At 43.7% G+C, this 72,089-nt stretch overlaps 2 long non-coding RNA genes across 2 annotated transcripts; both read right to left on the minus strand.

The window, feature by feature from the left end:
* Positions 1 to 38,082: 38,082 nt before the first annotated feature.
* On the minus strand, positions 38,083 to 42,812 carry LOC309553295. Its single transcript, XR_014225154.1, has 2 exons — positions 42,646 to 42,812; positions 38,083 to 38,205 (listed from the first exon to the last, which is right to left on the minus strand). It is a non-coding gene; the product is annotated as an uncharacterized lncRNA (long non-coding RNA).
* Positions 42,813 to 48,371: 5,559 nt separating this feature from the next.
* On the minus strand, positions 48,372 to 50,871 carry LOC309553294. Its single transcript, XR_014225153.1, has 2 exons — positions 50,724 to 50,871; positions 48,372 to 48,494 (listed from the first exon to the last, which is right to left on the minus strand). It is a non-coding gene; the product is annotated as an uncharacterized lncRNA (long non-coding RNA).
* Between the last annotated feature and the right edge of the window lie 21,218 nt (positions 50,872 to 72,089).

A 72,089-nucleotide genomic window follows, 5' to 3' on the forward strand; every position in this document is an offset into this window, starting at 1 on the left:
TTCATACAGACACTGAGTTATTTGACACATTACCAATATCATATCCAATATCTTTCTACTTATGTGTCGTATTCCATACTTGTTAATAATGTGTGTGATTTCACTTGCAGGCAGAATGCAAGAGATTTGCAGGAATGTTATACTTTCTTGCACTGTGTTCTAAATGCTCTAACATGTGTTATTACCAACGTATATACTCTTCCTCCATATTCTCCTACGGTGCTTAGAGAACTTTTGAAATTAATTGCTGACAAACCTGATGTGCCATTTATAGCAGTGGGGGGTTTTAACAACTAGCTCAATCCCTATTTGGACAAAATATGGCACTATTTTAATATATCTACTTATTCTCCTGTGCCCTTTGCTGCGTTTCTCTAGGAAATTGGTCTATTGATGTTTGGAGGTAAAACTATGCCACTGAACATCATTCTTGTTTTTCCCATTCCCATATGGCCTTATCCAGTATTGACCTGGCACTGGCATTGGGAAATAGTGTAATTCCACCTTATGGCAAACCTGTTTACCTTTCAAACCTTTCAGATCACATCCCTCTGATTCTCTCTTTAGAAGTAAATCATTTTTACTATAAGGGTGGCTTCTGAAAGATTTATCTGCACTGGCTAGGTCTTTTTACGACTCATGATCAAATTATTCAAGCGTTGCAGGAGTTTCTTGAAGGGAACAAAGGCTCAGCACAAACATGCATGTGGTGGGAAGCTTTGAAGGCATATCTGAGAGGTGTCCTTATCATCCAGATATCTAAAATTAAGCAGACATCTAGGAAAGGGGAAACCCATATTATACTGTAAAAGCAGTTGTCCAGGCAGAAACAAAGTATTTAGCGAACCATTCTTCTGAGACTGAGGCAGCCTGGCTGAAACAGCACGGGGTATATGCATCATTGTCCTTAAAAAAAGCTGAATAAAAAAAATATTTTTTTATGCAGCAAGCTAAATCTCAAAACCCCTTGATCTATATTAGTGTAATTCAAAATGTTTTAGGTAATATGGTAACGTCTTCATTAGACATAGCCTAGGTGTTTTGTTTTCTTTATAGCGACTTGTATAGCAGCAGTTTCTTATGAGGACTCTGTATAGATGTTATTTTTAGACTCCATTGAACTGCCACCTCTTTCTTCAACAGTAAGTTCTATGTTAGACTCTTCTATTAGATTGGAAGAGCTGCAGAAAGGCTTTTCCAGGTTACCTAATAAAAAGGCTCCTGGTATTGATGGGCTACCTGGGTAAATATATAGAAAATATGGAGATGCTCTGCTTCTAGGATTGTTGGCTGAGTTCAGTGAGGCCTATGATTGTGTCACCTTTCCTCCTTTCATGAATGAAGCGGTTGTAGTGGCAGTTTTAGAAAACCCCCCTTACACCACAATCTTATCAACCAATTTCTCCTTTGACATCAGATATAAAAACGTCATACAAAAGTACTCACTAAACAGCTATCTAAAATTATTGGAAATATAATCCATTCCAATCAGACAGGACTTTTACCAACTAGATCTACTTCTCAAAATATTAGGAGTTTACAGTATCTCACAAAAGCGAGTACACCTCTCACATTTTTGTAAATACTTTGCTCTATCTTTTCATGTGACAACACTGAAGAAATGACACTTTGCTACAATGTAAAGTAGTGAGTGTACAGCTTGTATAACAGTGTAAATTTGCTGTCCCCTCAAAATAACTCAACACACAGCCATACATGTCTAAACTGCTGGCAACAAAAGTGAGTACACTCCTAAGTCAAAATGTCCAAATTGGGCCCAAATTGTCAATATTTTGTGTGGCCACCATTATATTCCAGCACTGCCTTAACCCACTTGGGCATGGAGTTCAACAGAACTTCACAGGTTGCCATTGGAGTCCTCTTCCACTCCTCAATGATGACATCAAGGAACTAGTGGATGTTAGAAACCTTGCGCTCCTCCACCTTCTGTTTGAGGATGCCCCACAGATGCTCAATAGGGTTTAGGTCAGGAGACATGCTTGGCCAGTCCATCACCTTTACCCTCAGCTTCTTTATCAAGGCAGTGGTTATCTTGGAGGTGTGTTTTGGGTCGTTTTGTTGGAATTGTCACGTACCTGATAGGAGACTGAATTAATGAGGTCAGCTTCTCTTATATCTTCCACCCTGGCCCCACTGAGGATGAGACAGAGGGTGCAGAGGGACACGAGTGCCTGTGGGTGTTGATTGCAGAACCTGCAGCGGGTAATGCGACTCCAAGGAGACCGTGGAACCAGAGAAGCTGGAACAGCAGTTATGTTCGGAAGACTAGTCCAAGCTAAAGGGGCACGCTGCTTATGCTGATAGTTCTGGATAGGCAGCTTGTCAAGATTTCAGAGGCTGGAATGTACAGCAGTATACAGAGCTGGTGCAGCAGACGGCCAGGCAAGCACTCGAGTAGAATTGAGGGCCAGGATCAGAGGCAGAAACGGAGTCTCAGGCATAGCCGGGGTCTTCAACAGGTGGACAGCAAGGTACCAAGTCATGTGCAAAGCCAAAGTCAGAAACGGAGCCAGGTCGAAAGTAAACAGCAGGGCAGAAGCAGAATCCAAAGTCAGGTCAAGAACAAGCCAGGTCAGCAATGGGAGAACATGCAGGAACAACCAGGACATGGGGCACAGTGTAATGTTCCGGTACCTTTGGTACCCTAAATTACACTTTCCACAAGTGTATGCGCCCTACCATTTACTTTTGGAAAGGTGCGCATACACCTTTAAGACTGGAGCTGTCATCACTCAGCGCCAGACTAGATGGCTATTTAAGGCGTCGGTTCTCACTCACATGTGTTCGTTCAAACACCCTTATCTGGATGCTAACCTTGCTTGAAGCTTCCATGCTTGCAAGCTTACTTCGCTGACGGAACCTCGCTGCGCTGATCCCTGTATCCCGCTACTGGATCATCCGCCTCTCCTGAACCACCCTTCGGCTGTATCGCTAATAGTGCTAAGTACCCCGCAGGGGAATTCTCTATAAACTTATACTAAGCTTACACTATCTAGCTCTGCATAGTAGAGACTGTTTATCACATCTGCATAAACTAGATTGCTAGCTCTTGAGACTACTGCTACTTTTCTGCACTGGGTTGATCTCTTTTGTATGTCCACCTGCTATTCTATCATCTGCTATCATACAACATTGCTAAACCTTCCTGCATCCATCTGCTACTGTCTCACCTTCAAGTGTCTATCACCTACCACCTCCACTCAACCTATCCCTCAAACCTTCATCATTGTGTTACCACATATATAAAGTCACTCTAGGAACCAGCTTGCTAATTGTGTGTATTTACTGGCTGAAATAAGACCTTCCACACATGATGAGTCATTGAGGTTGGGAATGGTATCTCAGCATATCTCTTACATGACTACTGACGTGGAACTATTTCTGCAGCTGAAGATCCACACCATATAAGAAACGCAGGAGCGTTACAGATTGAACGAACCTAAAAATGGATTCAGCAGAAATAGTTCCAGAAATAACCACTCAGGTGACACAATTAAAACAGCAAGTATCTGCGTTAATACACGCACTTGCTGAATTAAAAGAAGACAATCAGGCTCTGTCGCAGCAGGTAATTAGACTGACACAACTTACCTCTGCTCAGTCCCCTGAACCCAAGATAAATCCCCCTTTGGTATTTACAGGCGATCGCAAAAAATTTCGCGAATTTAAAAACGCATGTGAGTTACTTTTTTTGCTAAAACCTCGTACCTACCTTACTGATCACATTAAGGTTTGTACTATTATTTCTTACCTATCAAACGATCTTCGAGCCTGGGCAGATTCTCTTTTTGAGAAAAACGACCAGCTTCTCAACTCCTATGCCTTGTTCCTGGCAGAGCTCACTAGCCTATATGATGACCCCAATAGGCAGAGTACTGCTGATCTTCAGTTAAGATCCTTGAAACAAGGAAGGAGGCCTGTGGAAGACTTTGTCGCAGAGTTCAAGAGATGGACCCTTGATTCAGAATGGAATGATGCATCTCTGAAAACCCAATTTAGGCTTGGCCTATCAGAAGCCGTTAAGGACGAGCTCGCCCGAGCGGATCTGCCAAAAACCCTGGATGCATTAATACAACTCAGTATTACCATAGATAGAAGACTACGAGAAAGAAAGGCTGAAAAGATGGGAATGCCATTATCCGTTTCCTCTCGGAGTCTGGCCGTTCCTATGGAGGTAGGAACCATACGCCCACCGCTATCAACTATGGAAAAAGCCAAAAGACGAAATGAAAATCTCTGCTTGTACTGTGCATCCCCGGATCACAAGATAAACGTCTGTCCCCTAGTCAACAAAAAGAAGGGTGAGTGTTCACATGTCTCTCTAGGAGGATTGACAACTTCATTCACTAACCCCTACATTTCTGTTTTTTTGACATTACATTGGGACCAGAACAGAATTACTACTAAGGCCATGATTGACACAGGATCTTGTGGAAATTATATGGATATATGTTTTGCTGCTTTAAATAAAATTCCTATTATTTCTAAACTCAAACCTGCCTCAGTAAGTCTTATTACCGGTGTTCCGTTATCCTCTGGTCCGATCACCGATCAGACACAAGCACTTCTAGTCACTATTAACGAGTCTCATAGGGAGACTTCTACCTTCGATTTAATACCATCACCCCACTTTCCCATTGTGTTGGGACTTCCCTGGTTGCACACCCACCAACCAACCATAGATTGGAAGAAACGGTCCTTGACCTTCCCTTCTTGTTATTGCGAGGAAACGTGTAACCTCCCGTTTTCCAGGAAGATTCTGTCTGTGGTGACAGATGAGATTGCACCACTATGTTATCAGGATCTTTCTGAGGTTTTTCTTGAAAAAAATGCTCAAGCATTACCTCCTCATCGAGACTATGATTGTAGCATTGATCTACTCCCAAATAGCAAATTGCCGTTCGGTCATGTTTATCCTCTTTCACAGGATGAACTTGCCCATCTCAAAACCTATTTGGATGAGAACTTGGAAAAAGGTTTTATTAGACCTTCCACTTCTTCCACAGCAGCAGGACTCTTTTTTGTTCGCAATAAAGATTCAAGTCTCAGACCTATCATCGACTACAGGAAATTGAATGCTATCACAATAAAAGATCGCTATCCTCTACCGCTTATCCCTGAGCTCATTGAGCAGGTGCGTGGAGCTACCTATTTTTCAAAATTAGACCTGAAAGGAGCATACAATCTCATTCGAATCCGTGATGGACACGAGTGGAAGACTGCGTTCAGAACTAGATACGGATTGTTCGAATATCTTGTGATGCGATTCGGCCTATGCAATGCCCCTGCAGTTTTCCAACGATTTATAAACGATATTTTTAAAGACTTACTAGATGTCTGTGTTGTGGTATATCTGGACGATATACTTATAAATTCACGGACCCTGTCTGAACATATAAGACATGTAAGACTTGTATTATCGAGATTGCTTGCACATAATCTTTATGTGAAGCTGAAGAAATGCTTGTTCCATAAAGATGAGGTACTCTTTCTAGGCTACATCATATCCAAAACAGGAATCGAGATGGACATGAGTAAAATATCCTGCATTCAGGATTGGCCTACACCAACTACACGCAAGGCGCTACAGCGATTCCTGGGATTTTCAAATTTCTACAGGAAGTTCATAAAAAACTTTTCTGCTATTGTGAGACCCCTCACACAGCTCACTAGCATAAAAATACCATTTAAATGGTCAGAAGAAGCAAATAAGGCTTTCCACTTGTTAAAGACAAGGTTTACTTCCGCTCCCATATTACGCCATCCAGACCCATCCCTCCAATACATTCTGGAGGTAGATGCGTCAAACCTGGCAGTAGGAGCAATACTCTCCCAACGACCAACCCACACTTCACCACTTCATCCAGTCGCCTTTTTTTCTAAATCCCTGAGCAGTCCCGAGATAAATTACCCCGTGGGTGAGAAGGAACTGCTTGCTATAAAATTGGCTCTGGAGAATTGGCGACATTTACTCGAAGGCACCCAATTACCAATAATTATATACACGGACCATAAAAACCTCCAATATCTTCAGACTAGCAAAACTCTCTCGCATCGACAGGTACGATGGTCACTATTCTTTCTAAGGTTTAACTTCCTAGTGACCTACACACCTGCAGATAAGAACAAAAAGGCGGATGCACTATCACGACTAACTGAAGAAAACTACTTTGAAATTCCTTCCGTTCCTATAATACCTCACAAACGCATTATTGGAGTTGTCCGTTCCTTGAAGGAAGAGGTTCTGCATGGTATAAGGTTGGATTCACCCCCACCACAACTAACTACCGATGCAGAAGGCTTCCTCTACTACAACGACAAACTTTACATACCACCTACCCTACGCACCAAGATCTTGGAATTATCGCATGATGTGCCTATGGCAGGACATATGGGTATGACAAAGACTTTCAATTTGATTTCTCGGCAATTCTGGTGGCCTGACATGAAAACATCTATACAAAAATTTGTCTCTTCATGCAATGTCTGTGCCAGGTCCAAAATTGACACTACGAGACCATCCGGTCTACTATGCAGTCTACCAATACCCCAAACTCCATGGGAGGTTCTGTCATTGGACTTCATCGTAGAATTGCCTCCTTCCAAAGGATTTAATACCATCTTGGTGTCAGTGGACCATCTGACAAAGATGGCACATTTCATTTCTATTCGCAGACTACCTTCGTCCAAACAAACGGCAGAACTCCTGATGAAACATGTCTTCAGATTACATGGTATCCCAAAAACTCTTTTGTCTGACCGTGGATCCCAATTTATTTCTAAATTCTGGCAAGAACTATGTCACATACTACGGATTGAGCGGAAGCTCACTTCTCCTTACCATCCGCAGACCAACGGACAGACTGAAAGAGTCAACCAATGCATCGAGCAGTATTTACGTTGTTACACTTCTTACCAACAGGATGATTGGTTGGATCTTCTCCCCCTAGCAGAATTTGCCTACAACAACGCAACTCACAGTACAACCAAGCAGAGTCCGTTCTACTTGAACTATGGGTTCCATCCCTCTATTCTCCCTCCGCGCATCCTTCCTTCAAATAACCCAGTAGCCTCAGACTATCTTTCCCAAATAAAGGATTCTCTGGGTTTACTAAATACTACCATTGCACACGCTCACAGTCAACAAAAGAAGTACTATGATCTTCGTAGAAGACCTTCTCCACAGTATACTATCGGGGACCTCGTTTGGCTCTCAACGAAAAACTTGAGACTGAAGATCCCTAGCAAAAAGCTTGGACCTCTGTTTTTGGGACCTTTCCCAATCAAGAAACTTATTGGAAAAGCTGCAGTGCAGCTTACATTGCCAATGGACCTAAAAATCCATCCCATTTTCCATGTGTCGCTACTAAAACCCCATGTTCCGGACCAAGGAATAAGGCCTAATATTCCACCTCCCACTCCTGTACAAGTTGAAGGTGGAGAAGAATACGAGATAAAAGAGATTCTGGATTCTCGTATCTACAGAAGAAGACTTCAGTACTTGGTTAGATGGAAGAACTATGGGCCCCAAGACGACACCTGGCTAAACACCTCTGACATACATGCCCCTAGATTAATCCGCAATTTTCATGCGAGATACCCAGACAAACCAGCTCCAGAGGCCTTCAGGAGCAGGCCTTAAGGGGGGGGTATTGTAATGTTCCGGTACCTTTGGTACCCTAAATTACACTTTCCACAAGTGTATGCGCCCTACCATTTACTTTTGGAAAGGTGCGCATACACCTTTAAGACTGGATCTGTCATCACTCAGCGCCGGACTAGATGGCTATTTAAGGCGTCGGTTCTCACTCACATGTGTTCGTTCAAACACCCTTATCTGGATGCTAACCTTGCTTGAAGCTTCCATGCTTGCAAGCTTACTTCGCTGACGGAACCTCGCTGCGCTGATCCCTGTATCCCGCTACTGGATCATCCGCCTCTCCTGAACCACCCTTCGGCTGTATCGCTAATAGTGCTAAGTACCCCGCAGGGGAATTCTCTATAAACTTATACTAAGCTTACACTATCTAGCTCTGCATAGTAGAGACTGTTTATCACATCTGCATAAACTAGATTGCTAGCTCTTGAGACTACTGCTACTTTTCTGCACTGGGTTGATCTCTTTTGTATGTCCACCTGCTATTCTATCATCTGCTATCATACAACATTGCTAAACCTTCCTGCATCCATCTGCTACTGTCTCACCTTCAAGTGTCTATCACCTACCACCTCCACTCAACCTATCCCTCAAACCTTCATCATTGTGTTACCACATATATAAAGTCACTCTAGGAACCAGCTTGATAATTGTGTGTATTTACTGGCTGAAATAAGACCTTCCACACATGATGAGTCATTGAGGTTGGGAATGGTATCTCAGCATATCTCTTACATGACTACTGACGTGGAACTATTTCTGCAGCTGAAGATCCACACCATATAAGAAACGCAGGAGCGTTACACACAGCTGAAGATCAGTCAGCAAAGGAAATGGGAATGGGATCCCTTTAAATAGCTTGTTTGGCACCAAGAGTAATTGTGCTTGTGCGCATGCACGTTCGCAAATTCTTGCACGCATGCGTGCGCCTGTTAGCCATTCCTGGGGAAATACCTTGCGCATGCGCATGCGCATACCTATGCGCCAGGCATCTCACAGGGATTCTCTGACATTGCCCCCCCCCCCCCTAGGGGCAGCCTTCAAATGCCCAATAGGGGCTGCTTTTCAGGGTGAAGTTGAAGGTAGGCTTGTATCAACCGAAGAGTGTGGACATTGTAGGCAGGTTCCCAGGAATTATCATAGCCATAGCCTTTCCATTTACCAGGAACTGTGTCTGACCTCACCTCCGTCTACAGTCCAGAATGGCCTCTACCTCATATTCCTCATTACTAGTGATGAGCCAAACACCTCCCGGGTTCGGTTGGCACCAGAACAACGCAAACAGAGAAAAAGTTTGTTCGAACAAACAAACTTCATTGAAGTCTACTCAATTGAAGTCTATGGGACTTGAACGTCAAAAATCAAACGGCCTCATTTTGAAGGCTTAAATGCAAGTGATTACCCAACTAAAGTGTATGGGGATCCAGGTACTGACCTGGGGAACATGTAGCAATGCAAAAAAAATTTTTAGCTAATAAAGGAACTAGCGCACAGGATATGTTATAGGCCTTTAGCCAATAGGGGTACACTATCAGAGATGCAGCCACTATACCATAGCAATGCTATGTAAGTAATAATTAAGGATTTAAATAAGCGCAATATCTGTAAAATGTACTCCTATTTAACTATAAATTCTGAAAAAACTTTTGGTAGTAATGGTCATTAAGTAATAAAGTGCTAAACTTGAATTGTAGAGTGATTACAACTCATATATGAACTGATCAAAAAAGGTGCTAGTGCTGAAAATGTGCAGAATTAAGGTGCAATAAATATATAAATACCAACAATTAAGTTGTATAATGATACTACTATATATATAATATTATGTGTTTGTGCTAATCTGCAAATAATCAATTAATATTGTGCAACAGGATTACAACCAAACATCCTCTAAAAACAAAGTGTAGATGCAATAAATATTAAGAAAAAAAAATGCTCATATAGTGCAATGGTTTACAGAAATATTATCACAAATTATCCGCAATCAATGATAGAATATACAGTAATTATGTGAAGGTAAAATTCATGAAATAAAGTCCATGTTGGAATCCTCCAATGACAAAGTGCAAACAGTGCTAGTCATTAAATCATAAGGTGTTTGCAGTGTTCAGAAGTGAGGATCATTCCACCACAGTGCTCAAAGATTCTGCCTAGGTAAAACTCACCAGATATTCTGCTGGTCAGACCATGAACCAGCAAACAAGCATAAACTGCAATTAATATCAGTCTGGAATCCTCTCTCCTTTTATGTTGCTCAATCACCCCAGGATGGATGTTAGTTCATGATGAGCCACATGAGGGAATATAGAAAAGGATACCACACATAGCGTAATACTGTATGATAATTCCTTATTGAAAGAAACAATAATAGATCACTCACATTTGGTGGTGTCTGCCAGACACTAGGAATCTGCACATAAGAAATCCATCCACTGCTCGGATCCTATTACAAAGACTCACGAGCGGGGATACAATGTAGCAGTGAGAAAGTGTCCTCAGCTGTGTTGTCTCAGCGTTCTATTGCCACGCCTACCGGTTTCGTCACCTGATGTAGGGACCGCCCTGAGAAGACGGCAGGTGACGAAACTGGTAGGGGTGGCAATAGAACGCTGAGACAACACAGCTGAGGAAATTCTTTCTCACTGCTACATTGTATCTCTGCTCGTGAGTCTTTGTAATATGATCCGATCAGTGGATGGATAACTCTAGCTGGCAGAACCAGCAATCTCGCTTTTAGTAGACCCCAATCTTGATTGTATATTCATTACCTCCACAGAACTCTATTGTTGGTTCTGCCAGCTAGAGTTCTGTGGAGTTATTGAATATACAATCAAGATTGGGTTCTATTAAAAGCGAGATTGCTGGTTGTGCCAGCTAGAGTTCTGGCGAGTCCATTTAGAGAGAAAGCCTGCACGGATGGTGGGATTTCCACGTGTGGACACCAAGAGCACTTTATGATTTATAATATCACCGTTTTGCACATTTGCACAATTTATCACTTGGAAAATCTTTTATAAGCATTATATGGACTGATTATGGGACTGGATTGATTTTTTGATAACAGCTGATGCAATTCTTATATATATATATTTTTTGTATTGCATACTTTGATGGAGGTTTTGGTTTAAGTGTTTTTAACATAGTTACATAGTTACATAGTAGTTGAGGTTGAATAAAGACAATAGTCCATCCAGTTCAACCTGTGTAGGTGTGTGTGGCTGTAATCATCTCACATAGCCCTGAATGTCCTGATCCTTGAGATGTAAGTCTAAGAGTCTTTTGAAAGCCACCATACTTCCCGCAGTGACCACCTCTTGTGGTAGAGAATTCCACACTCTTGTAGCCCTAACAGTAAAGAACCCCCCACGTTGCCTGAGGTTAAAACGCTTCTCCTCTAATCGCATTGTATGCCCTCTTGTCCTCATGGAATCCCTTGGACTGAACAGCTTTTTTTCTAAGCTGGGATCCCCATTGAGATATTTATAAATTGCTATCATGTCCCCCCTCAGGCGTTTCTTCTCCAGGGAGAATAAATTGAGCGATTGCAGAAGCTCTTCGTAATTAAGGTCCTCCAATCCCCTAATCAGTTTAGTTGCCCTTCTCTGGACTCTCTCCAGCTCCAACACATCCTTTCCCGAGGACTGGCGACCAGAACTGGACAGAATACTCCAGATGCGGTCGGACCAGAGTTTTATAAAGTGGAAGGATTATAGTCTTATCTCTGGAATACATCCCTTTCTTTATGCATGCTAATATTCTGCTGGCTTTGGCAGCTGCCGCTTGGCATTTCATGCTATTTCCTAATCTATCATCCACCAAGACTCCCAGATCCTTCTCCATTTTTGATTCCCCCAAGTGTTCCCCCCCTAACGTGTATTGTGCTTTTATGTTTTTAGTCCCCAAGTGCAAAACCTTACACTTCTCCACATTAAACCTCATTTGCCATGTCGTTGCCCACTCCGTTATTTTGTCTAGGTCATTCTTTAGGATATCTGCTTCATGCTGTGCAGTTATTGCCCTGGCCAATTTAGTGTCATCTGCAAAAACTGATAACGAACTACTGATCCCGTCCTCAATGCTGTTTATGAATAAATTGAACAAGGTTGGTCCCAGGACTGAGCCCTGGGGCACCCCGCTTACAACCTCAGACCAGTCTGAGTATGTGCTGTTTATTACTACCCTTTGGACGCGCCCTTTTAGCCAGTTCCGTATACAAGAACAAACCCTGCTGTCGATACCTGCAGACCTTATTTTATAAATTAAGCGCTTGTGGGGAACTGTACCAAACGCCTTAGCGAAATCCAAGTACACCACATCCACTGGTCTGCCCCTATCTAGCTCACAGCTCACCTCCTCGTAGAATGTTAGGAGATTGGTTTGACAAGAACACCCATTTGTAAACCCGTGCTGATTACTGCTGATGATGTTGTTGTCTTTAGCAAACTCTACGATATAGTCCCTTATCATCCCCTCCAGAAGTTTAGATACTATTGATGTCAAACTGACAGGCCTATAATTTCCCGGGATATGCCTCTGACCCTTTTTGAATATCAGGATCACGTTAGCCTTCCTCCAATCCCCTGGTACATTTCCTGTCCTAATACTGTCAGCAAAGATCAGGAACAGTGATCTAGATATAACCTTACTGAGTTCCTTGAGTACTCTCGGATGTACGCCATCCGGGCCTGGTGATTTGTTTGTGTTAAGTTTATCCAGCCTTTCCCTGATTTCACCCTCTGTTAGCCACAGTGGCAAGTCCTGTGTATTACTACTAACCATACAGTCATGGTCAGTGTACCCCTCCTTTTCATGTGTAAAGACTGACGAAAAAAAAGCATTCAGCACCGTTGCTTTTTCAGTGTCTTCTGTAACCATCCTCCCATCATCGTTAATTATGTGCGCAATATGCTCAGCCCTAGCTTTTTTGCTGTTGATATATTTAAAGTATTTCTTTGGGTTTTTTTTACTATCCTCCGCTATTTGTCTCTCAAAGTTGATTTTAGCCATCTTGATTTCGTGTTTACTTTTCTTATTTGCCTCCTTGTATTGCTCGAAAGCTGATACTGTGCCCTCTGATTTATACTTCTTGAAGGCCAATTTTTTTCCCCTAATAAGTTTTTTAACGCTATGGTTTAGCCAGCCAGGTTTGGCTTTGTCTCTTCTAAATTTATTTCCCATAGGAATGCACTGCAAGATGCATTTGCTTAATATGTTCCTAAAGCATTCCCATTTATCCTCAGTGGTCAGTGATCCCAGGGTTTGGTCCCAGTTTACCCTTTCCATCAATGAGTACAATTTTGGAAAGTTTGCCCTTCTGAAGTTTAGGGTTCTTATGTTCCCCACTTGCCTTGTTATTTTGTTATTTACACTAAATGAGATCATCCTGTGATCGCTAGAGCCCAGATAGTCCTGGACTCCTACCTCCGAGATTAGGTCAGGGTCATTAGTGATCAATAGATCCAGGACTGCGTTTTCCCTAGTAGGAGAATCCACCAACTGTGACATGTAATTATCCTGTAAGGTTTCCGTGAATAGACGGGCCTTCTGTGAGTGTGTAGTCCCCTCTTCCCAGTCAATGTCGGGATAATTGAAGTCCCCCAATATGATGACTGATCCCAGTTTTGGCACTTTACCCAGTAGTGCTAAAAATTCCAGTTCTACCTCCTCCCCTTGTTTAGGTGGCCTATAGCAAACCCCCACAATTACTTTTCCCTTATCTCCTTCTCTATGGAGTGCTACCCACACAGATTCTAAATCCATGCTCATCCCTTCCGTGATGTCACTCCTCTCTATCACCTTTACATTGTTCTTGACATAGAGACATACCCCTCCCCCTCTTTTTCCTACCCTGTCCTTCCGGTATACCGAATACCCTTGGATATTGGCCAGCCAGTCATGTGAGGGGTCGAACCAAGTCTCCGTTATTCCCACAAGGTCTATGTCATCCTCATGTACTAACATTTCCAATTCATCCATTCACCCCTCTTAGTTTTACGGAATTTAAACGTGATTGGTGGTTATGTTTATTCCTGTTTGGTCTGAGGTTTTCCTGCACAGACCTGCCAATTGATGTTGTGGACCTACTGTCGCTGCTGACCCTACAACTGCCTTCAGTCCTTTGCTCCCTCCTGACTGACTCTACTTCTGAGCCCTCCCCCCCGTCTCCTAGTTTAAAAGCCCCTCCAACTTGGTGGCCATCTTTCTCCCCAAAAGAGCTGTACCATCCCCATTAAGGTGCAGCCCATCCTTGCTAAAGAGCCGGTAGCCGACTGAGAAGTCAGCCCAGTTCTCCAGGAACCCAAACCCCTCCTTCCTACACCGATTCCTCAGCCACTTGTTAAGTTCCCTAATCTCCTTCTGCCTCTCCTGTGTGGCTCGAGGTACAGGCAGTATTTCAGAGAAAACCACCTTGGAGGTCCTTTTCCTCAATCTATTACCTAAGTCCCTGAAATCGTTCTTTAGGATCCTCCACCTACCTTTTACTTTGTCATTAGTGCCCACATGCACCATGACCGCTGGGTCATCCCCAGCCCCGCACAATAATCTGTCTGTCAGATCTGCGATGTGCTGAACGCGGGCGCCTGGTAAACAACATACTGTTCGGTTACCGAGATCTTTCTTACAGATTGCCCTCTCTGTCCTCTTGATAAATGAGTCACCCACTACCACAACCTGTCTAACCTTTCCTGAATTTCGGCCCCCCTTCTTCCTGGAGCCGCCTCTCCCCTGGCAGCTGGGGGAGGGCGCCTGCTCCAGCACTGCCACCCCTGAGTTGATATCCCCCTCAACCTGCAATGTGGCAAATATGTTAGGGTGTACCAACTCAGGACTGGCCTCCCTGATGCTCTTCCCACTAGGCTTCCTAACGGTCACATTGTTGTAAGGTCGCATCAACACTAGCGCTTTCACATTTTGGTCACCCATATTAATTATTAATTTACTAATTATTTACTAATTTTTCATATAAGTTACTTCATAGTTGTTATGCACTTCAGTCACTTTAATTTATTCCATTATTAAACTGCCATTTAGTGGTCAGTTTGTTTACAACAATTAGGCACAATTACTGAACTTCTGCTATTTTTGCACATTACACCTCAGATATAGTATAATTGTTCCATCACTACATCATTATATATTATTTGCACAATATATGTCAGTGGAAGCTAACCATCTTTATGATTTTAGTTCATAATATATTTTTGCACCTTAACACATGCTTCTTTGCACTTTAGCATACATTTTCGAGCATGCAGGACTGTTTTCATGTTTTTCATTTTTTACACTTTATCAAACTAGGCAACTAGCCGGTAGTTTTTTCATTTAGGTTATAGTATATTTTCCACATCAAATATAGAGAAAGTATTATACCTTGCACTGGCACTTTAAAGCATCATATTTTGATTACCTGGTCCATCTAAAAAGTTATTTCTGCTAGATTTGGGTCTAAAAGAATTTGCGCTATATTCTAGCATTGATTGCGGATAATTTGTGGTAATATTTATGTAAATCATTGCACTCTATGAGCATTTTTTTTCCTTAATATTTATTGCACCTGCACTTTGTTGTTAGAGGATGTTTGGTTGTACAGTAATCCTGTTGCACAATATTAATTGATTATTTGCAGATTAGCACAAACACATAATATTATATATATAGTAGTATCATTATACAACTTAATTGTTGTTATTTATATATTTATTGCACCTTAACTCAGCACTTTTTCAGCACTAGCACTTTTTTTGATCAGTTCATATATGAGTTTTAACCACTTTACCCCCAGCCCTATTTCAGACACTTTTTGTTCACAAGTTAAAACCAGTATTTTTTCCTAGAAAACTACTTAGAACCCCAAAACATTATATATATTTTTTTAGCAAAGACTCTGGAGAATAAAATGTCGGTCATTGCAAAATTTTTTGTCACGCGGTATTTGCGCAGCGGTCTTTAAAACACAATTTTTTTGGAAAAAATTTGAAAAATCACATTTCATTGCATTTAAAAAATACTAAACAGTAAAGTTAGCCCATTTTCTTTGTATATTGTGAAAGATGATGTCACGCCGAGTAAATAGATACCCAACATGTTACGGTTTAAAATTGCGCCCCCCCCCCGTGGGATGGCAACAAACTACGGTCAATAGAGATCTCAATCTGCGATGCTTTAAATTTATTTAACGGTTACCAGTTTAGAGTTAGAGTGTAGCTCTTTTTTTTAAATTATTGCCCACGCTCTGGCGATCGCGGCGATACCTCACATGTGTGGTTTGAACAGCGATTTCATTCGCGGCTCGACTTGCGTATACGTTTTTTTTTGTGCGCGAGCTAACGATGACGGGGGTGGCTAAATTTTTTTTTCCTATTTATTTTTACTTTTTTTTAACTTTATTACAGGTTTTAAAAAAAAAAAATCTGATCACTTTTATTGCTGTCACAAGCAATGTAAACATCCCTTGTGACACCAATATGTAGTGACAGGTACACTTTATGGAGGGATCGAGGGTCTAAAAGACCCTAGACCCCTCCACTACACTTCCCTGTATGCAAAACGCCGAAAACGGCATTTTTGCATACAGCCGTTTTTCAAATCTGCCGCCTTTTGCAGCACAGTAACCCGGAAGTGACGTCATGGACGCCGCCTCCAGGTTACGTCATCGGAGACCCGATCAATGCCGTTTCCGGCATTCATCGGGACTCCATCAAGCCGGCGGACGTGCCGGCTCAGTGCTCGGGGCTCCCGGTGGGTCGGGAGCCCCGAGCAAAGCCACGGAAGGCGGCGGGAGGGGGGGATGTCCCCTCCCGCCCGCCCCGGGTAACGATCGAGCGGCTCCCGAGCCGCATCGGTCATTACCGACGGAAAGCCAACCGTCGGCTCTAAACAACGGTACCGGGATGATGCCTCTAAAAAAAGTAAAAAAAAAAATAATAATTTCTTTGGATTTAGTGTCTGGGGGGGGGGGGTCTAAAAAGTGTACCTGTGAAGTTTCAGCTCTGTAGCATGTCCAGAAAAAAAAGTTTGTTTGTATTAGTGCACAGGGATATGGCTCTGTTCTTTTCACACCTTGCCGGTTTTGTAGCAAGCGTTTTTTTGGGCATTTTTTGGGGGTTATTGGAGGCAGGCATAACATCAGAACTTCTGTGTAGGGGTATATATATACACACACACTTATATGTATATATACACATACACATATATATGTGTAAAAGTAGCAGAACACTATACTTGCGCTAATGAAATAATTAACACCCATATGGCTCCGCTCCTATAACACCAATATATGTGTATGTGTATAAATACATAGAAGTGTGTGTGTATATATACCCCTATACACAAGTTCAGATGTTTTGCCTGCCTCCAAAGACCCACAAAAAATGCCCAAAAAAAAACGCCTGCAATAACACACCTGGGCTTTTTGTTTTGGCGCAGGTGTTTTTTTGGGCATTTTTTTAGGGTCTTTGGGGGCAGGCAAAACATCTGAACTTCTGTATAGGGGTATATATATACACACACACTTCTATGTATTTATACACATACACATATAGGTGTTATAGGAGCGGAGCCATATGGGTGTTAATTATTTCATTAGCGCAAGCGTAGTGTTCTGCTACTTTCACACCTATATATATCTGTATGTGTATAAATACATAGAAGTGTGTGTGTATATATACCCCTATACAGAAGTTCAGATGTTTTGCCTGCCTCCAAAGACCCCAAAAAAATGCCCAAAAAAACGCCTGCGCCAAAAAAAAAACGCCCATGTGTGTTATTTCAGGCATTTTTTGGGCATTTTTTGGGGGTCTTTGGAGGCAGGCAAAACATCTGAACTTGTGTATAGGGGTATATATACACACACACTTCTATGTATTTATACACATACACATATATAGGTGTTATAGTGTTCTGCTACTTTTACACCTATATATGTGTATGTGTATATATACATATAAGTGTGTGTGTATATATACCTCTACACAGAAGTACAGATGTTATGCCTGCCTCCAATAACCCCCAAAAAATGCCCAAAAAAACACTTGCTACAAAACCGGCAAGGTGTGAATAGAGCGGAGCCATAGCCCTGTTCTATAAGTGCACTAATACAAACAAACTTTTTTTTTTCTGGTACTGGACATGCTACAGAGCTGAAACTTCACAGGTACACTTTTTAGACCCACCAGACACTAAATCCAAAGAATTTTTTTTTTTTTCAATAATTGGCTCTCTATCAAAAATGACAATTTTTAAGAACTTTTTTTGTGTGAATCACAAAGTTCTTAAAAATTGTCATTTTTGATAGAGAGACAATTATTGAAAAAATTAAAAAAAAAAAAAAATTCTTTGGATTTAGTGTCTGGGGGGTCTAAAAGGTGTACCTGTGAAGTTTCAGCTCTGTAGCATGTCCAGAACCAGAAAAAAAAGTCTGTTTGTATTAGTGCACTTATAGAACAGGGCTATGGCTCAGCTCTTTTCACACCTTGCCGGTTTTGTAGCAAACGTTTTTTTTGGGCATTTTTTGGGGGTTATTGGAGGCAGGCATAACATCTGTACTTCTGTGTAGAGGTATATATACACATACACATATATAGGTGTAAAAGTAGCAGAACACTATACTTGCACTAATGAAATAATTAACACCCATATTGCTCCGCTCCTATAACACCTATATACTGTATGTGTATAAATACATAGAAGTGTGTGTGTATATATACCCCTATACACAAGTTCAGATATTTTGCCTGCCTCCAAAGACCCCAAAAAAAATGCCCAAAAAAAAAAACGCCTGCAATAACACACCTGGGCGTTTTTTTTTTGGCGCAGGCGTTTTCTTGGGCATTTTTTTGGGGTGTTTGGAGGCAGGCAAAACATCTGAACTTCTGTATAGGGGTATATATACACACACACTTCTATGTATTTATACACATACACACATATAGGTGTGAAAATAGCAGAACCCTATGCTTGCGCTAATGAAATAATTAACAGGCATATGGCTCCGCTCCTATAACACCTATATATGTGTATGTGTATAAATACATAGAAGTGTGTGTGTATATATACCCCTATACAGAAGTTCAGATGTTTTGCCTCCCTCCAAAGACCCCCAAAAAATGCCCAAAAAAAACGCCTGCAATAACACACCTGGGTGTTTTTTTTTTTTTGGCGCAGGCGTTTTTTGGGCATTTTTTTGGGGTCTTTGGGGGCAGGTAAAACATCTGAACTTCTGTATAGGGGTATATATACACACACACTTCTATGTATTTATACACATATATAGGTGTTATAGGAGCGGAGCCATATGGGTGTTAATAATTTCATTAGCGCAAGCATAGGGTTCTGCTACTTTCACACCTATATATCTGTATGTGTATATATACATACATGTGTGTGTGTATATATATACCCCTATACACAAGTTCAGATGTCATGCCTGACTCCAAACATGTCCTCAAAAAAGCCCTATAAACGCTTGCAGCAAAAAGCAGATTGACAGGCGAGAAGCCATATCCCTGTTCTATAAGTGACCTAAGAGAAACGATCTTTTCTCCATAGCGGTCACCCTGACATGGAAGGGTTTGGTCACCCTGCCATAGCAGTCAGTATCAGTTAACCCTACAATACACTACAGTCCCCTTAACACTTTCCCTACAGAAACTAGATTATTAAATCTAACTAAAGTGGAAAATAGCACCCTAACTACACTAGATATACCTTTCCTCACACTAATAATTGCCAAATGACACTTTGAAGCAGAAGTAACAGAACTGCTTCCATTCTCTTCCACAGCCCTGTATTAAAATGGTGGAGATTTGGCAGGGGCTATCTTATATACTGGGGGGCATATTCACTAATGATTGGCCTCTGGACCCCCTAGTCACTCCAATCACATTCCTAGCATTCTCCTGCCCCCTCAATTGGCTTTTACTGATGGTTCTGGTCCAATCACAGGCTTTTAAAGCCCAGTTCCTGTCCCATTGCATTTTGGTCGGTTCTGGTTGCCGAATTCCGAACTTTTTCAGCAAAAAGCTCTAAATTCGGCCGAATTTCGAACAGTCAATGTTCGGGTCGAACCGATGGTCGACCCGAACCGTTCGATCATCCCTAACATTTAGCAGCTCTGCTAATTTACAGCCTCTTCCCCAGCCCCCTTTCCCAACAATTAGTCCCTCTAGTTCACTTTCCCTCACCCCCCCCCCCTTCTTCTCTGGAAGCACTTAACCTTCATGCAGGTGTGTGTCCCAGGATACACAAACACACTGCAGATGTCCGGAATCCCCCACTTTGGGCAATCATTCCCTCTTCCCTGCTATCCAGCCCATTTAAATTTATTATACTACGGCTATCCCTCACCAGCCAACAGTATTCCCCATGCCCATCCCTGACCAGTCCCTTGACCTCAATCTATTTGTCTCTGCTCCCCCTTCCCTCATGCCAGTACAAATCCTCCTCCTTTTTGTATCCCTATACAGGCCAGGATCCCCCCAGTTTCACTCCAGTTCTTCTCTACCTTTCCCCCCTTTCTCCTTCTCCCCTACCCCATGGTTCTCATCCCCATCCCCCCTCCCATTTTTCAGGGGCTAATAAGATGCTCCTCCTAAGATTTCTTCCTTAACCCCTGCAAAGCACAAAAAGAAAGCCTGGAGGAGAAGGTAGAGGGGGAGTTGTCATTCCAGTTGTAGATTTAGCCCAGTGACAGTCTGCCAGAATACTGAGGATCTGTGAGAGAAGCTTCCCTGTGCAGGTCTGCTTGAGGAGACCAATTCTATATGATTAATTTCTGCCCCCATACATTATCCTCCTGCCCCCTGTGCCCTCCCCCTGTACTGTGCTCTCCTGCTCCCCCCTGTAATGTACCCTCCTACCCACTGTACTGTGCCCTCCCCCCATACTGTATCTTCCCGCCCCACCCATCCTTCCTGATCCCTCAATACTGTGCCCTCCTGCACCATACTGTACCTTCCTATCCCTATCCTACTGTGCATCCCCTGTACAGTACCCTCCTAACTGCTGTACTGTGCTCTCCTGCCCCAGTCCCTGCACTGTGCCATCCTGCCCCCCTCCATACTGTACCCTCCTGTTCCCCTGTAAGTTTGTAAGTTATGTTGTGTTCGCTAATAATGATTATTGTGTATTTTTAGCGAAAAAAATTGTTATAATATCTCTTTAGGGGGCCATGTCAGGTAGGCTGTACGGGGCACCGTGATTTTTAACAGCAGCCCTGTATGTAGCCTGCTGCAGCAATACTGACATTTCCAAAGGAAAGAAATGTCATATGCAAATATACATACAAATTTCAAATGGCATGTACTTGTCATACAGGTGAAGAAAAATTGGGCCTTGGTTGTTGGTGGTGCCTGAACACCGTAACCCCTCGCAGTTACTCTTGCTGGGCGCAGGAACGGGTCCTGCTGCTAAAAATTCCATACACATTATAAAAATCGCATGTACTTGTCATACAGGTGCAGAAATATTGGGCTTTTGGTGTTGGTGGTGCCTGAACACCATAACCCATTACAGTTACTCTTGCTGGGCGCAGGAATGGGACCTGCTGGTAAGAAATCCATACAAATTTGGAATCGCAAGTACTTGTTATACAGGTGCCAAAAATTGGGCCTTTGCTGTTGCTGGTGCCTGAACACCGTAACCCCTCACAGTTACTCTTGCTGAGCGCAGGAACGGGACCTGCTGGTAAGAGTTCCATACCAATTTGAAATTGGCAAAGATAAAGTGTTGTATGTGTTCTTATCAGTGATCTAGTGGGGGCGCTGTGCTGTCATCTGACCTGGCCAAGGTTGGGTAGCGGCTATGCAAACTGGCTGGAGTGATGGGCACTAGGGATGATCGAACGGTTCGGGTCGACCATCGGTTCGACCTGAACATCGGGTGTTCGAAATTCGGCCGAATTCTGAACTGTTTGCGGTAAAAGTTCGGAATTCGGGTCACCCGAACTGCCCAAAATGCAATGGGACAGGAAGTGGGCTTTAAAAGCCCGTGATTGGCCCAGAAACGTCAGTAAAAGCCAATGAGGGGGCAGGAGTCTGCTAGGACCATGATTGGAGTGACTATGGGGACCAGAGGCCAATCAGGAGTGAATACGCCCCCCAGTATATAACATAGCCCCGCCTAACCTCTAGCACTGTAATACAAAGGCTTTGGAAGAGACTGGAAGCATTTGTGTTTCTCCTGCTGTGTTAAACAACGTTTGCTGCATAGCCTATTGCTTGTAAAGCTCCAGATCAGCAGAAGAGCAGTCAGCTTACAGAAAGATTGTCAGTGTAGTAAGAAATACAGCAATTGTGCTGTTTGAGTTAGAAGAAAAAAAAATGTAAAGGGACAATGTGTGTTAGTAATTATCTTCTGCTGTATGGAGCTGTTCTTTTAGTGTGAGGAAAGGGATATGCAGTGTAGTTAGGGTACTATATACCACTATAGTTAGATTCAATAATCTAGTTTTTGTAGGGATAGTTTTAAGTGTCAGGGTTCCGTCTAGTGAGCACGTTGCACTGCTCATATATTTACAGCAGGTATACGTGCTTGCTAGCCAGCTATTGTGCAAAATACATTTCAGCGATACACACATCTGCTGTATTTAGCGACAACTTTGGGTCGCATAGCAGTGTGCGTCTTGCAGGTGATTTTCACATCACACAGTTGATAAAGCCTCAGTGACAAGTTAACGCCTGTTCTTGTTGTAAGCGTTAAGTCCACTGCAAAAGGCTTTGCTACTCTGCGTCACACACATCTGCTTTATTTAGCGACAACTTTGGGTCGCATAGCAGTGTGCGTCTTGCAGGTGATTTTCACATCGCACAGTTGATAAAGCCTCAGTGACAAGTTAATGCCTGTTCTTGTTGTAAGCGTTAAGTCCACTACAAAAGGCTTTGCTACTCTGCGTCACACACATCTGCTTTATTTAGTGACAACTTTGGTTCGCATAGCAGTGTGCGTCTTGCAGGTGATTTTCACATCACACAGTTGATAAAGCCTCAGTGGAAGCCACTGTTGATAAAGCCAGCAGGAGGAAGAGGAGGACTTCCTTGCCTCTCAAGGCCCCCTTTATCCTGACCCCATTATGCCTAGCTCCCAGAGGCCCGAGCAGGATCCAGGGGTGGAAGAGGAGGAGGTGGACGATTCTTCAGGAACTTTTGCAGGCTTTGAGGAGGAGGAGGAAGACATGCGGCAATCTGCAAGGCCTAGTTTGACTCCCTCTGGACACTTTGGAGTAGTACGTGGCTGGGAGTAGGAAGAGCACGTTCAAGATCATGCCGTTTTGAGTGACCCCCGAGGAGTCAGCTTCTCAGGCCTTTGCAAATTTGCGACACATGGCAAAGATCATGCTTCAGAGCCTGCAAAAGGACCCCAGAATCAAGGCCATTAAAGAGACTGACCACTATTAGTTGGCCACCCTACTTGACCACCGGTACAAGTCAAAAGTCTCTGAGCTTTTCCCATCCACCCAGAGAGTCCACAGGATCAAATCCCTTGAGAACAGTCTCAAGAGGTTTCTGGTGAACACGTTCCCCGACTCCTGCAGGGTGCAGGGGCGGGGACAACCTACCATAGACTCTACTGCGGGTCACGAGAGGAGCATTGGAGAAGGCGTGCGGTTGAAGGATGCCTTTCGGTCTTTTTTTAGTCCTCACCGCCCAGGCCTCTTAGCTGCCACATCGCATCGACAGCGTCTGCATCACATGGTGGACGATTACATCAGGGCACAAAGTGACACAGAGGGCTTTTCATGTGACGAATCTGATCCACTGGCATACTGGGTCTTAAGATTAGACCACTGGCCAGAACTGGCCCAGTATGCCATGGAGTTGTTGGCCTGCCCTGCTTCCAGTGTCCTATCGGCAGCAGGAGGATTCATCACAGACCATCGAACGAGACTCTCCACCGACTCAGTCGACCGTTTGACATTCATTAAAATGAATCAGTCATGGATATCAAGCTTTGATGCACCTGATGCAGACCTTGTAGACTAGTCTGTCGTTGCGATGTGGCAGCTGAGCCTCAGTTTAAGCCTGGACCAGGGTGCCACCCTCCAACCCTCCTCTCGTTCTGTTTAGGTTCACAGAATCTCATTTTAGTTTCCACTAGAAAAGATAAAAAAAAATTTTGTCCTTCTGCAACACCAGCTCTTTGGGCTTACGGTGGGGAGGCTCCGCCAACACCAAAAATACCATGTTTGCACACCTGTTCCACAGGTGCACACCTTCATAATTTTTATGCCTTCTTCAAAACCAGCTCTTTGGGCTTACGGTGGGGAGGCTCCACCAACACCCAAAACACAATGTTTGCTCACCTGATCCACAGGTACACATCTTCTTAATTTTTTCGCCTACTTCAACACCGGCTCTTTGGGCTTACAGTGGTATGGCTCCGCCAACACCCAAACAACTATTTTTGCGCACCTGTTTCACAGATGCATATTATTGCAATTTTTTTCCTTACAAAGGCAATTATTGCCTTCATGACCAGCACTTTCATAGGGTTATGGTGTCAAGGCCTCGTCGGCACCACCAAAGGCCCAAATTTTAAGCATCCTTTACTTCTATTCAAAGTCAAGAGACAACAGTATTCATCCAAAACATCTCTAATCTTGTTCACTGTGCACTACATTGTGGCCCCTACCCCTAACCCTAACCCTCAATGTATCCGTGCATATATGTCTGTTTCTTGTAAGAATTCAAGTTAAAGTGCACCAAATACCATTTTACATGAAATAAAGTGCATCTACATACATCTTTTGGCTTCTTGAAAACATTTGGTAATAATAGCCCCATTGCGAAAATACACCTGTTAATTATATCCACATTTAAAGAGACAGCACCTTTTTCCAATAAAAACTCTAATCTTGTTCCCAGTGCACTGCATTATGTCCCCATCATACACATTGGCTGTGCAGTTGATTAGGAGCAAAAGAAAGGCGTGGTTAAGCAAAAAAGTCATTTTTGAAGGTTTGGCATGCTATAATTCTTGTTCTGGACATGCTACAGAGCTGAAACTTCACAGGTACACGTTTTAGGCCCCCCAGACACTAAATCCAAAGAAATCAATTTTTTTTTTCAATAATTGGCTCTCTATCAAAAACGACAATTTTTAAGAACTTTTTTTTGCCTGATTCATAGTCCCTGGGGCATAACCCAGTACCCTAGGCACTTTTTAGGGGCATTTATTAGGTTTTAGGGCTTCAAAATTGTGTTTTTTGATTCCCGAAGTTCGGGTCCCATTGATTTCAATGGGGTCCGGGAATCCGAACCGAACTTTCTGGAAATTCGGGTGTTCTGGTCGAACCAAACTTTTCAAAAGTTCGATCATCCCTAATGGGGACTTGGAAGGTTAGTATCGGCAGGAACTGAAACTGAAATTGGGCCTTTGGTGTTTGTGGTGCCTGAACAGCGTAACCCCTCACAGTTACTCTTGCTGGGCACAGGAATGGGACCTGCTGGTAAGAATTCCATACAAATTTGAAATCACATGTACTTGTCATACAGGTGCCGAAAATTGGGCCTTTGCTGTTGGTGGTGTCTGAACACTGTAACCAACCCCTCACAGGTACTCTTGCTGGGTGCAGGAACGGGACCTGCTGGTAAGAATTCCATACAAATTTAAAATCGCATGTACTTGTCATACAGGTGCCAAAAATTGGGCCTTTGGTGTTGGTGGGGCCTTAACACCGTAACCCCTCACAGTTACTCTTGCTGGGTGCAGGGCACAGGGACAGGGCCTGCTGTTAAAAATGACATACAACATCTAAATTGTATGCACCTGTCATACAAGTGCAGAAAAATTAGGTCTTGGGGGTTGGTAGTGACCTGAACCAAAAACATTGTTGGAAGCTATCAGAATCAAGGTTGAGGAATAGGATAGGCAGCATACTCAGTCTTCAAGGGATGGCAGACCACTAGCAAATTCAATCAGTTACATCAGCATCAGGGGCTTGATAGCTCTTGTTGATCTAAGACTGATTCATTTTGAAAAAAGTCAGCTGGTCAACAGAGTCTGTGGACAGACGCACTCTTTTGTCCATCACAAAACCTCCAGTAGCACTGAAAGTCCGTTCGGAAAGCACTCCAGAAGCAGGACAGCCAGTAGCTCCATTGCATATTGGCCAGTGGTCTATCCTCAAGACCCAGTAAGCCAGTGGATGCTCAGCTGGAAAGGTCTCCAAGGCTGCTCTTGGTCAGCTGGCCGCCTTCTCCACCGCTCCTCCTTTGGCTGATCGATGCCTCAGAAACATGTCCAGAGAATGTTAACCTCCCAGTGTCTGGAAAGGTGGTACACAATTTTTTTTTCAAGGCCTCCTCAAGATGTTTCATCCTTTGCTCCCTCTGCAAAGGCAGGAAGAGCTCTGCAACTTTACCCTTGTAACATGGATCAAGAAGGGTTGCCAACCAGTAATTATCCCTCTGCTTGATAGCACAAATCCTCCGGTCCTTTCGCAGGCTTTGCAGAATCAGGGAGCCCATGCAATGTAAGTTGGAGTAGGCATGACCTTCTGAGTCCACTGGGTCACTAAGAATGACATTGTCAGGAGAAACCTCTCCCTAACCACGTAAAACTCCTGGGGTTTCTGAGGAATCAAAACCATCCCTTTAAGACTGCTGTATGCTATCCTCTACATCCATGCTGCCGCAGTCCTTCTCCACCTCTTCCTCCTGTGTGTTTTGTGTCCCTGCAAGCATGATATCTGTATAAAGGGGGCCTTGTGAGGAAAGAAAGTCCTCCTTTTCCTCCCACTGTTCTGCCTCAAGTGCCCTGTCCATGATTCCATGAAGTGTGTGCTTCAGCAGGTAGACTAGAGGGATAGTGTCACTGATGCATGCATCATCCTGGCTCACCATCCTTGTGGCCTCCTCAATTGGTGACAGGATGATGCCACTGGCGTGGCGAAAAAAAGCCACGCTCCCCTGACCCTGTCCTTGTGCCATACTCACACAGGTACTCATTGATGGCCCTCTGCTGCATGTGCAGCTGCTGCAGCATTGCCAATGTTGAGTTCCACCTGGTGGGCATGTCACAAATGAGGCGGTTGGTGGGCAGGTTGAATTCCCGTTGAATGTCAGATAAGCGAGCACTGGCATTGTATGAACGCTGGAAATGGCCACAGGCTTTTCTGGCCTGCCTCAGGAGATCTTGGAAGCCTGGGTATCTGGTCAAGAAATGCTGCACCACCAGATTCAGGACATGTGCCAAGCATGGAACATATGTCAAGTGTCCCTGACGGAGGGCGGAGGGAAGGTTGGTGCCATTGTCACATACAACCATTCCTGGCTCAAGCTGTCGCGGCGTCAACCATCTCTGAGCCTGCCACTGCAGAGCTCACAGAATCTCTGCCCAGTTGTGACTCCTATCCCTTAGACAGACCAACTGAGGCATGTCGTGGCATCTTTTAGCCTAACTGCTTGCATAGGCACTTGCACGCTTAGGGAGTACTGCTGCTTCAGAGGATAATTGAGCAGAAGAGGACATGGAGGAAGAAGAAGAAGAGGAGGTGGTCAAGTAGCCAGATGTGGCAGAACCAGCACCAGCTTTCTGGAGGTGTGGTGGAAAAAAACAAGCTGCAACACTGAACCCTGTCCTGCATCCTTCCCAGCTGCCAGCAGAGTTAACCAGTGCGCCATGAAGGAAATGTAACGTCCCTATCCATGCCTGCTGGACCAAGAGTCAGCAGAAATACGAACCTTCCTGCTGACTGCTCTGTCCAACGAGGCCAAAACACTACCTTCCACATGACGCTAGAGAGCCGGAATGGCTTTATGCGAAAGGAAATACCTTTTTTGGTATCTGCCACTGTGGTACAGCACATTCCACAAATTTGTGAACGGGAGCAGAGTCTACCAGATGAAAAGGCAGTAATTTTAATGCTAGAAATTAGGCCAAGCTAGCATTAAGATGCTGAGCATGTGGATAACTGGGACAGTATTTCTTTCTACAGTTCAGCAACTGGGGTAGTTAAATTTGCCTGCTGCTCAAATCTAGTGGTGGTGTACTGCTAGCAGATTGGGTGCATGTCTCTGTGGCACTCATTGCTAAACCCTCATCCCTCTCAATGCAGGTATTTGAGAAGACATGAGTTATAGGTTTAGAGATCCCAGATGAGGAGCAAGGTGCAGTATGCTTGTTTTGATCTTGTGGCTCTTTCAGGTGCTGTTGCCAATGAACTGCATGGCAGGTCGTCATATGCCTTGTCAAGCATGTGGTGACCAAGCAGCTGGTGTGCAGAGCTATCAAATAAGTGATGTAAAATTGTGACAACAAAGAAATTAAATAAAAAGCATCACCATAACAGGTATATATAATATAGTGACGATCTTGTGACCATAAAATGACAAAGTCCACAAATAAAGAAATAAGAGTTCATAAGCAATGAAGGTAAAACACCCAAAAGATGCACCATAAGTCCCAGCAGATGTTAGCAGTCCCAGAGAGGTCTTCCCAGTGTGAGGTAGGAAAAGGACAACACCCATGGTCAGAATGGCATATGAAATGGCTGCTTACCAGAAGTTCGTGGCCATTCAACCTAATGAACTGGCCGCAAACACAGCTCACAGAGCCGATGCACAAGATCTAGTGTGGTCACTCATCAGCTAGTCTCAGGCAAGAAAGAAGCGGGAGACCCACGGATGGCATATAGATGAAGGAGACAAGGGAAAAAGGCACATAGCGTAACCCTGATTTAAACTAAAAAGGCTTTATTAAAATTCCACTTACATAAAAATCCAATATACAGGCGCATATCAACAATCGTGTAGTCTGTGGAGAAAACCGTGGCGTCCCGCGTACATGTGTATTTTCTAGAGCCAGCATGGAGGGGGGCATGTTGACGTCACATCTGGCACTGTCCGACGCATTTCATCATAGGTTGATGTCGTCTGGGACATGGTTACCAGACATGACACACGCCTCTTTATCCCCCATTGAACAGATGGGAGGTAACACCTCACCAATTGTTACAGTGTCAGGGCGGAAGCGCAGCATCTCATACAGGGAGCATGAGGGCGGATGTGATGTCACCATTGAGAGGAATAACCAAAGAGAATATAGATTAATACGCCACACCGTTACCCCTAAAATGAGTAACTTAATTTATGAATATATGATCAATGGTGGATACCGTATTACTTATGATGATACATAAATTATCTACAATCTAGTGCATGTACTTAATGAAAAGCACTTATTCAGCCCATATGTAACTACATCCAGCACTCCATCTAGTGGTGAAAATAGATATAGGTAAGAAACAATACTGGTAAATTCCTACATATACTTCTATTATACTCCATGCATGCAATGCTGCACCCCCGTCTACAAAGAGTATATAAAAAAACACTTAATAAAAAGTATACCAAACTAAAATAAAATTGTATCCTATAATCTATACAGGATATCTAAATGAACATACCAAAAAAAGGAACAAAGTAAAAAAGTGGTAAAAAATAAGTAAATAAAAATGCATAAAAGCGCATTTATGCAGAACCTCAATAGGAACAATAGAGGTATCAGGCTAGACTGCTCTAGCAGTACATCTCAAATAACCTTCCTCGACCTTAATTTGGTTGTGTGTGGAGAGCGAGTAATTACCATCACTCATTTAAAAAAAAAAACGGACAGCGATGGCTTTATCCCTATGGATAGTTGCCACTACCAATCTTGGCTTAGGGCAGTTCCCAGAGGACAGTTCATGCGATTATGCAGGAACTGTACCAATCTGGGAGATTTCTTAAAACAGGTATCTGACCTTAGGTCTCGGTTTCTGGATAAGAGGTATGATCAGGCCCATTTGGACAAAACCATCAGAGATGTAGCCCAGAAAGACAGATCTAATCTACTGACACCCAGTGTCCAGAGAAACAACAATAATGATTCTTTTAAGAACTCTTTTGTTACATCATTCTCGACACAAAACTTTTTTATTGAGAACATTTTTAAGAAACATTGGTCAATGATCAAAAATGATCGTATCTTGGGCCCGTTATTATCAGACCAACCTAGTGTCATCTTAAGGGGTGTCCCTTCCCTGAGGCATAGGATAGCACAAAATGTTATTGATAGACCCTCTGGACCTATATTTTTTCCTGAACTTAAAGGTTTCTTCCCTTGCCGGAAGTGTAACATCTGTTCTCTTAATTCCTTTAAGGGCAGGAGACTTGAGAAATTTATGTCATCTGCAACTGGTAGATAGTATTCCATTAACTCTTTCATTACATGCTCAACCAGGAACGTTGTTTACATGCTTCAATGCAAGTGCGGCAAAGAATATGTGGGCCACACTATGAGAACTATGCAGGTATGCCTGGGAGAGCATGTTGGCAACATTAAAAAAGGTTTCCCGGGCCATAGTGTGTCCAAGCACTATGACCTATTCCATCATAAGAATCCCAATAATACACTTTTTGTTGCCATTGACAAGTTTGTCCCCCACTGGAGGGGATCTAATACAAAAAGGGATATTTCCCGTATGGAAACTAGATGGATATGCAATTTAAAATCCTATGTCCCCCATAGCTTAAACGTGGAGTGGGACATCAATTGCTTTATTAATAATAGCTGAGGTCTTCTTACCCATCTCTATGTATTATGTGTTTTTATGCATTTTTATTTACTTATTTTTTACCCCTTTTTACTTTGTTCCTTTTTTTGGTATGCTCATTTAGATATCCTGTATAGATTATAGGATACAATTTTATTTTAGTTTGGTATAATTTTTATTAAGTGTGGTTTTATATACTCTTTGTAGATAGGGGCGCGGCATTGCATGCGTGGAGAATAATATAAGTATATGTAGGAATTTACCAGTATATTTTCATACCTATATCTATTTTCACCACTAGATGGAGTGCTGGATGTAGTTACATATGGGCTGAATAAGTGCTTTTCATTAAGTACATGCACCAGATTGTAGATAATTTATGCATCATCATAAGTAATACGGTATCCACCATTGATCATATATTCATAAATTAAGTTACTCATTTTAGGGATACCGGTGTGGAGTATTAATCTATATTCTCTTTAATCTATATTCCTCTTAATGGTGACATCACATCCGCCCTCATGCTCCCTGTATGAGATGCTTCGCTTCCGCCCTGACACTAACGATTGGCGAGGTGCTACCTCCCATCTGTGCAATGGGGGATAAAGAAGCGTGTGTCACTTCTGGCAACCACGCCCCAGACTACGTTAACCTATGACAAAACGCGTTGGGAGGTGCCAGACGTGACGTCAACATGCCCCCTTCTGTGCCGACTCCAGAAAATACACATGTACGCGGGATGCGGCGGTTCTCTCTACAGCCAACACAATTGTTGATATGCGCCTGTATATTGGATTTTTATGTAAGTGGAATTTTAATAAAGCCTTTTTAGTTTAAATCAGGGTTACTCTATGTGCCTTTTTCCCTTGTCTCCTTCATCTATATGCCATCCGTGGGTCTCCCGCTTCTGTCTTGCCTGAGACTAGCTGATGAGTGACCACACTAGATCTTGTGCATCGGCTCTGTGAGTTGTGTTTGCGGCCAGTTCATTAGGTTGAATGGCCATGAACTTCTGGTAAGCAGCCATTTTATATGCCATTCTGACCACGGGTGTTGTCCTTTTCCTGCTTCACACTGGGAAGACCCCTCCGGGACTGCTAACATCTGCTGGGACTTATGGTGCATCTTTTGGGTGTTTTACCTTCATTGCTTATGAACTCTTATTTCTTTATTTGTGGACTTTGTCATTTTATGGTCACAAGATCGTCACTATATTATATATACCTGTTATGGTGAGGCTTTTTATTTAATTTCTTTGTCACAATTTTACATCACTTATTTGATAGCGCTGCACGCTGTATTATCCATCTTGTTTGATCGTCTCTATAGATAAGCACAAGCAGCTTTTCCTTGTATATTTTCACACTTGTATCACTTGATTTCTATACTTAGCGCAGAATTTTTTTGTTTTCGATAGATACTCAATGGCCTGATACGATCTAATCAATAGCCCTATATATAGATACGGATCAATACAGGATATACACAATTGACCGATAGATACTCAATGGCCTGATATGATCTAATCAATAGCCCTACATATAGACAGAGATCAATATAGGGTATACCCAACTGACCAATATATACTCAATGGCCTGATATGTTGTAATCAATAGCCCTATATAGATCACAGTGGGAGCCAATCAGCAGGTCCAGTGAACAAGGCAGACTGCTATTATGTCACAGAGGAAGATGGAGATCTTGTGTTTCAGCTAATCAGAAACACAGATCCCTGTTTTCCTCAAGTTAGGCCTCCCCCACACAGTTAGAAAGCACTCCCTAGGAGTACACTTAATCCTTTGATCGCCCCTGATGCTAGCCCCTTCCCTGCCAGTGTCATTAGTACAGTGACAGTGTATTTTTTAGCACTAATTACTGTATTGGTGTCACTGGTCCCCAAAAAGTGTCACAGTCCTGTTAAAAAAAACACCAAATTTTACCAAAAATATGTAGCTGAATACATATCGGCCTAAACTGATGAATAAATATATTTTTCTTTACATTTTTTTATTAAATATGTTTTATTAAGTAAAAAATATATATTTTTTTCCAAAATTGTTGGTCTTTTTTTGTTTATAGCGCATAAAAAATAAAAATTGCAGAGGTGATCAAATACCACCAAAAGGAAGCTCTATTTGTGGAAACAAAAAGGGCATAAATTTAATTTGGGTACAGCATCGCACGTCTGTGCAATTGTTAGTTAAAATAACGCAGTGCCGTATCGCAAAAAAATGGCCTGGTCATGAAGGGGGGTAAACCTTCCGGGTGCTTAAGTGGTTAAAAAAGTCCTGGATTCTTTCCTAAATTTACATAATATAACTAGGTATTAACATTTATAGGTAAAGTTGATCCAGGGAATATCCAATTGGATCAGGAAGAAATATATTTTTCCTTGCTGTAGCAAATTGGATCATACTTTTCTGGGGTTTTTCACCTTCTTCTGGCTCAACTGTTTGTATAGGATTGTGTATATGGGATTGTATTATTTTATTTTATTTTTTTTTATTGGTTGAACTAGGTGGACTTGTGTCTTTTTTCAACATGACTAACTATGTAACTTCTTATGCCCTGATTACCCTCAGTCTTCAGCATTTTTATATTCATTATTAATTTAATTTTAAATTGAAAGTCCAGTTATCTTCCAGGCTGATCAAGTAGTGGGGTCCTGGCGGGTACATAGCTTAGAAATTGCATATACCTTAAAAATCTGCTAAGCAATTTTGTATTATTTGCAACATAATGCAGATCTTTTCACAATGCACAAGTTTGTTTTAGCCCTAAACCATATTTGGACCTAAAAATAAATCTGGTTCCCACACACACTGTCTCAGGCTTATCACCTCCTGATCTCCCCGCCGGAGGATTTCACCCCTCCTTTCCTTTCCAAATGGGAACAGGATCTCCAGATTTCTCTCTCACCGACGCAGAAGCTCAACATCTGCACAATAGCTTTAAAGACGCCGACCTGTACCAGACTGCAGGAGTCCAACTATAAGTTACTCACCAGGTGGTACAGGGTCCCTTCCCGTCTGAGCAAAATCTTTCCGGGGACCTCCGATACCTGTTGGCGCTGTCAGGAAGACAGGGGTACCCTGCTTCATGTATTCTGGTCCTGCCCGAAACTGCGAGACTTTTGGACCGCGGTGGGCTCCCTACTACGTGATCTGACCGAACATACTATTCCGGACACGCCGGAATTTTTCCTCTTACAACGCACCAGCATCCCCCTGAGGAAATATAAACTTTCTATTGTGCCCCATGTCCTCTGTGCGGCTAAATCCTGCATTCCGCAGTACTGGAAGACCTCCCGATCGCCCACCATCAGGGACTGCATGCGGAGGCTGGTCGAGGTGAACAGACTGGAAGATCTGACCCTTACAGCGCTCCACCAGCGTGAGAAGTATGAGAAGGTATGGGGATACTGGAGGGTTTTCGTCCTGTCAGAACGGGGAACTTCTCTGTTGGGCTCCTGAGTCTGGCCGAGAAAGTCGTCCTCGGAGGGAGTGGTCCCCGGGATCCGGTGCGGAGCGGTCCCCCCCCACCTCCCCCTCTTTTCCCCTTCCTTCCCCCCCTCCCCCCTATCCCCTTGCCCCCCCCTGTCGATGTGTGTTTGTCCCCCACTCTGTCTGTCCTCTTCTTTCTCTTTCCTGCTCTTTCTTTTATCTCTCTAATGCTGTCTTAGCCTTATTTCCTAAACCTTGAACTGGAACTGTGCTGCGCAGACGATGAGTCTGCATTGGTCACTGTCACTTATTTGGTACTAGCGCACAACAACCTTGCATACCTCCACATGGGCCTAGTGCCCCGGAAACTTGATTATTTGTATTTGTCGATGCTTATATGACACACTTGTTTTCCTCTGTTGATGCTCCCGTATTTGTCCTGACCTTTGCACTAACAGCACGTATGTGCGTGCTTTCTTTCTATTTACTTGGTACTTGCCTCGGTGATTTACATGTTTTTGGTTATATTACACTGTACTGTACTGTTTATCTGGTTCAACTTTTACAATAAAATCATATTTGAAAAAAAAAAAAAAATAAATCTGGCTAAGATTTTTAGAGAAAAGCTTAGCTGTCAGGTAAACCCATGTGGGCTAATTTTTGGGGCCAATACCTGCCGACACTTACTTTTGTTACCTCTGAATGCCTAATGTACCTTCAGCCACAGAATACTACGTTCTTAGCTGTCAGGTAAACACATGTGGGCTAATTTTTGGGGCCTGAAATGGCCGACCCTTACTTCTTTATCCTGTGAATGCCTAATTTTTCAGACTGGAAATGAAAAACAATGGGTCTGTAAAGGTTTCCGCCAAATTGTGGAATGAATGCGGACCCATTTTACAGATGTGTGAATGGACCCTATATGTATTAGACAATGTATTTACTGGCTGCTGTCAGTTCTGGCTGATTTATGAAAAAGTCAATGGGGCCCGCCGCGAACCGCCCCGGCCGATGTTCGCCCATCACTACTCACATGTAGAGCCAAACGCATACACATGTAAATGGTGTTCAAACCACACATGTGAGGTATCACCATAAACATAATTTCTACTGCTAGACTGCTAAACTGGTAACCTGCAAAAGAATTTTAAAGTGTCATATATGGAGATTTTTAAGTATCGAAGTTTGTCGCCATTCCATGAGCGTGTGCAATTTTAAAGCGTGACATGTTAGGAAACTATTTACTTGACATAACATCATCTTTTATATTTTACCAAAGAATTGTGTTATATATTATGTTTTATTGCATTAAAATTCATTTAAATGTTTTTTTTTTGCATTTGAAAACTGCTGCGCTATACTGTGTAACATAAAAATTTAAATGACTACCATTTTATTCTCTAGGGCAAGGGTCCCCAACCTCCGGGAACAGGTCTTTGGCCTGTTAATGACCATGTCGCATGGCATAAGATGAGCGGCAACCACAGAGCAGGGGGTGGGAGGAGCTGCAGATCAGAATGGAAAGCTCCTCCCACTGCCTGACCTGCTAGGGTGATATCGCCAGGCGGGGGGTGGGGGGTCACGCGGACTGATCACAGCCTTTGCCCTGTGCAGGGAAGACAGAGATTAGAATGGGCAAGTGTGATGTTAGACAGGAAAGGGGGGGGGGGGTTGCAGACTGCAGGGGCACTGTAGTGAAGGCCATTGTGATTGCTAAGGACACTGTAATATAAAGGGGACTGCACTGTGAAGGGGCACTGCAATCATTATAGTGCCCCTGTACAGTGCAGTCCCCTTTATAGCACAGTGCCCACTTTACAGTGTAGTCCCCATTACATCACAGCCCCACATTACATTACAGTACCCCCCTTTACATTACCGTGCCCCCTTTACATCACAGCCCCCTTTTACATTACAGTACCCCCTTTACATCACAGTGTCCCCATTACATCACAGCCCCACTTTACATTACAGTACCCCCCCATTACAAAGCAATCCCCATTACATGTAAAGTGGACTGTACTGTCAAGGGGCACTGTGATGTAAAGGTAGACTGTGATGTGAAGGGGGACTGAGGACACTGATATAAAGGGGGGCTTTGCTATAAAGGGGGGCTGAGAACAGACTCCGTGAATATCCCCTTACCCAATCACACATCCCTTCCCCAGATCCCTGGAAAAATTGGCTGCTGTGAGACCGGCCCCTGTGCCAGAAAGGTTGGGGACAGCTGCTCTAGGACCTCTGCAAAGAATATGTATATAATGTTTGCAATTATATTTGGCTTTGCAACAAGAGATACAATGTATCAATTGTCGGGAATGCTTGAAGAAATGAGCAAATAAATGTTATCAATGGTGCTAATTCCCTTTGGCATTCTCAACAATTGTTACATTGTATCTTTTTTTTTTACAAACACTTATATTTTTTATATGCTCCTCTGCTGCATCTATTGCCCATATAGCAGTATTCGTCTAGTGCCCATAATGAAGGACTTTTCATTCAGAAGAAAAAATACTGTTTAACCACATGCCTACTGGGCACTCAAACCCTCTTCCTGCCCAGGCCAATTCTCAGCTTTCAGCGCTGTCGCATTTTGAATGACAGTTACGCAGTCATGCAACGCTGTACTCAAATTACATTTTTATCAGTTTTTTTTTTAAATAAATAGAGCTTTCTTTTGGTGGTATTTAATCTCTACTGGATTTTTTATTTTTTGCTTAACAAACAAAAAAATACCAAACATTTTGAAAAAAAATTAAATAATATTATTATTTAAATGTATTATTAATTATGTAAAATACAATTTAGCAAACAGGTAATTTTTTGCCTTCATTGATGTGCGCTTATGAGGCGGCACTGATGGGCCCTGATAGGCACTGATAGGCTGCACTGATAGGCACTGATAAGCAACCCTGGTGGGCACTGATAAGGTGGCACTGATGGGCACTGATAAGGCAGCACTGATAAGGCGACACTGATAAGGCAGCACTGGTGGGCACTGATGGGTGGCAACGATGGGCACTGATGGGCGGCACTGAAGGGCACTGGTAGGTGGCACTGAAGAGCACTAATAAGCGGCACTCATGTGCACTGCTGGGCACTATTTGGTGGCGCTGATGGGCACTGACAGGTGCCACTGATGTGTGACACTGATGGGCAATGATAGGCACTGGTAAGTGACACTTAAGGCAGCACTCATGATGGGGCACTGATTGGCACTGATAGGTGGCACTTGTGGGCACTGATAGGTGGCACTGGTAGGTGGCGCTGGTGGGCACTGATATGTGGCACTAGTGGGCACTGGTAGGTTGCACTGGTGGGCACTGGTGGGCACTGGTAGGTGGCACTGGTGGGCACAGATGCTCCTCTCCTCTTCAGGACCGATGTCCCTCTGACAGCAGCAGTGATCGGCTTTTTTATCTCCTCATACTGACAGCATGAGAAGAAAAAAACAGCTGATCATCGGCTGCTGTTTACATCACATGATCAGCTGTCATTGGCTCTCATGGACTCGCTCATCACAGAGCGAGCCGTGCGCGCTCTGCAGGGAACACGCAGGCAGCTCATCCGCGGGAGGACGTACATGGACGCCCTCCCAGCAATTATGGTCCTCGCTGTAGCCGTCTTTCAGCTATAGCGTCAACAGGAAGAGGTTAAAAAAAGAAACATTTTATTAGAAGAACAAGAATTTCTTAAGATATAGAACAAAAAAACTCCTGGCTTTTGACAAGGGAACTAAGCTGAGATTTGTGAAAGATTGTTTTGTTTTCTTTTTTCAGAACATATGTAAAAGCTTTTGAAAAAAAAGACCTTACCTTAGGTCTGAATGTGTTTTAGAGATGAATCACACTTTCGCATTGTCGTTATGTGTACATTTCTGCAATACACATTAACGCACTATATATGTACTAGTACGTTGCAGTGCTCTTTATTAAGAATGGCACCTCAATCCAGTAAAGCAAAGTTGCTACAATGCAAAACTATTACAGATGCTAGTCTGTAGGTTTAGCTAGCTACAGTAAATTATCAAATCTCATCATATTTTATTATAAAAGTGAACCCCACATAAATCACATTTTCTGTTCCTTTTGGTTAGAGTCAGAAAGGGTTAGAACCTTTTGGGCTTTTGTTATTGTCTGTGTTACCACTGGGGACCTTCCAATGGGGACGCTAATTTTGGCAACAATTTGCTAATATAGGATTTCCCTTGCTATGGAGAAACTCTTGATCATGTCATGTTGATACACAAGACTTGAAGTGAAGAGAAATCTCACAGTAAGACAAGAACAAAATTGACAGGAGAGAACAAACTATTTGTAGGAATTTCATGTTTTCACCCTTAAATAGTATTTTACACTTTCTGTTCTGCATCATGGGAGTGTGTAATCTGTCACACAACAGTTTTCACAGATGTTAGGTGAACTTACCTTTAATGACCTTCAGGTGTAGAATGCAGGTTTCACTTCCTATAATATTGTGTGATACACACTGATAACTTCCTGAGGTTTCAGTGCTAATATTTTTCAGGAGGGCTGTTCCTTGATCCTGGTCTGAAGAGAGAAAATACACACAAGAGTGACTGACCAGCTGTCCAGCAATGGCGGTACATAAAAAAGGATCAATTAGCAATTAGTAACTGACTGCGCTGCCTGTAGGGCTGGCCATACACTATACAATTTTTATTCAATTTTCTTTAGATTTGCCTTTAACTATGTAGTGCAGGGGCCTTTCTGACTGCATACACATTAAAAGTGTTTAGGTTTGACCTAATGTTATGTGGTTTTGGCAAATCTAAATAAGAATAAGAAAATTGTATGATGTATGACCAGCCTAAATCTATGTGTCCATGTGTTTTAATTTAGAGATGAGCTTAGTGAACTCCAAAAAGGAATTTTGTCATGAAATTACTGATTGATTTATGCAAAAGTGAAAACTCTCAAGTTTGCTTGTAGCTGATGAGGCAAAACCACACAGCAGACTAATGCTGCTGCTAATTTCTACCAGGCTCTCCAGGTATTAAGTTTTGCAAAAAAATACAAAAAATGATTTTCCTGTAGACTGTACACAATGAGGCATGATATCACACATACTGATAAATATATTGTGGGTGCAGACCAGAAATTCTGCCTTGCTCTGACTTCACTTGCTGCATACTTGTCTTTTGATTTTTTTTTCACTGTGTTAAAGAAAAAAACCTGTGCTAAAGAAAATATGGAGATTGCCATTGCTGAACCCCTGAAAATGCTATTTATCTGGCTGTATCTGAAAGATAAACAAGAACAGCCTTCATACTTCCTCAGTACAGCTCTCAGTTCAGATCCTAATACAGTGTGTAAATAAAAATCCAATAATAACTTTGTTTAATGAAAAACTAACGTAAATAATCTAAAAGTTTTGTCAACTTGTAGTAAAAAAAGAATAAGTAGGGTATATATTATGCATGGAATAAGAGTCTTATTTGTCCTTAAAAAATATAACATATTAAGGCAAATTACTCACAGAGTTATTACTAATTAATTAGGTGATGCATTCTGACACTGCTAAATTCAGTGTAAGTTTTTTTTTTTCTCCCCATGGGAGCTGTTACCCAGAATATGTTTCTGTAGGCAGCACAACACATATAGCTTAAGGCCTCTTTCACACGGCCGCTCCATTTTTTTCCTCCGCTCCGGGCACTTTTTTCTTTTTCCACAGACACGGATGACACTTGTGTCCGGTCCGTATGTCCGCATATCATCCCATCCATTTGCGGATGATATATGGACATAATGCATGTCTATGGGGATTGCGGATGTCAGCGAATGACACCGCTGGCATCCGATTTTGCGTCCTTTCCATTTTTTAAACGGAAGAAAAATAGGGTTCTGTTCCGTTCCAAAAAACGGAACAGAACTGAAAGGACGCAAATCAGATGTCAGCGGATGGTCATCGACTGACATCCGAAATCCCATTGACAAGCATTATGTCCGTATATCACCCGCAAACAGATGGGGTGATATACGGACATACAGAGTGGCCGTGTGAAAGAGGCCTTACCGGATTCTTCCTTGTTTACCTGTCCTTTAAGTGCGTATTGATTAGAATAGTCTTGAACCAGGCATATACTTTGCCTCGGGGTTTGCTTTTCTGTTTTTCTTTTTGTTTTTGTTTGTTTTGCTTTGTCTTTTGTACTACTCTGTAAAATTTCTTTAGACCCTTAGGTCTAGTTTCAGCGAACAACCTGAGATTATGATATGAATGCTTAAGTTTGATCTTGTCCATCTTTTCTTATGATATGCTTGTTTTGTTTTTTAAAAATCTTTAATAAAACTTTATCATGGAAAAAAAATGGTCTAAGTATCTAGGATTCAATGACCGCAAGCCATTTATGAGTATAGCATATGCTGTTTTTTTTTGTTTTTTTGTTTTTTTTTTAGAATGATGTCCTTAACTTAAATTAATTGCCTTTTCTCAAACTGAAACACCTATAATACACACACACTAGACTTTTTAGGACTTTCTCAAGTTCCTAATATTTCTTAAATGTTGCTTTAAAACCTGTAAATCTAAATACTAATTAATGTAACTTTTTTTTTATAGCTGACATATGCTGTTTAATAGTAATCTGCCTAATAGCATCCAGTGCTGTGTTTCTGGTTGTGCTCTACAGTGAGGGAAAAAAAGTTTTTGTAACCCTGCACTGACAAAGAAATGATCAGACTATAATTTTAATAGTAGGTTTATTTTAAAGGGAGTGCTCCTTATCTCAGCTTGTTACCTGTATAAAAGACACCTGTCTACAAAAGCATTCAAATTCCAATCTCTCCACCATGGCCAAGACCAAATGCTGTCCAAGGATGTCAGGGAAAAGATTGTAGACTGATACAAGGCTGGAATGGGCTACAAGAACATTGCCAAACAGCTTGGTGAGAGGGTGACAAGTGGAAGAAACTTAACATAACTATCACTCTCCCTCGGTCTGGGGCTTGGGGCTTCATGCAGGGTTTCAACTCGTGGAGTTTCAAAGATCATGAGAATGGTGAGGAATCAGCCCCGAACTACACGGGAGAATCTTGTCGACGATCTCAAAGCAGCTGGGACCATAGTCACCAATAAAACAATTGGTAACACACTACCTTGTGAAGGACTGAAATCCTGCAGCGCCCGCAATGTCCCCGCTCAATAAAGCAAATGTACAGGCCTGTCTGAAGTTTTCTAATGAACATTTGAATGATACAGAGGAGAACTGGGTAAAAGTGTTGTGGCCAGATGAGACCAAAATCAAGCTCTTTGGCATCAACTCAACTCCCTGTGTTTGGAGGAGGAGGAATGCTGCCTATAACCGCAAGAACACCCATCCCCACTGTCAAACATGGAGGTGGAAACATTATGCTCTGGGGGTGTTTTTCTGCTAAGGGGACAGGACAACTTCACTGCATTAAAGGGACGATGGACGGGGCCATGTACTGTCAAATCTGGGGTGAGAACCTCCTTCCCTCAGCCAGGGAATGAAATATGGGTCATGGATGGGTATTCCAGCAAGACAATGACCCAAAACACATGGCCAAGGCAACAAAGGAGTGGCTCAAGAATAAGTACATTAAGGTCCTGGAGTGGTCTAGCCAGTCTCCAGACTTTGATCCCATAGAAAATATGTGGAGGGAGCTGAAGGTTCGAGTTACCAAATGTCAGCCTCAAAACCCTAATGACTTGGAGAGGATCTGCAAAGAGGAGTGGGACACAATCCCTCCTGACATGTGTACAAACCTGGTGGCCAACTACAAGAAACGTCAGACTTCTGTGATTGCCAACAATAGTTTTGCCACCAAGTACTAAGTCATGTTTTGCGAAAGGGTCAAATACCTATTTCACTCATTAAAATGCAAATCAATTCATAACTTTTTTGAAATGCGTTTATCTGGATTTTTTTTGGTATTCTGCCTCTAACTGTTAAAATAAATCTACCATTTAAATTATAGACTGATCATTTATTTGTCAGTGGACAAACATACAAAATCAAGAGGGGATTAAATACTTTTGTCCCTCACTGTACATTCTCTAGACACAGAACAAGAAATGTATGTGTGTAAATACTGTATCTAGTGGGGTTCTTACACTAAATCTGGATAGTGCAAAATATGGTGCAGCTGTGCATGGTATGCCAATCAGCTTCTAACTTCAGCTTGTTCAATTGGTTTATATGCAGAGCTGCACCCAAATATGTATTTAAAGATATTGTTGGCCCTCATTTTTAAATACTAGTCTCTTGATTGCCATGTGGATCTTTTAGCTTCAAAGCAATAAAGCTGTCTGGGCCTTAAAAAAAATAGCTGGGGCACAAACAAATGTATTGTCGGGGCACATTTTCATGCAGCCACCAACTCCTTGTAGGTAAAATTCAGCAGGAAATTCTGCCTGCTGTTTGCTGTAGTAGCAGCATTTCCTATTAATAACACCATCACCTGAGCTAACTTGTTGTGCACCCAGTGACCAGTCTAACAAATGCTCCTCCTAGTTTCAAAGAACATGTCTACATCAACTAGAGGGCCATGCAGATTACTTCTTCCAGCACCACTGTAAGCCAAGGATCAGGGTACCAAGAAATGACAACACACAGACTGTAGATGCAGACTCTTTGATGCCATTGGTCTCACTGAATGAATAGGCAGCTATCTTAGTGAAGTAACAGGTCACTGGTAAATGGATAGTCAACAATCTTAGTGATGTCACTTGTCTTTAGTGAATGGATAGGCTGCATTCGCAATATTGTAACTAGTATCAGGGTACATGCCTACACTGTATCCTCAGCTATATCATCAGTCTTAAAAATAAAATGGGGATTTTCAGTGATGTTGCTCATTTCTAGTCAATGGATAGGCTGCAATCTTAGTGATGTCAATGGTCTCTAGTGGAAGGATAGGCTGCATTCTAAGTGATGTTGTCAGTCTCTAGTTAATACATAGGCTGCAGTCTTAGTGAAGTCAATGGACTTTAGACATTAGTTTGCTTACCTTCCGTTATGGTGTCCTGGAGAATAGTACCTTCCACCTTCACCCAATTGTAGGTGGGTTTTGGATTTCCCTCTTGTGAGCTGCATGATAGAGTAATGTCACTTCCAAAGTTCAGGGAGCCCTGAATGTTGCAAATGGGAGCAGAGGGAGGCACTGGGAAGAGGCAAAACACATATTAAACCAGTAAAACATGTTTCAGAAAAATACTATTGTCCATAAAGTGTCATATGTGAACACAACAATATTAACGTAATAATAAAGTCTCCTACTACTGATAGATATTTGGACTTGGCCCTCTTCTGTTTGCAAAAAATGCTTAAAAATGTTAAAAAAAAATAAACCTTTCCTAGAATTTCAGCGCTTAAGTTTTTTTAAACATTTAGGGACATGAGTCCCTCTCAAGCATAGGTATGTGTATATTGTTATTTAACTGTATCACAGGAGAAATGTCAGCCAGTGTCAGGTTGTAAGCCCCCCCAGGGAGGGACATGTCTTCATTCTAGAGCTGGAATTAAGTGGAGGCCCAGGGCTTTAGTTCATAGAATTGCAGGGGTTGCAAAGAGCTGAAATGATGCGCATAAAATACCACAGGGCCTTAGCATGTCCAAAACTAGCCCTGCTCCTGTCTGATATCAGAACTGATAACTGACACTCTGCCTGGAATGCTGAAGAAGGGTAATGGTTTGTATATATTACATATTTGTATGCAGCATTGCTCAAACACATGCATTCATACATAAAAGGCTGCATTTAAACTGATTTGTCTGCAATGTACATGCATCTCCAATAGGACCTGCTGCATCTAAAGAAATTCAGATCAAAAGAAGACTCACATTTGTCATCCACACCAGATAAATGAAATCTGCTGAATTCCATTCTATGTGTGCTTAGAACAACCAGGAAAACAAAGCTCATGTACCCAAGCCCTTAAACTGACAGTTGATAAAGCCTTTCATTTTATTTCATGCATTATTAGCAATGCCTTAGTTTTGTGACAATAAAAATTGCATTTCTGTTATAAGCAATAAACTTAGACAGGAGATGGCCTTTGAAGCCTGCCACTCAACCTGATCATCCTGTTCTGACACAAAAGGAAAAAGTAAAACAATGAACCATTCCTGATAAGGGATGCTCTCTGTAACAAATCAAAGGTGGTTTTCTTTTTGGCACTGTACTGCACTAATCTACATGATATACTGTATTATGAACTATAAGTGTGAATGCTGCACACCAAATGTAAAGCCTCGCTCACATAGGTATAATACAGCACACACTCATGCGAGGGCCTTGTTTATCCACATGGGCATGCACAGGTGTGCATCCCTATGCAGCAATACATGCCAATTGGGATGCAGTGTCTGCATGGAGACAGCCGCTGCTCTCAATTTCACATCTGTGTGGGTTTGGGTGTATGGCACCAAATGCATACTCTTTGCATTAAGGACTGTGCACCTCCACCCACATTTACTGTATGTCGAATTGGGAGCAGCAGCTATGTCTGTGTAGATGCTGCATCCCAATTGATATGAATGGGACTGCCTGTATCGGGATGCACAGAACACCCCTGTGAAGGTGAACTCTGCCCTCGCATGGGTGTATGACCATGTGAATGCCGCCTAAACTAAAAAGCTGCAGGAGAAGAGAAAAGCATAACAGACAGGGAACAAAGACACATTTAAAAAAAAAAAAATCCTTGTAAAATTGTTAAATTTGTATCTTCGTATAGTGTTCTTTTAAAGCTCCTACCACCGGCAACTAATAAGTGTAACTGAAAGCTGCCTGCTAACAGTCCTGTGAAATAAATACTTTTAGGTTTATTTTTTTTATTGTTTTGCATAAAATAGGAAATGTGCAATGAAGCTCCCAGAGCACTGATCCCATAAACAGTGTGTCACAAACGTAATGCACTGTTTTTGCAATGTATTCCCCCAGCCTCAGGTCAAATTGGAGACACGGACCAGGCTAGAGTAAGTGCTGCTAATCTAAAGAGACGGAATAGGGAGTGGGGATCGCTGGGTGCATTCTGCAGCGTCTCTCTGCAGCTGTGAGTTTTAGTAATTTCTATTGAGAGTTCCTGGACCCAGGTGACGTAGCTCTGTGGGCAAAGCCATGCACAGCAGTGATAAATTCCAACATTTACAAGATGCTGCAGGCAGAAACACCTCTTGATTCATGTAAGAAAATGGTTTTGAAGATGTTTTATTTGACCATTCTTCATGTTACACCTTGATTATTAGTGTAACATGAAGCATGGGCTAAAAAAGCAACCTTAGTCTTAAGACATTACATTAACCAGAATACCACTTTATACAGCATCCTTGTGCATTTATTAGAGTCCAAAAATGTATGTGAAATGCACAGTCTGAGGTATTATTATGACCATTACAGAAGAAGGTCTCCGGGTCTTTCTATCTGTAATATTATTTATAGTATATGTACACATAAAGACTAATCACATGAAAACAATTTTCTTCCATTTAGGACATAGGAGGAAAGGTTTAGAACCCCTGTCAGATTTTAAATGCTGTTTGTGTCAACACTGGGGCTATTATCCCCTCTATTTGTCCATTGTCACTAGGAATGAAAGTGAGGGAAAAGACAACTTTTAATATAGTTATAACTAGAACAGGAATAAAGGGGAAATCTTCCACTCTAAACACTTGTTTTGGTGACAACTAAGACAAGATTTCCCTTACTTTGGAGATATTTCTCATATCCTGCTGTGCCAGGTAGATCTCCCATAATCAAGACAGGCAGCAAAACAAAAAAAAAGAAAAAAAAGAAAACAAAAACAAAAAAAAGAAAGAAATACAGGGGCTTAACCATTCATCACTGCATCCAAATGTAAAATGTAAAAAAAAGTCCCCAAGATATTCTTTAACTGAATCAACTGAGTAAAGCAAACACGGTGTGTAGAACATTAACCACTTCCCGTCAGTGCACTGCCTATTTACGTCAGCAGTGTGGCAGCTGCAGGCAAAAACACGTTAATAGGCGACATCTCTTCTGGGAGGAGCTCCCACCCCCGATCATCAGCGGGGAAGCCAGTGCAGATGTCAGGCAGCTCCGATCACCTCCTGACACCCGCAATTTCTCCCCGCTGACAGAGAAGGACGGACGGCTGATGTAAACACAGCCGCCCGTCCTTCTCCCAGCAACGATGACAGAGACCATGCAATCCTGCTATATAGGATTGCATGTCTCTATGATCATTTCAAAAGCCCAACCCCCCCCCCCACAGTTAGAATCACTCCCCTAGGCTTACATTTAACCCCTTAATCACCAATAGTATTAACCCCTTCCTTGCCAATGGTATTATTACAGTAGCAGTGCTTATTTTTAGCACTGATTACTGTAGAAATGTCACTGGTCCCCCCAAAAGTGTCAAAAATATCAGTTAGGAGTCCGATCTGTCCGCCGCAATGCCGCGGTCCCGCAAAAAAACGCAGATCGCTGCCATTACTAGTAAAAAAAAAAAAAAAAAAAACAATAAAAATGACATAAATCTTTCCTGTAGTTAGTGGACGCAATAAATGTTGCGCAAACCAATCAAAATGCGCTTATTGTGATTTTTTTTTTTTTACCAAAAATATGTAGCTGAAAACAAATTGGCCTAAAATGTAAAAAAAAATTTTGATTTTTAAATATTTTTGGGGGAATGTAATATAGCAGAATGTGAAAAATATTGTTTTTTTTTTCTAAATTGTCGCTCTTTTTTTGTTTATAGCGCAAAAAATAAAAATTGCACAGGTGATCAAATACCACCAAAAGAAAGCTCTATTTGTGGGAAAAAAAGGGTGTCAATTTTATTTGGGTACAGAGTCGCACGACCGCGCAATTGTCCGTTAAAGTCACGCAGTGCCGAATAGCAAAATATGGCCTGGTCATTAAGGGGGAAAATCCTCTGGTTTAAAAGTGGTTAAAGGACAAAATAATTTACACCATAGCCTAAATATCACAAAGCAGGAAAGCTTTAACAAACTTTGCAATGCATAGTATTCAGTTATAATATTAGTTCACGGTAATTACCATTAAAGTACAGAATGTGTAATTTCCTTTTTAATGCTAAAAACATAAAATTTCTTTGAAAGTTAAATTGGACCCTGACCAAGAAGTAGAAGAGGGAATTTTATTTCTTTATGTCCAAAGCCAATAAAAGAGTTATGTGTACATAAATTAATGAGTACCTGGATAATCTGATGGTGGCAGTGTTTCTTCTGAAAATAAATAAATTACAAAAACAAAAAATAAGTTTTACGTTTTATTAGAAGAACAAGAAAACCAAATAAATGTAGACCAAAAACTCCTGGCTTTTGAAAAAGAACCGAATTGAGGTTTGCTGAAAATTGTGAATTTCTGGAATATTTGTGTAAATCTTTTGTAAAAAGATCTTGGCCAGATTTTTTCTAGGACTTTCCTAGGGTTAAGGTTGAAGCTCACTTTGTGTTGCCATAACATCTACACTATGTTAACACACAAAACATGTTAAAAATACTTTTTGGGAAAATCAATAAGGATGAGGAAAACCAAGTAATATTTGCCAGTTGTGAAATGTCCAGTTATCATTTTAAATTGGAGAACTCTTTTCCCAGCTAATATAAACAAGCCAAAAGCTAAACAGTTTTTAAACTCAGACAAGCATGGCCTGCCCAATGCTTTATTTTCATCCTTTCCTCTAAACTCTCTCACTGACAAGCCATTTCTGTACTACAGTAAGCTGGGACCATCTCTCCTGATTGCAAGAGCTTAGGAAAGAACTCCTTTCGACTCTATGGCAGCATACCGCACAGATGTGGGCATAGACAAGAGAGAGAGAAGCAGTGAAAAGATGTATACAAATGTGCTTCAGAGTACTAAGACCCCTTGCACATGGGCTGTCCAGTTGCACTGTGTCCCTCCTTACTTTTTAGTCTTCCTGAGAGGGACAGTTGCATCGTCCAACCCTGATGCATACAGCCTGTCAAAGTCTATATCAGGCTTCGGCTGGACAAGGCTGAATTTTGTAATGAGTGGTATTGGTGTTTAGAGCCCTGGGTGTTCAGGGACAAAGATCCCTCTCAGGAATACTAAAATACTAGGAGGGACACACAGCATCCAGAAGGCCTATAAACAGAGCAGGGGAGATAATGTAGAAAAACAAAATAACTTCTAATTTACTTTTATTTGGTTCTACATTATGAATTGCTCAAAAAATGACTATTGCGGGATATTACACAAAGAACGCATGAAATGTCCAGATTTTTTAATTATGATACTGTGTGCAGACTTGGGAAATAGTAAATAGGGTACATTTTACAGTAAAAGTAGAGTTAAATTGCTAGTGCTACTGTTCATAATATATAGGTTGTTTTCGTGTTGGGTTTTTCCTCTCCTCTGTTTTTTTCCCTATATTTTTTCTACTGTTTGTTTTTTTTTTTTTTTGTATATTTTTATTGTGGAAAAAAACAATAATAATAAAAACTCATTCTCTGCACAGATGCCTCCCTTTTCCCTTGATGTAAACATACATTATGTTAAGCTCAATGACAATAGGGAGGTGGCTTGGGGGCGCCATCACAATTTTGCTATGAAGGCCCATGATCTTAAGCTATACCCTGGGTAAATTTATGATAATTGGCTGAATACAGACTGTCAAGCACCGAACTTGCATCCAGTTCTTGACCAGCTGGATCCTGGCTGTGTGTTATCTGTTACACATCAGTTTTAGAGATGTTAGGTGAACTTACCTGAAAAGATTTCCAGGTGTAGAATGCAGATTTTGGTTCCCATAATATTGGATGATGCACACTGATAACTTCCTGAGGTTTCAGTGCTTATATTCTTCAGGAGGGCTGTTCCTTGAACCTCGTCTGAAGGGAACAGATATGCAAAAAAAGAGTGAATGGCAGTTTAGTGGTCAATTACTGCCTGCAAGTGCCTGTAAGTTTTCTATGTAATTCTCCTTTTCTATTGAGGATGACCTTATTGAAATAAAAAAAAATGAATCTTGTCCCAAAATTACCAACTGACTTATGCAACAGTACCCTCAGGTTTGCTTTTGTATCTGCTTTTAGTGTTTAATTTCAGTTAGTGTTTATGCTGACTATCAGTTACAGCAGAAAGGCAGCCCAGTGCAGTCGCAGCTCCTTCCTCCATTTTTAGCGTCTCAGTGCGTCCACCAGTGCCTTTTTCTTGTGCGGTGGCCGAGGGAGAGGTGTCATCCTCACAATCAGAGGAGACAGGGAGTGAGGAAGTAGACCCGGCAGGGAGACCCACGTCTGCGGCGGTTGAATCAGATTCAGAATCTGAACCATTAGTTGAGGCAGGGGTAGAGGGGGCGTTTTTGGCACTTCACCTCTTAAATGCCACCTCCACCCGGGACACAAAGGATTCCAGGACCGCCGACAGTGCATCTATGGATGGCTGGGATCTGGAGGGCCCTGCAGCCCCTGAGAGGGGGTCGGATGGGGAAACGTGTTCCACATCGTGCAGAAAAAAATTGAAAAAAACACTGTTTAGGAACGTCTCACCGCGCTATAGCACCCCCAAGAGGTTAGGCACAAGGCACTGTAGACACCCAGCAGAGAGAGAGAGACCCCCCAGACTCACCACCTGCACCAGAGATGCACCAGGAGGGCCCAGGATGTCTGTACAGCACATGTCTGCAGTGATCTGTGATCATAAGGAAACCTAAGTGCCAGCACTGGCGTATGAGGGGGGGCTTCACCGCCAAAAAAAACACCTCTAGGGACTCCAAAAACATGGCCTCCATTGATTTTCAATGGGAATCCACCGGAAAATGGCCAAACATGGCTGCCGATCTTATTAGCACATGGACTACAAGAAAATGGTGGCCCCGAGTGGCCTGCAGGGCTTCTGGGGGCCCCCGAGGGGATCCCCCAGCCCCTGGACGGGATCGACAGCTGACAGGCGAGTCCCCCCTGACACGATTGATCCGTTCGCCCTGCGACGCACCCCCCACCCACATGATGCCCGACCCCAACCCCCGGGGGTAGCTTCAAACGCCCCATAGCCACAGAAAGTGAGGGGAGGAGGGGGAGAGGGAGGGGGGTAAACAGGGGGTGCATGACCAGACAGAGGGGAACCCGGGAGTCTGACTGTCCTAAGGAGGGGCCTGCATCTACCCCAAAACCCACCAGGGGGAGAGAGGGTTACAATTACTCACTATACCTGGAACAGGCGGGAGCCATCTCCTGACAGAACCCCACTCCACTGAAGTGGGGGGGGCTGTTGACCAATAGTAACGCTGCAACGCGGGCCGGCCTAGTGCCGTATGTGACCTGGTGAGACACAGGGCCAGTCCCTGTCCGGCGGGACTATGTCGCAGCTGACCTAGCGCGGAGCTGGGGTCTGTGCTCGCTCGCTGGCTGGCTGGGGTGACCACTGGATCTATCTATCCAGCCCGTTGCCCAGTCCAGCTTAGTTGATTGTAGATCTCACAGGAAAATATCTGGATAAAAAAACCTAACTAGAAAAAAACTTTTTTGCCAGGACCAGAGATCCCAGCAAAGAATAAGGTCCTTACTCCTGAATAGGCAAAAAAAAAACTGACATCCTATAGCAGAGAGAGGGAGTATACCTCTTGGGACTGCCCATAGGCGTAGCCAGAACTTTTTTTCTGCCTAGTGTCCTACTCCTGTAGTCTGCCTAGTTTTTTCTGCCTAGTGTCCTACTGTTAAGAAGAACAGGGACTGCGATCGTCAATGAACGATGGAGAAAACCTTCTGACTTTACAACTCCTTTAATGATGTCACTGGTTTCTAGTGAAATGATAAACTGCACTCACAGAGATGTCACTTATCTCTAAAACAACCTTTCTCAATCAGGTTTCCGTGGAACACTAGGGTTCCTCAAGAGGTTGCTAGGGGTTCCTTGAGGAATTAGCCATGTCTGCCTCTCTAATGAATAACCACTGACACCAATAATCTTTTTAGCTATCTGTAAGAGGGGATTCTTCCCATTAACTGCAAATGTAAGGAACATTCCTCCCATTGAGCATCAAGCTAATGTCCCATGAGTTGTAGATAATTATTTTCAAGGGTTTCCTGAGGCTGGTCTTTAGATATTAGTTTGCTTACCTTGAGTTATAGAGGTCAGATTAGAACCTTCCACCTTCTTCCAATGGTAAGTTGGATTTGGCAATCCCTCTTGTGAGCTGCATGATAGAGTAAGGTCACTTCCAATATCCAGGAAGCCCTGAATATTACAAATGGGAGCAGAGGGAGGCACTGGGAAGAGGCAAAAACACATATTAAACCAGTAAAAAATGTTCCAAAAAACACTATAGTGTTAGTATAATTTCAGTACATAAACATAACAATTTTTCCCTGCACTTCCTCATGGCTCTAGGATGCCATCATTAACCTCCCTGATTATTTCAGAATTTTTGTGCTAAAAGCGGTACATTGTTTTGCATGGAAAGTGGAGTGGAGATATTTCATTATGAGGGAGAATCTGTACACTGACATGACTATGCCAAAGAATGAAGTGGCAAGTAATGTATTGGTTGTCCAATACCACTTCTGCAGGGGTTTCCCCACCACTCCCTGAAGAATTATTAGGCCCATAAATTTCCAAATGTCATCTTTGGCCACTGGTTCCCACTTTCTGCATCTTGCAAACTTCCGGTGGGTAGCCAATCGTTGCGCTTTGTACCGGTTTGTCTCAGTAACTATTTTTTCAATAACCTCATCGGTCAGAAATAATTGGAAGGTATACCAAGGGGTTGTCATGGTCAACGTCAACTTTCATACCAGGTACTCCAGTAAATGGGAATCTTGGGGGTACTGCCTGATCCGTACCCCAGTCAATAGAGCACCAAGTTCGCATATCACTGAGATCATTCGCAGAATCGTCGCTGCTGTCCCTTTTAGAGTCTGATGACAAATTTTCCCACGAATCACTATCGCTCACTTCTTCAAATAATTCTGATTCACCGTTGCTGTTTTCCAGTTCGTCCAAAAGTGCTTTTGAGCTAAAAGAATGCTTTTTGGACGCCATGGACGTTCTCAATTTTCCAGGCATAAAGAATCGCAAAAAGTACAGGCAGGGCACTGGAAAAGCCACTAGGTGAAAACCTGTGGTGAAATGGCATGATACAAAGTTGTAATCCTAACAGATTACACTGTATCATGTCATTTGTTTTTTTTATTTTTTTTTAATCTCCCGCCAGTTCCAACCCCCCTGCGTCGCAGCGCTTGTAGGGAAGGGAACCGGAAGACAGGTGACGCATCGATCGAATCACACAGCAAGGACAGCATGAGGATGGCTGGAGGACGGCGTGGGGATCACAGTGGAAGGTAAGTTTGATTGTGGGGTAATCCCCAGTGTGGCTCGGGGGTTACTGTTTTTGGCACTGTATATTAACCCTGAGCCACTCTCGGGTATACTGCCAGGGAGGTTAACAACTTTTACCATCTGGGATCAGGTAACGCTTTAAGAGTGGATATTTTATTTCCCTACTCCTATTGTTATCCTATCTAGGTGGGGTCCCAGAGCCTTAGGCCGGCTATAGATGGAGTGATTTTTTTCCTGTAATGAGAGAAAATCACTAAATTCAGGGTTGATGGGGGAATCCCCTTCGCTAAGCTATTGTGTTCTCCCCATGAAGGGGGAGGGGAAGCCTCCCAGGCCAGGAGAACACACAGTGATTATTGCTAGTGGCTATAGCCGCTAGCAATAATTGCATGAAAAACTTGACAGGCTGGTTGCACCCAAATTGATTGATCGATTAACTTGGGTACAATAGCCTGCCCACACATGATTCAAATCTTGGCTGGTTCCTGCTGAACCAGCTGAGATTCAAACCGTTTATGGCCGGCTTTAGTTGGTAGAACAGCAGTGGTGCAAGGAGCTGGAACACTACTTTATACAGTATCTGCCTAAGGCCCTAGTTTTTCTAAAACAGGCCCTGCCCCTGTCTGAGATCAGGATTGCTAACTGACCCTCTGCCTGGGATGCTGAAGGAGTGTAAAGGCTTGCATATATCAAATACATGTGTTCGCATTTGTATACTGCACTGCTCAAACAAATGCTATTCATACACAAATGGCTGCATTTAAACTGCTTTGCCTGCAATGCAAATGCATCTTCAGTAGTAATGGACGAACATCGGCCGGGGCTGTTCGCGAACGTCAGCCACAAATTTTCTCAAAAGTCCGCGAACCGTGAGTTCGCGGCGGGCCCCATTGACTTTAATAAGAGGCGAACTTTGAAAACCTTTAGGACATATTTGCAGTCACAAAAGACTTACTAGCTGTGCACAAATAGTCCCAGCACATGGACAATGTCATAACAGAAGTATTGCAATTGGAAAAGCTGCCCTAATTTTTTTTTTTTTCTACAGCAAAAACATTTTTTTTTTTTCATAAATCAGCCAGAACTGACAGCAGCCGGTAAATACATGTCAAATACATATAGGGTCCATTCACACATCTGTAAAATGGGTCTGCATCCATTCAACAATTTGGCGGAACCTTTACAGACCCATTGATTTTCAATTCCAGTCTGAAAAATTAGGCATTCACAGGATAAAGAAGTAAGTGTCAGCAATTTCAGGCCCCTAAAATTAGCCCACATGTGTTTACCTGACAGCTAAGAACATTGTATTCTGTGGCTGAAGGTACATTAGGTATTCACAGGATACAGAAGTAAGTGTCGGCCATGAAAGGCCCCAAAAATTAGCTCACATGCGTTTACCTGACAGCTAAGAACGTAGTATTTGATGGCTGGAGGTACATTAGGCATTCACAGGATACAGAAGTAAGTGTCAGCCAGTATAGGCCCCAAAAATTAGACCATATGGGTTTACCTGACAGCAAAGAACGTAGTATTTGGTGGCTGGAGGTACATTAGGCATTCACAGAAAATTGTCGGCCATGAAAGGCCCCACAAATTTGGCATTCCATTGACATGAAATGCCTTTTATGCCGCTGTATTTAGCGAAGACAAGGACCAGGAATTGTTGTGGGTGGATGGCGATCAGGCGGATATTTGTGGCCTGTCATGAGGAATTTCAATGAAACATGGTCTACTGGTCACATGTATTGAATTCCTCAGAGATCCATGCCTCATTAATTTTTATAAATGCGAGGTAGTCTACACTGTCATGAGCTAGGCGAGTGCGATTATCGGTCACGATCCTGCCTGCTGCGCTGAACGTCCTTTCGGACAGGACACTGGATGGGGGGCAAGCCAACAGTTCCATTGCAAATTGTGCAAGCTCTGGCCAGAGGTCAAGCCTGCCCTCCCAGTAGTCCAGGGATTCATCACTCCTCAGAGCGTCCACATCGGCCAGTATCCCGATGTAGTCTGAAATCTGTCGCTCTAGGCGTTCCCTGATGCTGGATCCGGAGTACAGCTGTCGATGGTTCGGCTGAAAGAAGGATCTCATATCTGAAGTGACCAATACATCTTCAAACCGCCCTCTTCTTGCAGGCGCTGCCGGATTGCTACCCGCAACTGTCTCCCTGTGACTGGAAATTCCTCTGCCAGCGCACGCAAAAGCAGAATGCAGCATTTCCCGGAGCAAGGCCTGGAAGTGCAGCATTCTGACCGCCCTCTGTGATTGTGGTAACATTTCCGCCATTTTTTGTTTGTACCGGGGGTCTAAGTACGTTGCCACCCAGTACTGGTCCTTGGCCTTTATGCTTTTTATACAGGGGTCCCCCTTAAAACACTGGAGCATGTAGGCCCCCATTCGCACTAAACTGGAAGTGGTGTAGTGGCCTGCTTCCAGCTCATCATCCAGGATAATGTCGTCCTCGTTCTCCTCCCCCCCATCCACACATAACACCAGGGATCCCAGAAAGGTTTAAAGCCTGCTCTTCTTGCTCCTCCTCATCCCCCCCGGCACCAACCTCCTCTGACTCCTCTTAAGACTCCTGTTGTTGATTTGTCTCAGATGGAGTAGCACCCACTGGGAATTCATCCAACATTGCGACTTCCTCATCTTCCTGCTCCTGCTCCTCGACGGCTTTATCAATGATACGACGCAATGCACGCTCCAGAAAGAAGGCGTAAGGTATGATGTCACTGATGGCGCCCTAGTCGTGACTGACCAGTTTGGTTATCTCATCGAATGGCCGCAGGAGTCTGCATGCATCTCGCATGAGCAGCCACTGGCGAGGTGAAAAAAACCCAGAACCTGTCCTCCCGCAGAGTTCATACAGGTAGTCTTTAACTGCACATTTCTGCTAAAGCAGCCTATCAAACATATGCAACATTGAGTTCCATCGCGTCGGACAGTAACAAATAAGATGCCTGACGGGCAGGTTGTGTCACCGCTGAATGTCATCAAGCCGAGCTATGGCTGTGTAAGATCTTCTGAAATGGCCCGAGATTTTCCTGGCCTGCCGCAAGACGTCCTGGAAACCAGGGTATTTAGCAACGAATCACTGCACGACCAATTTCAGGACGTGTGCCATGCATGGCACGTGTGTTATTTCGCCCTGTTTCAGCGCGCTCAGGAGATTGGCACCATTGTCGCACACCACTTTACCAACTGTCAAATTGAGCGGTCTGAGCCACTGATCTGTCTGTGAACGCAAAGCTGAAAGGAGTGCAGGACCAGTGTGGCTCTTGGCTTCCAGGCACAACAGACACAGCACAGCATGGCAACGTCTCACCTGGCATGTGGAATAGGTTCTGGAGATCTTGGGCGGTGCAGTGGAAGAGACGGTAGCAGCGGAAAAGGAGGAGTCAGCCGAGGAGGAGAGGGAGGATGGAGGAGGAGGAGAAGAAGAGGCAGGCCTGCATGCAATCCATGGTGGTACAACCAAATCTACACGGGTGCCACAGGTTACATGCTTGACGGCTGTCAGAAGGTTCACCCAGTTGGCAGTAAAAGTGATATACCTTCCCTGCCCGTGTTTGCTAGACCATGTGTCTGTGGTCAGATGTATCTTGGCACTAGCACTATGTGCCAGAGATATATTCACTTGCCGCTGAACATGGCCATAAAGCTCTGGAATGCCCTACTGCGAGAATTATTTCCTGCCTGGGACCTTCCATTGTGGTGTTCCATTGGCCACAAATTTACGAAAGGCCTCCAAGTCCACCAGTTGATATGGCAGTAATTGGTGGGCTATCAGTTCCGACAAGCCAGCAGTCAAACGTTGGGCAATACGGTTATCCGGCTTCATCATTTTTTTCCACTCCAACATTTGGGCCACAGAAGCCTGACATTTTCCAGAACAATGTGACAACGGCATGATGGAAGGCGGAGTGGAGGACAATTGTGAGGAGAGAGGAGAAGGAGAAGAGGCTGGACGGTGAGAGCCTGGAGTGTGGCTTTGTGGGTCGTGACGGTGTTGCTCCCACTGGGCTTGGCGATGAGAGATCAGGTGCCTTCTTACTGTAAGGCGGTTGTCCCTAGGTGAGTGTTGGGCTTACCATGACTTATGGGTTGACTGAAAAGGCTGCAGATGGCAACACTGTTGAAAAAAGTTGAAAGACGAAAACACATTGAAAAAAGCCCACACTGCGGAGCCATGTGCCAGCGTCCTGGTGGCACCAGATGTGACTGTACATGGTTGATGGCTCGCTCTTGATACATTTGCAGTCTGCTTTTACCTCTTCTGCAATGCAAGTTCTGCCTGCCTCTCCTCCCTATCTGCCGGTCCGTCTCTCCCTCTGAACTCCTCTTCCTCTCTTGTGGCCACCCACGAGACGTCCATAGACATGTCATCATCCACGTCACCTTCCCCACGACTAACATTCGAGATCTCAGAGTAGGCAGCAACAGCGGGAACCAACCTCCTTGGGCTGATCTGGGTACTGTCGTCAGGCTGCTGAGTGGTGGCTGTTGCTACCTCCTCTTCCTGATCCGATGCCAAGAATGGCTGCGCATCGCAAATATCTTGTGATGGATCGGAAAATAATTCCAGTGACTCAAGCGGAGGGTATGTGGTGGTGGTGTTTGTGGTGGTGTCTTTGGGGGTGCACACAGCAGAGAGTGAAGAGGGTGCAGATAGAGAGGATGGGTGCGGAAGAGGAAGGCTGAGTGAGCCACTCAACCAAGTCTGGTGCGTCCTTTAACGTAATCAAACGCACCTTCTGAAACTTCACACTTTGGCTCCGGCCTACTGCTCCTGCCCTACCCCTACCACCCCTGCGTAAGTGTCTGCCTCTTCCTCTGCCTGTCATGTTTTTAAATTACCCTGTGACAAAAGTCTCTAGAGAATCGCAGTATATCTGGAAAAAGGTATATAACACCCCGCTTCAATCTGTGGTATTGGGGGGCCACAGGTTTATCACACCAGTTCTACAAATAATTGGCCAGTAACTGTTGTCACTGTGTGTAGCACAGTTAACACAGCAAAAGAGGACACATTTTTGCAGGACTAAAATACAATCTTAGAAAAGTATACTGTTAAATAACACCCCACTTCAATATGTGATATTGGGGGGCCACAGTTTTATCACACAAGTTCTAAAAATAATTGGCCAGTTGTCACTGTGTGTAGCACAGTTAACACAGCAAAAGAGGCCAAATTTTTGCAGCACTAAAATGCACTCTTAGAAAAGTACACAATCTATGCAATATTTTTATGGAATTTTTATTTTTCTTTACAAGTAATGGCAGTGATCAGCAATTTTTAGCAGGACTACATTGCTGCAGACACATTTTGACACTTTTTTTGTGGACCATTAACACAAATACAGTGATCAGTGCTAAAAAAAATGCACTCTCACTGTATTAATGACACTGTCAGGGAAGGGGTTAATATCAGGAGCAATCAAAGGGTTAAGTGTGCTCCTAGGGAGTGCTTTCTAACTGTGTAGGGGTGGCTTAACTGGAGGAAGACAGAGATCTGTGTTTCTGCTTAGCAGAAACACAAGATCACCATCATTTTCTCTGACGGAACGGCGGTCTGCCTTGTCTACATTAATACCTTCTGAATGTGCACATAAATAAATACCTTCTGAAAATGCTGGTTCTGTTTCTTCTTTTTCTGAAAAGAAATGGATTACTCTTTTTTTAAATGACATAAAAGGGTCAATTTAATGAAAAATTCCCAACGCCATTCACAATCTCAATCTGTGTGTTCATTCATTCTGTGAAGATTTGGAAATGACTTATTTTCCTAAGTTTATTTTCACTTCTGATGGAATGTTCTTTTATTATGACAGTAGTAAAAAACTGCATTATAACCACGAGATGGAGCTAAGAAAAATAGGAAATACACATGGCTTTTTTAAAAAGATATACAATGTAACAATTGCAGGTAATGCTAGAAGAAAAGAGCTAATAAATGTTACCAATAGTGCTAATTCCCTTTAGCGTTCTCTGGAATTCTTACATTGTACCTCTTTTCACAAAGACGTATGTTTTTCCTATGCACCTCATATGTATCTAGTGGCCATAATGCAGTGATGTACCAGTGCCCAAAATGAAAGACTGTTCATTCAGAAGAGAAAATACTTAGAGAACATAGGTTTTAGCCACATAGTGTTTAAAAAAAGACAAACTCTATTAAAAGAACAAAAGAGTCTGTATTTATAGAATTAAAAATTCCTTGGTTCAACAAATAAAAAAAAAAAAAACAATCATACAATCCCATATACACAATCCTATACCCACAGTTAATACAGAGGAAGGTGAAAAACTTCAGAAAACCATGATCCAATTTGCTACAGCAGGAAATAAATTCCTTCCTGATTCTTCCTGGTCAATACCCCCCCTGCATGGTCACTCCCAACTCAGTTTGGTAGCATAGCAGTATGAATAATAACACAACCCCAAAAGAGGGGCGGGAGCGGCGACTGTCGGAGGACTCAGAGAAAGGAATTTTACAGGTAAGATTTTACAAAAATTCCGTTTTCTCTTACGTCCTCCGACAGTCGCCGTCGCCTCTAAGTCATCACTGTTGGGATGTCCCAAAGCAGTATAAACATGAGGGGTGGGAGACGCAACCGTAGAAAAGGCAACACAGTACCCACATCAGAGAAAGGAATCTTACATGCACAGTAAGAGACCCTGCTGGGCAACAGAAAAACAATGCTCAACAGGAGCAACAGCCCAGGAAAGCAAACACCAACAGCCAGGGACCCATAGAAAAAAACAAGGGTCCTTCATGGCACTGCCGCACTGAGAACCTTGCGGCCAAAGGAGGCATCAGCTGATGCCAGAACATCTACTTTGTAGAATTTGGAAAAAGTGTGCACAGACGACCAAGTCACAGCTTTGCACACCTGGGCCACCGAGGCCCGATGCCAATAGGCCCAAGACGCACTCACAGATCTGGTAGAGTGCACTTTAACAGGGAAGGGTGGAACCCGTTCCTTCAAAGCATAAGCTTGTTCAATGGTCTGTCTGATCCATTTGGCAATAGTCGCTGCAGATGCAGCCATGCCCTTCCGAGATCCCTCAGGAAGGACAAAGAGGGAATCCGTCTTCCGAAAGGATTCCGTGGATGATAGGTAAACCCTGATCGCCCTGACAACATTCAGGGAATGCAGAGCAATCTCCTTCGGATGCTTAGGCTTCGTACAAAGCGAAGGCAGGACAATGTCCTCATTAATGTGGAACTCAGAAATCACCTTAGGAAGGAAGGAGGGTTGCGGACGCAAAACCACCTTATCCTTGTGAATCACTAAGTACGGAGAACGGCAAGATAACGCCGCCAGTTCCGACACCCTGCGAGCCGAAGTGATCGACACCAAAAAGGCAACCTTCTTGGACAGCAGAGGCAATGATATTTTCCATATGTTTTCAAATGGAGCACACTGTAACACAGACAGAACCAAGTTCAAGTCCCATGGAGGTAGAGGCTCCTTCCTGGGAGGAGCCAAGTGTCGCACACCTTGAATGAAGGTGCAAACCAGGGAATGAGATGCCACAGGGCGTTGAAAAAGAACAGCCAGTGCGGACACCTGGTCTTTTATCGTGGCCAGCGCCAGGTCCATCCCAGACTGGAGGAAGGCCAACACTCTCGACACCGAGTACGAGCGAGGGGAGAACTCCCTGGACTCACACCAGGCGAAATAGGCCTTCCAGGTACGTTAATAGATTTTAAAAGAGGAGGTCTTTCTAGCCTTGACAAGGGTAGGGATGACCTCAGAGGAGAGACCCCTGTCCCTCAGGACCTGGGTCTCAACAGCCAGGCCATTAAAGCCAGCGACTGTAAAGCAGGATGGAAGATCGGACCCTGAGACAGGAGATCTTCCCGCATTGGCAGCCGCCACGGAAGCGCCACTGCCAGATGAACAACGCCTGCGTACCAGGACCGGCGTGGCAAGTCCGGCGCCACCAAAATCACGAGGTGCGGTCCCAAGGCTAACCTGCGGAGGAACCTGGATAGTAACTGGATCGGAGGAAAGGCATACATCAGACGATACTGATGCCAAGGGGCCACCAACGCATCCGAGGCGTCTGCCAAAGGATCGCGCGTTCTTGCCACAAACCTTTCCACCTTTTGGTTTAACCGAGATGCGAACAGATCCACGTCCGGGGATCCTCACTTGGCACACAGCATTTGGAAGACCTCCGAGTGCAGGGACCATTCCCCCTGGTCCAGGGTCTGGCGGCTCAGATAGTCGGCCTGCCAGTTCTCCACACGCGGAATGTGAACCGCTGAAATTGCCGGGACATGAGTCTCGGCCCATGACAGAATGTCAGTCACCTCCCGGGCCGCCCGGGCACCCCTGGTGCCCCCTTGGTGGTTGATGTAAGCTACTGCGGTAGCATTGTCTGTCTGTACCCGAACAGGACGGCCCCGAAGTCGGTCCGACCACTGGAAGAGACAGAGCTTGATCGCTCTCAATTCCAACACATTGATCGGGAGAGAAGGCTCCTCCTCCAACCAAAGGCCCTGGGCAGACAGGTTGCCCAGGACGCCACCCCAGCCCGACAGTTTGGCATCCGTGGCAATCACCGTCCACAGTAACGGACAGAATGACTTGCCTTCCGACACCGTCGGGGACTGAAGCCACCACAGAAGAGCCAATCTGGTCTGGCGACTCAATGAGATACTCAGATCCAGGGACTGAGGGGGTTTGTCCCACCTGGCCAGGATCTCCGCTTGGAGAGCCCGCGTGTGAAACTGGGCAAAGGGTATCGCCTCGAAGGCCGAAACCATCAACCCCAGGCCTCGCATACAGGTCCTGGGTGAAGAGGACGGATTGTCCCTGAGGGACCTGATCTCGTCCTGCAAAGTCCGGAGCTTGTCCTCCGGCAAGAACACCTTTGCCTGAGCAGAGTCCAGGATAATTCCCAGATAGGGAAAGCGGACCGATGGCGACAACGTCGATTTCTGAATGTTGATGGTCCATCCGAACTCCTGTAGCATCTGTACCGTGGTGGACAGATCACGCAGAAGGTCTTGGCTGACACTCGATCTCAGAAGGAGATCGTCTAGGTACCCCAAGACCGCAATGCCCCATGCCCTCAACAGGCCCAGAATCGGCACCAGCACCTTGGTAAAAACCCTTGGAGCCGAAGCGAGACCGAAAGGTAACGCCACAAACTGATAGTGGTCCTCCGCGATAGCAAACCGAAGGTACCTCTGGTGACCCTCGAAAATGTGGATGTGCAGATACGCATCCTTCAGATCCATCGAGGCCAGGAATTCTCCTGGACTCAGGGAGGCCACCACCGAACGGAGAGACTCCATTCGAAACTTGCGAACCCGCACGAAGCGGTTCAGCGCTTTCAGGTCCAGAATTGGACGTACTTTGCCCTCCTTCCTGTGCACCGTGAACAGATTTGAATAAAAACTTCGAAACCTGTCCCGATGAGGCACCGGCGGGACAATCACCCCCTGAGCAAGAAGGTCCCGCACCGCTCGGTGCAGATCCTGCAGACGCCCAGGAGGCAAGTGAAGATTTGAGGCAAAAAACCTGTTCCCTGGCCGGGATAGGAATTCGATCTTGTAACCTGATCGAACGATTTCCTGAACTCACCTGTCCGAAATCTGGAGCAGCCAAACGTCCCCCCACCCCGGAATTGGTTGAGGGCGCCCCTTCAGGCGGAGGCGGACTGACCCGCCTAGCCGGCATTGCCCGACTTCTGCTTGCCCGCCCAGGGCTTTTTCTAGTTACCCTGGCCCTTGAATTGGTTCCGAAAGTCACGAAAGGACCCCTGAGTGGGTCGAGACGTAGAACCCCGCTTGCCACGAAAGGACTTGTTCTTCGGGTTCTGGGGCAGCATAGTGCTCTTGCCCCCTGTGACGCCCTTTACCAGGGTATCCAACACTGTCAGGAAAGGGGTTAATATCAGGAGCAATCAAAGGGTTAAGTGTGCTCCTAAGGAGTGCTTTCTAACTAAGTGGGGGTGACTTAACAGGAGGAAGACAGAGATCTGTGTTTCTGCTTAGCAGAAACACAAGATCTCCATAATTTTCTCTGACGGAACAGAGGTCTGCCTTGTCTACATTAATACCTTCTGAATGTGCACATAAATAAATACCTTCTGAAGATGCTGATTTTGTTTCTTCTGTTTCTGAAAATAAATGGAATACTTTTTTATTAAATGACATAAAAGAGTCTATTTAATGAAAAATTCCCAACGCCATTCACGATCTCAATCTGTGTGTTCATTCATTCTGTGCAGATTTTGAAATTACTTATTTTCCTAAGTTTATTTTCACTTCTGATGGAATGTTCTTTCAGCACTGGTGATGTACCAGTGCCCAACATGAAAGACTGTTCATTCAGAAGAGAAAATACTTAGAGAACATTGGTTTTAGCCATATAGTGTTTAAAAAAAGACAAACTCTATTAAAAGAACAAAAGAGTCTGTATTTATGGAATTAAAAATTCCTTGGTTCAACCAATAAAAAAAAAAAACAATCATACAATCCCATATACACAATCCTATACCCACAGTTAATACAGAGGAAGGTGAAAAACTTCAGAAAACCATGATCCAATTTGCTACAGCAGGAAATAAATTCTTTCCTGATTCCCTGAGAGGCAAAGGATATTCCCTGGATTAATTTTACCCATAAATGTTAGAACCCAGTTTTTTTGTGTACATTTAGGAAAGAATCCAAGCATTCTTTAACCACTTAAGCCCTGGAAGGTTTACCCCCCTTCATGCATTTTTTGGTGGTATTTGATCACCTCTGAAGTTTTCTATTTATTGCGCTATAAGAAAAAAAGACCAACAATTTTGGAAAAAAAAACAATATTTTTTACTTTATGCTATGAAACATGGCCAATATGTTTTTTTTTTTTCAAAAATTTGATTTATTCCTCAGTTTAGGCCAATATGTATTCTGCTACATATTTTTTCGTAAAAAAAAAAAAAAAGTCCCATTAAGCGCATAATAAGTGGTTTGTGTAAAATTATAGCGTCTACAAACTATGGGATATTTTTATGGAATTTTTAGTTTTCTTTACTAGTAATGGCGGTGATCAGCGATTTTTTGCAGGACTACATTGCGGCGGACACATTTTGACACTTTTTTTTGCGGACCATTAACACTAATACAATGATCAGTGCTAAAAAAATGCACTCTCACTGTATTAATGACACTGTCAGGAAAGGGGTTAATATCAGGGAATATCAAAGGGTTAAGTGTGCTCCTAGGGAGTGCCTTCTAACTGTGTGGGGATGACTTAACTGGAGGAAGACAGAGATCTGTGTTTCTGCTTAGCAGAAACACAAGATCTCCATAATTTTCCCTGACGGAATGGCGGTCTGCCTTGTCTACATTAATACCTCCTGAATGTGCACATAAATAAATACCTCCTGAAGGTGCTGATTTTGTTTCTTCTGTTTCTGAAAATAAATGGAATACTCTTTTATTAAATGACATAAAAGGGTCTATTTAATGAAAAATTCCCAACGCCATTCACGATCTCAATCTGTGTGTTCATTCATTCTGTGCAGATTTTGAAATGACTTATTTTCCTAAGTTTATTTTCACTTCTGATGGAATGTTCTTTTATAATGACAGTAGTAAAATATTGCATTATAGCCACGAGATGGAGCTGAGAAAAATAGGAAATACACATGGCTTTTTTAAAAAGAGATACAATGGGGGCGTGGTCTCGGCATGGTGGCGTGAGGACGCACAGTAGGAGAGCTCGTCCCCGCAGCCTCAGTGGACACCTCGGCCACGCTCAAACTCCATCGGTGACTTCTTCTCCGGCAGTCGCCGGTCCGGGCCTACAACACCCAAGATGGCGGCGGACCTTCGGGAGCCTGTGGTGAGCGCGCTCTCCCCCATTCTCTCCCCGCGCCTGGATCCCACGGCGCCGCCTTCCCCAGCTTCCACCAGCTCTATCCCCGATCGGGCCGACCCGTTGGCTGCAGCATCCCTGGCGGACACCATGGACTTGCGGGCCCATATTCTCTCTCTCTCCACGGCCGCTGACCTGGACAGGCTGGCCGACCGGGTTGAGAAGGCCCTGCGCCAGGAGATAGAGGCAGTGAAGGCCGATGCCACACACCTAGGCCACAGAGTGGAGACTATAGAAACTAAGCTGGATGACATCATTCCTGCGATGCAGGCTCTCTCGGATCGCTGCAAGCTCCAAGACAGACGTATTGACTCCCTTCTAGACCAACTTGATGATGTGGAAAATAGGAGCCGCAGGGGGAACATTCGCATCAGGGGCCTTCCCGAAGCCACTGCAGCAAGAGACCTTGTCCCTACTCTCCAGGGAGTATTCAAGCAGATTCTAGGCCGGGATGCCCCAGACCACATTGAAATCGACCGGGCTCATAGGGCGCTGCGCCCTCCCTCCGATGATCCAGATAGATCTCGGGACATTATTTGCAAGCTTCACAAGTACACGGTGAAGGATCGCATAATGTACCACATGCGCGGGGTCCCTACCATTAACTTTGATGGAGCGCAACTGTCCTTGTACCCGGATGTTTCCCGCCGCACCCTAATGCAGCGTAGAGCCCTGAAACCCTTACTGGAGACGATTAGGGAAGCCGACCTGACTTACCATTGGGGCTTCCCCTTCAGCCTCTCGGTCACTAAGAACGGTAAGCAACATGTCCTGAGGAACCGGGACGACCTGCCGCACTTTCTTGCCCAACCTGACCTCCCTCCAGTGGATATTCCGGATTGGCGCACCGCACCTGATCTACCCTTGCCGGCCCGCACACCAACTTGGCGCTCAGCACGGCCGCAACCGTAACCGTTCCCGCAACAGGCCTCCCAGCCCAGACCCCTGAGGCCTTGAAGGCTTAGCGGAACTGTGTGCTCTCCCTCCTCTTGCGGCTGCATCAGGAACATAGGGGGAGATTTTAACTTCTGCTTAGACCCTCGTGCTGATACGTCCATGGGAAGATGAGCACACTCGTTTGCGGCGCACCGTCGACTCCTCCGGCTGCTGCAGACGCACGGCCTAGTGGACTGCTGGCGACTTCTCCACCCCTCCCGGCGTGACTATAGTTACTACTCAGCAACTCACGACTCCTACACCCGTATTGACATGCTTTTAATCGATCAAACTAGACTGGACTCTCTGACGGGAGCGGACATTTCTGTCCATACTCTCTCGGATCATGCCCCAGTGACCGTAGACCTGGACTTCCTTCACAGTGGGGAACGTGACTGGACGTGGCGCCTGAACGAGAACCTCTTAGACGACGCGGTGGCAACGCAATCGATGACTGACACAATTTCCAATTTCCACGAAAACGACAGAGAGGAGGTTGACCCGTCGGCGATCTGGGAGGGACATAAGGCAGTCGTGCGGGGAGAATTGATCTCGCAGGGGGCGCCCTTGCGGAATGGCCGGCTGGCAGACCTTAATCGACTTCTGGAGCAGATCCGGGAGGCCGAGCTATCTCATAAGAGATCACGGGAGCCGGCTGCTCTTCAAAAATTACAGGGCCTTCGAGAGTAGCTGTCCGCGCTCTTGGAGGCGCAGATCCGTAGCCGCCTCAGGTACATATCCCATAAGTTTTACGAATATGGCAACAAGTGCGGGCGCTTGCTGGCTAGAGCGCTCCGTAGGCAACGGGCCTCCACTCATATTCCTAAATTGCAGAATCCTCAGGGCCAGATCACCCAAATTCCTTCTCAGATTGCGGTGCATCCTGGGAATATTATTCCCGGCTCTATAACCTTTCGCCCCCCCCCCCCTCTCTAAGGCAGCAGAGGCGGCGAGGAGTGATAGGATCCGGCCGTTCCGCTGCAACCCTCGAACGGCCCATCTCGGAACAAGAGCTCGAATTGGCCCTCAAGGCCTTGCCGAAGGGCAAGAGCCTGGGCCCTGACGGCTATACCAATGCTTACTATCTCAAATTTCGCTCCTCGCTGTTGTCCCCTATGTGCAAATACTTTAACGCTCTGGCGCTAGGCTCCCCGGCCACTAGAGACGCCCTTCTGGCACACATCACCGTCCTCCCCAAAGACGGTAAGGACCTCACATTGCCCAGTAGCTACCGACCTATATCGCTGATCAACACGGATGTCAAGATCCTGGCTAGGATCTTGGCCGACCGTCTGAAACCCCTGCTGCCCTCAGTGATCCACCCCGACCAGACGGGGTTTATTGCGGGCCGGGAGGCCCGTGATAATGCCAACAGGGCTCTTCAACTCATACACTGGGTTGGGTCCCACCCCCATCTTCCGCCCTGTCTTCTGCTGTCCAGGGACGCCGAGAAGGCATTTGACAGGGTGGACTGGCTGTATATGCGCCTGGTTCTGGAACAGTTGGGTCTGGGTCCCCGGATGACGGGCTGGGTGGCAGCGTTATACGCATCACGGGAGGCTAGGGTGAAGGCGGGTGGACACCTGTCCCTCCCCTTCCCGATCCGCAATGGTACGCGCCAGGGCTGTCCTCTTTCACCATTGCTCTTCGCCCTGACCCTGGAGCCTTTTTTGGTGAGAGTCAGGGCGAACCCGGACATTGGGGGGGTCACGGTGGGCGCCACAGAACACAAACTGTTTGCATACGCGGACGATGTCCTCTTTTACATATCCAGACCTCAGACATCGCTTCCGGTCCTGATGTCCGAGCTTAGGTCCTTTCATACCCTATCCAATTTTAAAATTAACTTCGACAAGTCGGAGATCCTGCCCCTCCCCGTCCCACGGGACACAGCTGCGGCCTTGCAATCCTCTTTCCCGTTCACTTGGTGCCATTCCAAACTCAAATACTTGGGGGTTTACCTGCCTGATTGCTCCGCGGATGTGTTCGGGCTCAACTACGCACCCCTGTTGACCGTGATTCGGAGGGACCTGACCGACTGGACCAAACTGACTCTGACATGGATTGGGAGGGTGAATGTGCTCAAAATGAACATCCTGCCACGCATTCTTTTTTATTTACAGATGCTTCCTGTGCGCCTGCCAGGGTCTTTCTTTTCAAGCCTCAACAGCCTATTTACGCATTTTGTGTGGAATGGCAAGCATCCCCGCCTGGCTCTTCGCCTCCTGCAGCGTTCCAAGTGGGCGGGTGGCTTGGGGATCCCCGTGGTACGGAGATATTATGAAGCTATAGCATTGCAGAGAATCCTGGACTGGCACCACCATGTCTGGGACAAATTATGGGTCCCTATGGAAGAATACATGGCAGGCAGGAACCTAGCTCATCCCCCTTGGCTCCCCGGAGCACACAGGGGCCTCTCCAGTCTCCACATGGGTTTCCCCATCCACGACCCACGCCCTGCAGGTCTGGGATGCAGTTAATGCCAAACTACAGCTGTCGGAGGCGATCTCTCCGCTGGCGCGGCTTGGGGGTTACCCGTGGTTCCTTCCAGGGGAGGATGTCTCCTTCTTTGGAACGTGGACGGCCGGTGGGGAGACACGCTGTGGACGCTTCGCACAAGAAGGGAGGATATTACCCCTATCGGAGCTCAGGGAACGTTACGGGAGATTCCCGCTGGACTCCTGGCGTTAGCATCAGCTGACTCAATTCCTTCTTCCAAAGATGGGAGTGATTCGCTCTCCAACACTGATGTCCCCGTTTGAGAAGCTCTGCATCTCCAAGGACCCAATTTGCCACTCCATTGCGCTCCTGTACCAACTTCTCTGCCCTGTGGACCAGGAGTCCAAGCCTTTGTTCGTGCGGGATTGTGAGAGAGACCTGCAATGTACCTTTTCCGAGCAGCAACTAACCCACATGTACCACCTGACCCACTCTAGTACGGTCGATACTAAGATGCAGGAAAATGGATATAAACTAATGACAAGGTGGTACAGGGTACCCTCAAGGCTCGCACGGATCTTCCCGGGTGCCTCGGACCGGTGTTGGAGGGGCTGCGGGGACCGGGGTACATTCCTACACATTTGGTGGGAGTGCCCGCTCCTGCGGCCTTTCTGGACTGACATCTGGGCACAGGTTCTGGCGATCTTGGATGTGGACATCCCAGATGACCCACGACACTTTCTGCTGCACGTGCCATCCATCCCTCTTAGCCACTAAAGGTTTTGCCGCACCTGCTGAACGCTGCCCGTCGTCTGGTCCCGATTTTCTGGAAGCAGACGAGAGTGCCAGACAGGGCGGACTGGATAAAGTTACTGAACAATATCATGTCGGCTGAGGAGTGGATGGCCCGCTGCAAGGACCGGTACGACAAGTTCTATATGAAGTGGGCAGTATGGATTGACTATGCTTCCTCCAGCTCGGGTAGCCCTGCCTCTGCACCGACCGCAGCCCCTGACCCATGACATTCCCTTATCACCGACCCGATGCAGCCCGGCACGCATGGTGACGCTGTTGCACCCTAGTCATACCTGTTTACTGTGTTCTTGCCTCGTGACCCATGGACTCATTCTCCCTTCTTCCCCACACTTTCTTCCTTTCCCTTCCCCCCCCCCTCCCTGCCCCCCTCTGTCTCCTCTCCTTTTTGCCCTCTTCCCCCTAGGCGGCTGCCTCTTTATTACTGACCCTGGTTTTTCTGACTTCACCTGCCTTACCTCTAGAGTATAGAGCATGTATCAGGGAGATTGATATGTTTAGTTGTTGCATGTTCGGGCCATGGCTCTTGCCCATACGTCCTTACTACTATGCATGAGGTTTTACTGTTCTCGGATGTCCATGGTCATTTTTATCATTACCTACATTGCCTCTGGGGGACACCCACCGTGTTGTATATTGTATGCACTGTATCTGACCTGTATGTCCCTTTCTTTTTGTGTGTTTGCATTTTTGAAAACTAAAATAAAGATTATACAAAAAAAAAAGAGATACAATGTAACAATTGCAGGTAATGCTAGAAGAAAAGAGCAAATAAATGTTACCAATAGTGCTAATTCCCTTTAGTGTTCTCTGGAATTCTTACATTGTACCTCTTTTCACAAAGACGTATGTTTTTCCAATGCACCTCATATGTATCTAGTGGCCATTATGCAGTGATGTACCAGTGTCCAAAATGAAAGACTGTTCATTCAGAAGAGAAAATACTTAGAGAACATAGTGTTTAAAAAAAGACAAACTCTATTAAAAGAACAAAAGAGTCTGTATTTATAGAATTAAAAATTCCTTGGTTCAACCAATAAAAAAAAAAAAAAAAAAAAAACAATCATACAATCCCATATACACAATCCTATACCCACAGTTAATACAGAGGAAGGTGAAAAACTTCAGAAAACCATGATCCAATTTGCTACAGCAGGAAATAAATTCCTTCCTGATTCCCCGAGAGGAAATAGGATATTCCCTGGATCAATTTTACCTATAAATGTTAGAACCCAGTTTTTTTGTGTACATTTAGGAAAGAATCCAAGGATTCTTTAACCACTTAAGCCCTGGAAGGTTTACCCCCCTTCATGTATTTTTTGGTGATATTTGATCACCTCTGAAGTTTTCTATTTATTGCGCTATAAGAAAAAAAGACCAACAATTTTGCAAAAAAAAAAAAAAAAAAGAATATTTTTTACTTTATGCTATGAAACATGGCCAATATTTTTTTTTTTTTTTTTCAAAAATGTGATTTATTCCTCAATTTAAGCCAATATGTATTCTGCTACATATTTTTTTTGTAAAAAAAAAAAATCCCATTAAGCACATAATAAGTGGTTTGCACAAAACTATAGCGTCTACAAACTATGGGATATTTTTAAGGAATTTTTATTTTTCTTTACTAGTAATGGCGGTGATCAGCGATTTTTAGCAGGACTACATTGCGGCGGACACATTTTGACACTTTTTTTGCAGACCATTCACACTAATACAATGATCAGTGCTAAAAAAAAATGCACTCTGACTGTATTAATGACACTGTCAGGAAAGGGGTTAATATCAGGAGCAATCAAAGGGTTAAGTGTGCTCCTAGGGAGTGCTTTCTAACTGTCTGGGGGTGACTTAACTAGAGAAAGACAGAGATCTATAATTCTGCTTAGCAGAAACACAAGATCTCCATATTTTCTCTGACGGAACAGAGGACTGCCTTGTCTACATTAATACCTTCTGAATGTGCACATAAATAAATACCTTCTGAAGATGCTGATTTTGTTTCTTCTGTTTCTGAAAATAAATGGAATACTCTTTTATTAAATGACATAAAAGAGTCTATTTAACGAAAAATTCCCAACGCCATTCACGATCTCGATCTGTGTGTTCATTCATTCTGTGCAGATTTTGAAATTACTTATTTTCCTAAGTTTATTTTCACTTCTGATGGAATGTTCTTTTATAATGACAGTAGTAAAATATTGCATTATAGCCACGAGATGGAGCTGAGAAAAATAGGAAATACACATGGCTTTTTTAAAAAGAGATACAATGTAACAATTGCAGGTAATGCTAGAAGAAAAGAGCAAATAAATGTTACCAATAGTGCTAATTCCCTTTAGCATTCTCTGGAATTCTTACATTGTACCTCTTTTCACAAAGACTATGTTTTTCCAATGCACCTCATATGTATCTAGTGGCCATTATGCAGTGATGTACCAGTGCCCAAAATGAAAGACTGTTCATTCAGAAGAGAAAATACTTAGAGAAAATTGGTTTTAGCCACATAGTGTTTAAAAAAAGACAAACTCTATTAAAAGAATAAAAGAGTCTGTATTTATAGAATTAAAAATTCCTTGGTTCAACCAATAAAAAAAAAAACAATCATACAATCCCATATACACAATCCTATACCCACAGTTAATACAGAGGAAGGTGAAAAACTTCAGAAAACCATGATCCAATTTGCTACAGCAGGAAATAAATTCCTTCCTGATTCCCCGAGAGGCAATAGGATATTCCCTGGATCAATTTTACCTATAAATGTTAGAACCCAGCTTTTTGTTGTGTACATTTAGGTAAGAATCCAAGCATTATTTAACCCCTTAAACCCTGGAAAGTTTACCCCCCTTCATGCATTTTTTGGTGGTATTTGATCACCTCTGAAGTTTTCTATTTATTGCGCTATAAGAAAAAATACCAACAATTTTGCAAAAAAAAACAAAACAATATTTTTTACTTTTTACTTTATGCTATGAAACATGGCCAATATATTTTTTTTTTTTTTTTTTTTTCAAAAATGGGATTTTCCCTTAGTTTAGGACAATATGTATTCTGCTACATATTTTTTTTTTTTTTAAATCCCATTAAGCGCATAATAAGTGGTTTGTACAAAATTATAGCATCTACAAACTATGGGATATTTTTATGGAATTTTTCTTTTTCTTTACTAGTAATGGCGGTGATCAGCAATTTTTAGCAGGACTACATTGTGGCGGACACATTTTGACACTTTTTTTGCGGACCATTAATACTAATATAATGATCAGTGCTAAAAAACAATGCACTCTCACTATATTAATGACACTGTCAGGAAAGGGGTTAATATCAGGAGCAATCAAAGGGTTAAGTGTGCTCCTAGGGAGTGCTTTCTAACTGTGTGGGGATGACTTAACTGGAGGAAGACAGAGATCTGTGTTTCTGCTTAGCAGAAACACAAGATCTCCATAATTTTCTCTGACAGAACGGCGGTCTGCCTTGTCTACATTAATACCTCCTGAATGTGCACATAAATAAATACCTCCTGAAGGTGCTGATTTTGTTTCTTCTGTTTCTGAAAAGAAATGGAATACTCTTTTATTAAATTACATAAAAGGGTCTATTTAATGAAAAATTCCCAACGCCATTCACGTTCTCAATCTGTGTGTTCATTCATTCTGTGCAGATTTTGAAATTACTTATTTTCCTAAGTTTATTTTCACTTCTGATGGAATGTTCTTTTATAATGACAGTAGTAAAATATTGCATTATAGCCACGAGATGGAGCTGAGAAAAATAGGAAATACACATGGCATTTTTAAAAAGAGATACAATGTAACAATTGCAGGTAATGCTAGAAGAAAAGAGCAAATAAATGTTACCAATAGTGCTAATTCCCTTTAGCGTTCTCTGGAATTCTTACATTGTACCTCTTTTCACAAAGACTATGTTTTTCCAATGCACCTCATATGTATCTAGTGGCCATTATGCAGTGATGTACCAGTGCCCAAAATGAAAGACCGTTCATTCAGAAGAGAAAATACTTAGAGAAAATTGGTTTTAGCCACATAGTGTTTAAAAAAAGACAAACTCTA

This window comes from Pelophylax lessonae (assembly GCF_965119305.1).
Source record: "Pelophylax lessonae genome assembly, chromosome: 4".
NCBI classification, from domain to species: Eukaryota; Metazoa; Chordata; class Amphibia; order Anura; family Ranidae; genus Pelophylax; species Pelophylax lessonae.